Source organism: Lampetra planeri, chromosome 77 (assembly GCF_965212315.1).
Source record: "Lampetra planeri chromosome 77, kcLamPlan1.2.h2, whole genome shotgun sequence".
In the NCBI taxonomy this organism is placed as follows: domain Eukaryota; kingdom Metazoa; phylum Chordata; class Hyperoartia; order Petromyzontiformes; family Petromyzontidae; genus Lampetra; species Lampetra planeri.
The window spans coordinates 3,161,275-3,223,763 of NC_136182.1; the positions used below are offsets into that span (position 1 = coordinate 3,161,275).

Here is a 62,489-nt window from a genome sequence, read left to right on the forward strand (position 1 = left end):
AGTGACTGTGTGCATCTCAATCAGTGCAGTGAGTGACTGTGTGCATCTCAATCAGTGCAGGTGAGTGACTGTGTGCATCTCAACCAGTGCAGGTGTGTGACTGTGTGCATCTCAACCAGTGCAGGTGTGTGACTGTGTGCATATCAATCAGTGCAGGTGAGTGACTGTGTGCATCTCAAACAGTGTAGGTGAGTGACTGTGTGCATCTCAATCAGTGCAGGTGTGTGACTGTGTGCATCTCAACCAGTGCAGGTGAGTGACTGTGTGTGCATCTCATTCAGTGCAGGTGTGTGACTGTGTGCATCTCAATCAGTGCAGGTGAGTGAATGTGTGCATCTCATTCAGTGCAGGTGTGTGACTGTGTGCATCTCAACCAGTGCAGGTGTGTGACTGTGTGCATCTCAATCAGTGCAGGTGTGTGACTGTGTGCATCTCATTCAGTGCAGGTGAGTGACTGTGTGCATCTCAACCAGTACAGTGAGTGACTGTGTGCATCTCAATCAGTGCAGGTGTGTGACTGTGTGCATCTCATTCAGTGCAGGTGAGTGACTGTGTGCATCTCAACCAGTGCAGGTGTGTGAATGTGTGCATCTCAACCAGTGCAGGTGTGTGACTGTGTGCATCTCAATCAGTGCAGGTGTGTGACTGTGTGCATCTCATTCAGTGCAGGTGAGTGACTGTGTGCATCTCAACCAGTGCAGGTGTGTGACTGTGTGCATCTCAATCAGTGCAGGTGTGTGACTGTGTGCATCTCAACCAGAGCAGGTGAGTGACTGTGTGCATCTCAATCAGTGCAGGTGTGTGACTGTGTGCATCTCAACCAGTGCAGGTGTGTTACTGTGTGCATCTCAATCAGTGCAGGTGTGTTACTGTGTGCATCTCAATCAGTGCAGGTGAGTGACTGTGTGCATCTCAACCAGTGCAGGTCAGTGACTGTGTGCATCTCAACCAGTGCAGGTGTGTGACTGTGTGCATCTCAACCAGTGCAGGTGTGTGACTGTGTGCATCTCAACCAGTACAGTGAGTGACTGTGTGCATCTCAATGAGTGCAGGTGTGTGACTGTGTGCATCTCAATGAGTGCAGGTGTGTGACTGTGTGCATCTCAACCAGTGCAGGTGAGTGACTGTGTGCATCTCAACCAGTGCAGGTGTGTGACTGTGTGCATCTCAACCAGTGCAGGTGTGTGACTGTGTGCATCTCAATCAGTGCAGGTGAGTGACTGTGTGCATCTCAACCAGTGTAGGTGAGTGACTGTGTGCATCTCAATCAGTACAGGTGTGTGACTGTGTGCATCTCAACCAGTGCAGGTGAGTGACTGTGTGTGCATCTCATTCAGTGCAGGCGAGTGACTGTGTGCATCTCAATCAGTGCAGGTGAGTGAATGTGTGCATCTCAACCAGTGCAGGTGAGTGACTGTGTGCATCTCAACCAGTGCAGGTGTGTGACTGTGTGCATCTCAATCAGTGCAGGTGAGTGAATGTGTGCATCTCAACCAGTGCAGGTGAGTGACTGTGTGCATCTCAACCAGTGCAGGTGTGTGACTGTGTGCATCTCAATCAGTGCAGGTCAGTGACTGTGTGTGCAGAGGCGTAGCTAGGATATTTTGCGCCCAGGGACGAACTATAATATTGGCGCCCCCCCCCCCCCCCCCCCGTTTAATCACATTTTCCTTTTACATCGAATAAGGAATAACAATTTTATTTTAATGAAACATTGTATTTAAAGAAGCAAATTAATAGAAATGATATTACATGGCTCACTCAGTGACTGTCGTAGACTGGTTGACAGTCTACAAAGTATAATTTTTTGTAGATTTCACTGTCGCAAACTGGTCAATCACGTAATCAAAATCTGTTTTTTCCAATGTTTCTCTTCAACGCTAAGAAGAGCAAGATCGCTGAGACGATCTTGTCCCATTGAAGCACGCAAATACGACAAAATAAGTTTCAATTTGCTGAACGACCGCTCACAGCTTGCAATTGAGACTGCTATTGTTAATCAAATTTGCAGTGAAATTCGCAAATTCGGAAATTTGTCGTCTCCATAAAACACAATAAAACCAAGAAGATCCAAAGGAGTTTTTGGTAGAACTTCATTCCGGTTACTGAGCAGCATTTTGCAATCTCCAATTTCTGTGAAAAGTTCGTGGCCATTGATGTCAGTGTCATAGAAATTTCCAAAATCTTTACAATTTCGACGAATTGCAACGACATCTGTGTCGGATAGAAGAGTTTTGACGTCCAGCAAAAATCCAAATTTTGTGTTCAGGTCTTTTAGTCGTAAAAACCGTGTTGACATCTCCTGTTGAAGTCGATAAAATACGCTCTTCATAACGCGCACAATTTCTTCTTCTGCTGAAAGTTCTGCATCTCTTGCCAGTTCTCCTGGCATCTTCCGACGTCGCCTAATTCTTCTGTCCACATCGATCCCCCAGGCTGTGCATCTTGTTTTGGCGTTTTCTACAGCAACTTGGCTCAAATCATCACGAAGCTTTACAAATTCATGCTCCAAAGATTCAAGATCAGTTGCTGCTTCCTTGAAATTCATAGTAGGATCCTGTAAGTGCTTCTGAACACGGTTAATTTTTCCAAGAATGACATTCCAGAAATGTAATAAAACTATGAAGTTAAAATTTAATACGCATGCCTGTAACTGTTCTGCATCACTTCTGGTTTCAGGCGTCATAGTTACGTCCTTCGATAATTTGTCTAGAAGTCCTACTAGTTCATCCAGTCCTTCATAGATAGCTTTAACAGCTTCTGATCGTGCACTCCAGCGTGTTTCAGGCCGTCGTAGTTTCCACCACCAAAAACAGGCCAGTGACTAAGGCTGAAAGACTGTGCCTGTCTGTTGTTTGGGACGTTCTTCCATGTAAGTTCTTAATAGGCGCGCGTACCAAAATGTAATGACATGACATGTAGGCTGTGTGTGGCGGGATATATAAACTTTTAGGTTGAGGTGTAGATTTGTGCAGTAGTTTCAGGCTGCGCGCCCGCCGCAATCAGTTATAATGTAACGTTGTAAGCCTCATTTTGGCGCCCCTTTACCTTGGCGCCCGGGGACACGTGTACCCCCCTGCCCCCCCCTAGCTACGCCTCTGTGTGTGTGCATCTCAATCAGTACAGTAAGTGACTCTTGGTCCATCTCAATCATTACAGGTGAGTGACTCTGTCTCACCTTTCCAGTGAGAAATCAATTCCCAGCACAGTCAGTTCATGAACTAATTAGCATATTTAAAATCAAGGATGCACTTTCACACATAAAGTGGTCACAGTATCTCTAGAAAAGACTTGGAGTGAAATCGATACAACCACAGCAACGATCAGCTGGCAATCAGCACCAACCAAATAGACAAATTCGATTAATCGATTGTAATTTAATTTGCGAATCTGATCAATTCACACTACGTATGACGTCACGCTAGGCTGTAGGATGACGTTTCACGTCGGAGGTTTGGTGGGTTCAGCACCCGAGTGACGTCTGGTTAGAGAAGGGGCAGGGACGCGACGTGACGTCATGTAAGCGGGTGTTCCTTCAGCTTATCAAAGACGTCACGCCATGCTGTACGTGAAAGGGTGGTGGGTTACCACCCGAGTGACGTCTGGTCAGGAGGTGGCGGGGGGGAGGGAGGGATGTGACGTCATGTCACCGGGCGTTCCTTCAGCTCGGCGTGACGTCAGGCGAGTCGGAGCGTGGCAAGGCTTCTGTTCTCGCAATGGCGGCTATTCGCAGCGCGGCGCTGAGATTCGTGGGTGAGAGAAGACGCCATTCCTTCTCCTCATCCCTCTCCCCTCCGTGGCTGAGTGCCGCGATGAGAGGACCACACCCCGCCCGGCCTCGCCGACCGCGCCCTGTAGCTCCGTAGAAGACGGAAACACTGGCGGCAAGGCCTAGTCGAGTTCTCCAGGGCTAGCGTGAAGCCTCGGTCTCGCCTAGCGCCGTGGCCTGGATTCATTGCCTCGAACTCCACGGAGGAGACAGGCTGCACCGCCTCCTCCTTCCCGCCCGATCATGTTGCCACAGTTACAGAATCAAAACGCTTATACTGCCGGAGGCGCAATCCGATGAGCTATACAGCTCTTTTTTCAGATATCCAGTGTGGGGCACGGGAGCAACGTTACTGCAATAAACTACCCATTAACACGATGGGAGTGTTAACTATAGGCAAGGTAAACATGACTTTAAATATATACAAATATAACTTTTTTTTCCTCTTAAACAGTTAAAGCCCACTGAGCTACGTTGCTCTTTAGAAGCTGCATGGCTGTTACAAATGATAGCTCCGTGAAGTGGCTTATCGTGTGGAAATATATAGCAGCCTAAAGTATAGAAGACACCCACTCGCCCACCAACTCACCCAGCCACTAATTCGCCCATTCACCCAGCTATCCACTCACCCAGCCACCCACTCATTCACCCACTCACCCAGCCACCTACTCAACCAGCCACCAACTCATTCGCCCATTCACCCAGCTACCCACTCATTCAGCCACTCACCCAGCCACACACTCATTCACTCACCCAGCTATCCACTCACCCAGCCACCCACTCATTCACCCGCTCACCCAGCCATCCACTCACCCAGCCACCCACTCTTCATTCATCCACTCACCCACCAGGGATGTATTATCCAATAGGCCACAGTAGTAGGCACTGTGTCTGGGGCCTACGAAAATTAAAGTGTCAATGAAAACTAATTTTTACCCCTGTTTTTTTATTAATGATTAATCACACCGCGCTGGATAATTGTGCACTCGAGCATATAGTAACATCGGAAACCATTCTGCATAGCTGCAGGTAGACTAGGTGTGGATTGTTTAAGAGCAGGCAAATGGTGATCGGAGATTGGACCAGAGTACGAGGCGCGCCCCAAATGTAGATTCGGGGCAATCTTCTTGACCGAGAATTTCAGCTGTGTTGTGACGTAGAGGCTGAGTCTGTTGATCGCCGTTGCAGCCGTGGTCAGGTCGCTCCCACTTCTCTGGAGGACAACACAATGCAGAGTCACGTACCCATCTTCTCCAAGCTTCATTATTTTTCCATAAGAGGTTTTTTTAGTTAGATTGCGTCATTAAAACCCGCCACCACCCGACACAGCCAACTGGTAAGGGTTGTCACATGGTGGCGGATTTTAACGACACTTTTATATATTTACGCGATCTAACCCAAAAAACCTCTATCATGGATGATATTGGTCGCGAAAGCCTACGTGTTAAACTAATCATTATTTTTATTGTCTATTGAGCGGATCCTGCACCTCCCACCTCGACAGGAGAGGGGACGGGGTGGACCGACTACAATGGCCAGATATACATCCTTAAAGCAGTGTAAACATTCTGGAGAGCCACTGGCTGATCGGCTTGTCAGATGTTTGGGCTTTGAGCATATCCGGACGAAGTACTGACGCGTGAAAAACGGGCGGAGGTGACAGCGGCGGTAGTGGTGACATGGACAGCAGCAGTGACAACTGCTGGAAAGTCCTCACTGATAGGCCTGCCGAAACAGAAGTGCCTCGAGCCTACACGAACCTTGATCCGGCCCTGCTCAAATGAGTTGGCTTATCTTACAATAATTTCTATAGCGCCTTCTCCAAGGCACTTTATGCAGAATTAACAAGGGCGCACAACATATGAATGTAATGGTGGAGATGAGGTGAATGAAATAGATGAGAGGAAGCAATTGGACGCGAATCTGTGATGGTGATGCGTGCATTCAGTGAAAGCGAGATTGATGACAGTAAATGATGAATGGATTGAATGAGGGGTTGATGAGTGGTAGCCGTATAATGAGAATAATGAGAGGGAACAGTAACGGTGGTGGTTATGAGGTGGAGAGTGTGGGGGGTCATGGGGTGAGCTAGGGATCATCAATAAGTGAGCTTTGAGTGCAGGGCAGAAATTAGTGAGCAAAGGTGACTGCTTAATGTGGCGTAGTGGACGTGTAGTAAACATCGCCACTATAGGGAGACATTATTTGGGTCTTTCGGTAAAGTCACGTAGATAGGTTCAGAGAAAATAAAAAAACTACGATGTTTCGATCGCAGCATAAGCGTTCGTCATCAGGAAAAGGGGGTTAGCTTCTAAAGGTAAACTGTTTATAAAGGTTTGAAATGGGCTTAGCCCAAATGTCAGCAGCCAATGTTAATGTAAGTGGTGGGCAGCGACCGCGACGGTGGTAGGTTTTCCCACCAATCAAAGGGCTGCCAAGTAAAAATGAGCATCATAATGTTAGATCGTTGAGCGGCCTCCACGGCGGGCACCCTGAGGTGGCTATGTTAATGTGAGAGATTAGCATGTTAATAGAGATCGCAAAGCATGTACATTGACCCTCCCCTCTGGTCTTCGCACCCTGATGGACTCTCAAGTGACGACATCACATTTATCCCAGCCCGTCTCAGGCCAAATATACGAAAAAGAGGATTTCTCCACAACTCTGATGAATGTGCTCACCCGAGCTATAAGTGATCTGATATGTGCATTGTCTTTGTACTGTTCGAATTTTGGCATTGTTCTCGGGTCTGACACTGATAGACTCGGCCATGAAGAAGGCTGCTGTTTCTGGTGTACGCCAATCAGTTTCAAAGACAATGCCCATATATTATCATAGCATGTTTGCATGTTCACAAATACGTGTGGTTAATGCAGTCTTTGATTCTTTGCAAAAAGTATCTGGTTTTTTATTGCCGGAAAGGGTAAAACCTATTCTTATTTTTCATACGCCAATGATGCTGCTTGTTGTGGTTGTTGTAATCACCAGCTACTCGGATTGTGTAAATGTTCCTGTGGGTTTAACTCTCCAACACACAACAACAGGTTTAGTGCTGAACTAGTCACTAAATTGGCCACGTATTGTGTTACGTGACAAACTTCTCACTGATTGGCTGTGTTGGGATGGTAGTGGCGAGTTTAATGACATGTATACTTATGCAATCTCGAACCCGCAAACACTTCTATTGTGGATAATGTTAAGACTGCAGAAGGAGGAATGCAACGAGCTATAAAGCTATATCTTGACCTAAAGCTTTCGTGACTGCAGAATTCATATTCTTTGGGTCTTTCGGTAGTCACGTAGATAGGTTATTTTTTTTGAACCTATCTACGTGACTTTACCGAAAGACCCAAAGAATATGAGCTATAAAGCTCTTTCACAGATCTCCAGTTATGGGCACGGGGTCCTACAAGTTACAACAGTGACTGACAATTCATGACTACAGATAGGTGTGAAACATAGAGAACAAAGTTAAGCAAATCACTAAATATGTATAAATAATGAACAGCTTATACGAGAGGCGTGGTGAGTGCTGAACTCCCACCCCCTCTTGTGCTACAGTGCCAGCCTTCATAGGCGCTGCTACTACTTGCTACTAACAGCACTTGCCCCTACATTCTGTTACAGGCTAAACGGGGGATCTTTGTGTGTGTGTGCGGTAGCACAGCGGTCAGCGCTACACTGTGCGATGAACCCAGCGACCTGAGTTCGATTCCCGCTCACGGCCAACACCAGTGACGATTATTTGAACCGACCCTGGGTCTCCCCTAGGTCGACTCAGCCTCAAATGAGTTACCTGGTGCGGTGTGTAAACAACACCACTGTGGTATTGGCCACCCACCCCCTCGTGTACCGTGCCAGCCTTCATGGGTACTGCTGCTCGTGAACAGCGCTTTCCCCAACAGTCTGTGACATGCTATACGGGGGATCATTGTCTTTGTATCTGAAAGTGCAGCTAGCATGGCACAAGCGCCGTCGTGACGTCACCGCCACTGAGTGGTCAATGGTCGTTTTTGTTGATATTGTGTGTACATATCCGTATGTGTGTCTTTGTGTCTCTCTCACTCAGATATTGGGGTGAACCTAACAGACCCCATGTTCAGAGGCATCTACAGAGGCCATCAAAAACACAAAGGTACATCACTCTTACTCAGAGGGTATCTCTCATACAGAGTTATCACTCACGCAGAAGCATCAATCAGAGGTATCACTCTCATACAGAGGTATCACTCTCACTCAGAGGTATCTCACACAGATGTATCACTCAGAGGTGAATGTGAGTAGATGATTGAGTAGGTGGGTAAGTGAATGTGAGTGAGTGGGTGAGTGGTGAGCAAATTCATGTGAATGAGTGGGTGAGTGAATGTGAGTGAGTCGGTAAGTGAGTGAGTGGGTGAGTAGGTTAATGGGTGAGCGAATGAATGTGAGTGGGTGAGTGGGTGAGCGAATGAATGTGAATTGGTGAATCTGTGTGTGAATAGCTGAGTGAGTGAGTAGGTGAATGAATGGGTTGGTGGGTGAGGGAGTAATTTAATTAGTATTTGAGTGAGTACCGCTCTCCCCATTGTCTCTCCCGATAGACGACTTTGACGATGTCATCCGCAGAGCGGTGGATGCAGGCGTTGAGAAGGTTCGTACTGGTGGTGATGGTAATGATGATAGTGGTGGTTGTGGTGGTTGTGATGGTGGTGTTGGTGATGATGGTGATGATGGTGGTGGTAGTGATGGTGGTGGTGATGGTGGTGATGGTTGTGGTGGTTATGGTGATGGTTGTGGTTATGATGATGGTGGCGGTGATGGTAATGATGATGATGGGTGCTGGCAATGCTGTGGATGGTGATGGTAATGTTGATGTGGATGGGGTTGATGATGGTAGTGGTGATGTTGATGATGGTGGTGATGTTGATGATGATGGTGGTGATGATGATGATGATGATGTTAGTGATGTTGATGATGGTTATGTTGATGATGGTGGTGCTGGCAATGCTGTGGATGGTGATGGTAATATTGATGTGGATGGTGTTGGAGATGGTGATGGTGATGTTGATGATGATGGTGGTGATGTTGGTGGTGGTGGTGATGATTTTGGTGGTGATAGTGATGTTAGTGATGTTGATGATGTGGATAGTGATGGTCATGATGTTGATAGTCTTGATAATGTTGATGATGGTAGTGATGATGGTCATATTGATGATGGTGATGTTGATTATGTGGATGGTGGTGGTGATGATGATCGTGGTGATGATATTGTAGATTATGTTGTTGATAATTATGTTGGTGATGATGTTGTTTATGATGTTGGTGGTGATAATGATTTTGTTGATGATGGTGGTGGTGATGTTGATAATGGTGATGTTGATGATGTGGAAGATGGTGGTGACGATGATCGTGGTGATGTTGTTTATAATGTGGATGGTAATGTTGTTGATGATGATATTGATGATGTTGATGGTGGTGATGTTGTTTATGATGTTGCCGATGTTGTTGAAGTTCATCATCACGGGAGGCAGTCTGAGCGACAGTGAGGAGGCGCTGGCACTGGCTCACACCTCAGGTGAACTCCTCACCCTCCGCTTCCACTATCCCAGCAGTTTCCAAAGCTTCATATACACAGCAGGCTACGAGTCTGAATCTGTGTGAGTCCGTGTGTGTCTGTGAGTCTGTGTGAGTCTGTGTGAGTCTGCGAGTCTGTGTGAGTCTGTAAGGGTCAGGGTGAGTCTGTGTTAAGGCTATGAGTCTGTGTGAGTCTGTGTTAGTCTGTAAGGGTCAGGGTGAGTCTGTGTTAAGGCTATGACTCTGTGTGAGTCTGCGAGTCTGTGTGAGTCTGTGTTAAGGCTATGGGTCTGTGTGAATCTGTGTTTAGGCTGTGAGTCTGTGTGAGTTTGTGATTCTCTATGTGAGTCTGAGTCTTTTTGTATCTGTATGTGTCTGTGCGAGTCTGTGCGAGTCTGTGTGCGTCTGTGAGAGTCTGTGTGCGTCTGTGAGAGACTGAGAGTCTGTGCGAGTCGGTGTGATTCCGTATGAGTCTCTGTGAGTGTGTGAGTCTGTGTGAGTCTGTGTGAGTCTGTGCGTGTCTGTGTAATTCCGTGCGAGTCTGTGTCAGTCCGTGTGAGTGAGTGTTAAGTCTACGAGTCTGTGCGGATCTGTGTGAGTCAATGTTAAGGTTGTGTGTGTGAGAGTGTGTTAAGTTTGTGAGTCTCTATGTGTGTCTGCGAGTCTGTGTGTGTTTGTTTGAGTCTTCATGAGCTTGTGTGAGTCTGCGAGCAGCAGCTTCAAAGCATCATACGCACAACAGATTGCGAGACTGTGTCAGTCCCTATAAGTCTGAGTAAGTCTGTGATTCTGTGTGAGTCTGTGAGGGTCTGTGAGTCCGTGTTAATGGTGTGAGTCTGTGAGAGTCTATGAGATTCTGTGAGTCTGTGTTAAGTGTGTGGTCTGTGTGGGTCTGTGACAGACTGAGACTCTGTGCGAGTCGGAGTCCGTGTGAGTGTGTGAGTTTGTGTGAGTCTGTGTGAGTCTGTGCGTGTCTGTGTAATTCCGTGTGAGTCAGTGTTAAGTCTACGAGTCTGTGCGGATCTGTGTGAGTCAGTGTTAAGGATGTGAGTCTGTGAGTGTGTGTTAAGTCTGTGAGTCTCTGTGTCTCTGCGAGTCTGTGTGTGTTTAAGTCTGCATGAGTTTGTGTGAGTCTGTGAGCAGCAGCTTCCAAAGCTTCACACTCACAGCAGGCTACAAGTCTGTGCCAGTTTCTGTGAGTTTGTGTGAGTGAGAGTCTGTAAGAGTCTGTGAAAGTCTGTGAGTCTGTGTGAGTCTGTGAGTCAGTGTTAAGGGTGTTAGTCTCTATGAGTCTGTGTGAGTTTGTGAGTTAGTGTTAAGGGTGTTAGTCTGTGAGCATCTGTGAGTGTGTGAGTGGGTCTGTATGAGTCTGTGTGAGTCTGTATGAGTGTCTGTGAGGCATTGTTAAGTGTGTGAGTCTGTGTGTGTCTGTGTGTGGGGGGCTGTACGAACCCAATGACCAGAGTTCGATTCCCGCTCATGGCCAAAAACGGTGACGATTATCTGAACCGGTCCTGGGCCTCCACTAGGCCGACTCGTTCTCAAATGAGTACCTGGTGCAGTGTGTAAAAATCATCGTCACTGGGGAGACAAAGGCGGCCGGGCATGGTGCTTGCCACCCACCCTCTCATGTGCCGTGCCAGCCTTCAATGATTCCTCGCCAATAGCACTTTCCCAACAGCCTGTTACAGGCTATACGGGGGATCTTTGTCTTTATCTTGTGAGTGTCTGGGTCTCTGTGAGAGTCTGTGAGTATGTGTGCCTGTGTGAGTGTCTCGTGGGTCTCTGTGAGAGTCTGTGAGATTCTGAGAGTATGTGTGTGTCTGTGTGAGTGTCTCAGTCTCTGTGAGAGTCTGTGCGATTCTGTGAGTATGTGTGTGTCTGTGTGAGTGTCTCGTGGGTCTCTGTGAGAGTCTGTGAGATTCTGTGAGTGTGTCTGTGTGAGTGTTTCGATCTCTGTGGGTCTCCATGTGAGTCTCTACAGTGAGGGAAAAAGTATTTGATCCCCTGCTGAATTTGTACGTTTGCCCACTGACAAAGAAATTATCAATCTATAATTTTAATGGTAGGTTTATTTGAACAGTTAGAGACAGGATAACAACAACAAAATCCAGAAAAACGCATGTCAAAAATGTTATAAATTGATTTGCATTTTAATGAGAGAAATAAGTATTTGACGCCTCTGCAAAACTTGACTTAGTACTTGGTGGAAAAACCCTTGTTGGCAATCACAGAGGTCAGACGTTTCTTGTAGTTGGCCACCAGGTTTGCACACATCTCAGGAGGGATTTTGTCCCACTCCTCTTTGCAGATCTTCTCCAAGTCATTAAGGTTTCGAGGATGACGTTTGGCAACTCGAACCTTCAGCTCCCTCCACAGATTTTCTATGGGATTAAGATCTGGAGACTGGCTAAGCCACTCCAGGACCTTAATGTGCTTCTTCTTGAGCCACTCCTTTGTTGCCTTGGCCGTGTGTTTTGGGTCATTGTCATGCTGGAATACCCATCCACGACCCATTTTCAATGCCCTGGCTGAGGAAGGAGGTTCTCACCCAAGATTTGACGGTACATGGCCCCGTCCATCATCCCTTTGATGCGGTGAAGTTGTCCTGTCCCCTTAGCAGAAAAACACCCCCAAAGCATAATGTTTCCACCTCCATGTTTGACGGTGGGGATGGTGTTCGTGGGGTCATAGGCAGAAATTCCTCCTCCTCCAAACACAGCGAGTTGAGTTGATGCCAAAGAGCTCCATTTTGGTCTCATCTGACCACAACACTTTCACCCAGTTGTCCTCTGAATCATTCAGATGTTCATTGGCAAACTTCAGATGGGCATGTATATGTGCTTTCTTGAGCAGGGGGACCTCGCGGGCGCTGCAGGATTTCAGTCCTTCATGGCGTAGTGTGTTACCAACTGTTTTATTGGTGACTATGGTCCCAGCTGCCTTGAGATCATTGACAAGATCCTCCCGTGTAGTTCTGGGCTGATTCCTCACCGTTCTCATGATCATTGCAACTCCACGAGGTGAGATCTTGCATGGAGCCCCAGACCGAGGGAGATTGACAGTTCTTTTGTGTTTCTTCCATTTGCGAATAATCGCACCAACTGTTGTCACCTTCTCACCAAGCTGTTGGTGATGGTCTTGTAGCCCATTCCAGCCTTGTGTAGGTCTACAATCTTGTCCCTGACATCCTTGGAGAGCTCTTTGGTCTTGGCCATGGTGGAGAGTTTGAAATCTGATTGATTGATTGCTTCTGTGAACAGGTGTCTTTTATACAGGTAACAAGCTGAGATTAGGAGCACTCCCTTTAAGAGTGTGCTCCTAATCTCAGCTCGTTACCTGTGAAGTACCGGTGAAGACGCTGGACACCCAGGTTGAGGCACACGTATATTTATTTTCAGCTTATCGGTACAGGACAACACTAGAGGGGGTAGCGGCCCCCTCACCCGGATAACTGGGGATACCCCCTAGCTAATCTCACCTATCCCCAAGTCCTCCTCTAACGAGCTAGGGGAGGCTAACTGGCCCGACACTGGTGAGTCGGGCTACGGTCTCCGGAGTCCCAGGGTCTAACCCTGGTTCACGGAACCACGCCTCTGGCTCGCTCCTCTGCAGCCCTGACAAGGGCGGCGTCGAGGGGAGTCCAGGGCTCTAGCTAGAGGATCTTCACTCTTCCTCCTTTGTTCCCAGACTGAGCCCCGAGCTCTCTTTGTCCTCCCCCTTTATACCCCCCATCAGGATCACAACCCCCCAGGCTGCCTGATGCGGACGTCGCTGCGGGCACCCCCCCCGTGTACTCCCGTAACTCCGCCCACTGTGTTTGTTACCCATTGGATCGTATGCACTTACAGCCCTCCCGTAACAGCCCTACATCACCCCCCCCATTACAGCTCGCAGCCGTCCCGGCTGCAACAATTCCAAATAAAGGAACAATTACCCCTCGACCCCGTGTGTGCCTCATTTTTTCAACAAAATGCAAATAGCAGAACAACAACAAGAACAACAACCATACCCCCGAAGGGAATGTCCGGCGCACCCCCCCCCCCCGCATAAATACGAAATCCGTAAGCACGTATGTACAACTAGCCAGGAACTCCCCCATCACACACAGCACACCCACGACACACAACGCACCCACAACACCCACACCGCGCCCACACAACACAACACACTCAGTGTGCAAGGAGCACACCACCGACGCAGCATACAGTAACCATGACACGTGAAGGAAAATAAATAAGAAAAGTTTTTTTTTTTCTTTTTCTTCCTGCTGTATATTATAAGAGTCTGCGCATTTTAGCGCGCGTCCTTGCCGCAGGCCCGTCACACGGGGCAACCCCGGACGGCGGACCATCCGGTGGCGGCTGTCCCATTCGAGGTGAGGTCGCGATTGAAGTCGCGCGACTGTCGGCATCACCTGTGGGGGTTCCAGGGCGTGAGCCCGTCATTCCCGGTACACCTGTGGGTGGGACAGCCGGCAACACATCAGGCGAGAGCAGCGACGGACCCTCCGAGTCGGTCGACCCCCCACATGCTTGGCCTCGCGTGCGTGGCGTGGGCCCCCGCACCGCAACAAACGGCTTCAGCCTAGAGGGGTGTACAAACCACCGGCGCCTCCCCCATTGGATTCGAACGCACTGAGGCCTCAAAACCTCAACAACCTCGACGGGGCCCCGCCACGGGCGTACGAGTTTAGAGGAGGTCGCGAGTGGTACCTGGGGACAGTGCAGCCATGCCCTGTCCCCCGGCTTCCACTGCAGCACGTGCGCGCGAGCCAGTCTGAGGCGCTCGTTCGCCTTCTGACGCCTGTCAGAATTTAGCCTCGCCGCATCCCGCGCCTCAGTCAGTTTGTCAAGATTAAATTTAACGTGATCGTCCAATTTAGATTTGCCCAGCGGCACGGGGATCTGCAACTGTGCCCGAACAGGTGGGTCGGGTTCGCGGCCATACATAAGAAAGAAAGGTGAAAACCCCGTCGCAGCATGGGGAGCCAATCTGTATGCCGCTAGAACCCCTTGAATATGTAAGTCCCAATCAGCCTGTGAGTCCGAAACTTGCTGCGACAACATAGACGTGATGGTGCGATGCAGACGCTCGACCATCCCGTCCGTTTGCGGGTGATAGGGGGAGGTTCGAATTTTTTTCGTTCCCAGGAGATCACAGACTTGTTTTATGAGTTTCCCCGAAAAATTCCTACCCTGGTCGGTCAACAACCGCTCCGGGGCACCTTTGTCCATGACATAACCTTGGACAAAGGCGTCGACGATGGCTGCTGCCGACTGATTCGCCAGGGGCCAGGCCATAGGCCAGCGCGTAAAATATTCGACCCCAGTAAGCAAATATTTATTTCCCCTGGAGGTGGCGGGGAATGGCCCCAGAATATCCAGTGCGACCAGTTCATTTATTCTGGAGACCTGGATGGATTGCAAGGGCGGGTTCGACTCCCGTGCCGGTGGTTTGCGCTGCGCACACTGAGGGCATGCCGCCAACAGGTCAGTGACATCCTTTGTCATACCCGGCCAAAAAAAATTCAGCTGGAGCAAGGCGAGTGTTTTCTGGGTACCTAGGTGGAGGAGGCGCTCATGAGCAGCCCACACCACCTTACCTCGTAGGCCAGAAGGGACCACCAGCCGGTGACGCTGGGATTTCCCGTCCCAATGCATAAGCAAGCCCGCATGGGTTTCCCATGCGTCGGCATGACCCGTCACACGCCCCCTCTCCCCGGCGCGACGACGCAACGCGAGGAGGGAGGCATCCTCCAACTGGAGGCGCCCCCATTCATCAACGGGCAATCCAAGCAGGGAATCTCTCCCCTGTTCGGCGATATCAATGGGGACTACCGTTTCATCGTCGGCGGCCGCCGCCAGGACCGGAACCATCATGTCCCCTACTGGCTTGCAACGCCCCGACCCCAGGAGACATGCGCATTCGGAGGCGGTTGGCATCCGTGACAGAGCGTCAGCGTTGGTGTGGCGAACGCCCTTACGATAAGTGGTTTCAAAACTGAAATCCTGGAGGACCTCCAGCCATCGGGACAATTGTCCCGATGGCTGTTGAACCTTCAGGGCGTACTGCAGTGCCGCATGATCTGTGCGGACGGTGAAATGCCGACCGTACAGATATGGGCGATACTGTTGGATGAAATAGACAATTGCCAACAGTTCCCTACGGGTGACACAATATCTTTGCTCCGTTGGAGACAACACCCGACTGCCGTACGCGACCACCCGTTCCACGCCGTCAACCACCTGGGAAAGCACGCCTCCAATACCCGTGTTGCTCGCGTCGGTGTCGAGCAAAAACGGCCTCGAAAAATCTGGGTAAATCAAGGGAGGAGCCTTCACCAGCGCGTCCCGAAGGGAGCAGAAAGCAGCTTCCTCATCCTGACCCCAGTGGAACCGAACCCCTTTAGATGTTAACGCGTGTAGGGGTTTGGCAATCGTTGCAAAATTAGCGACGAAGCGTCGGTAATATGATGCGAAGCCAATAAAACTCCTGACCTCTCCCACCGAGGTGGGAGTCGGCCAGGAGCTGACACACTGCGTTTTGGCGGGATCGGTAGCAATACCCGAGCGCCCTACGATGTGCCCCAAATAACGCACCGACTCGCGTAACAAATGGCATTTTTGGGGCTTAAATTTCAAATTAGCAGCCCGCATCTTTAGGAAAACCGCCCGCAACCTCTGGAGATGTTCATCAAAAGTTTTACCAAAGACAATAACGTCATCCAAATAAATCAGGCACGATTCCCATTGCAATCCAGCCAAAACCAATTCCATCAATCGCTGGAAAGTTGCCGGCGCTGAGTGTAAGCCCATCGGCAACCGGTTGAATTGGAACAGGCCGTGCGGTGTACGGAAAGCAGTTTTAGGCTTAGAATCATCGTCCAGAGGAAGCTGCCAGAATCCCGAAAGTAAATCTAGTGTGGAGAAGAATCGCGCTCCCGCCAAAGCGTCCAGCGATTCGTCCATCCGTGGGAGCGGGTATGCGTCGGCAACCGAAATTTTATTAAGGCGCCGAAAATCAACGCAAAACCGCAACGAGCCGTCCTGCTTTTTAACCAGGACGATCGGCGCTCCCCACGGGCTGGTGGAGGGAGAAATGATGTCGGCGGCTAACATGTCATCAACAGCCGATTTGACATGGTCCTTTTCGGCGGGACTTAACCGAAACGGATTTTGGCGAATTGGCGCGCTGTCACCCGTGTCAATATGGTGACGCAGCAGGTGAGTGCAACCCAAATCATATTTATCACGACTGAAAACGTCGGAAAATTCCCTCAGTAGCGTTCTAAGCTGTTGGCGCTCTGAATTTGTCAGGTCCGTCGATCCCGCACAAAGCGCGTCGATCCACCCTTCATCGCTGTCCGAATGTGGGAGCATCCGGGAAGCAGTGCCAACGTGGTTCGCGACAGGTTCCTCGCAGGGCACTGGCGTCGCGTGAGCGAGCACCGTCCCTTGAGGAACCACCACCGTCTGTGATCCCACATTGAGGACCGCGATGAAAGGGTCCCCGTCCCCTCTTACGACGGTCTGGGCCGGAATCAAATGAGGCCCATTAACCCCGGCCCTAGACGGTCCCAGCAAAACACCCTGATCCCCTATGCCCTTAGCGAAGGGCCTACGAAGTTTCAGAGGCACTAGCATTTGAGCTCCCGGCGGCACACGAACAGTTTTAACGACGAACGCCGGTACCGTCGCGAACGCCGACCGAGCTGCCGCAGGGGATGGCAGGAACGCCATGCGCCGCCCCGATGGAAGCTCAATGCATCCTTGGTCGATCAAAATACGAATGGGCATTTTACCTAAGAAATCCGTCCCCAGCAGGCACGGAACCGCCAGCGAGGAGGAAACGAAAATCGGCCCCGACAATTTGATGTCCCCAATAGAAATTTGCGCTCGAATCTGTCCCATGATGCCGAGAGAGCCCCCGTTAGCGGCATAGAATGGGACGTTAACCGGCAGTAAAGGCCGGCTTTGTACGGGCAGAATATTGTAAATTAATTCCGAAATGATTGTCGCCGATGCCCCCGTATCGACCAAGATGCGTACTTCTACCCCGTCAATGTGTCCGACTACGGCCGACGACCCTGACGACGCGGCTACCACGCGATGGGCCAACACGGACCACTGTTTGGGCTCGATTTGAGTCCCCGCAGTGATCCGCGTTAGCCCCTCGCAACGCGACATCGGCCCCCCGTTTGTTGTGGTGCGAGAGCGTGCAACGGGTAGGTGCTTTGGCCAAACATGTGTGGTGCCGCGACTCGCCGGGTCATGTTGCTGGAGCTTGGGAGGAGGAGGCCCGGCGTCCCGTCGAGCCGTCGTCCCGCGCTGTCGAGGAGAGCGGCACCCCGAGGCGACGTGGCCCCGGACGCCGCAGTTGAAACACCGCGGGAGCCCCGGTGGAGACGACGGGCGGTTGAAACGGCTTGACCCGTCCCGGGCCGACCGTACTTCTTGCGCCTGTTGCCGTCGATGGTCGACGGCGAAGAGCTCCTCCGTCGGAAGGGTGGCTGCAGCCACCGCACGCCCTGCCGATGCCCTGCTGGCTTTCCGCCGCAGGGACAGAAGGTTGGCGTGAAGGAGGCGCGCCGCCTGAAGAGAGGTCATCTCGGCGTCCTCCTGTGCGACGACAGCGATGTCCAGGTCGTCTGCCAGGAGGAGTATTTTCTCCGTGACCATCGCGTCCACGCCATCGTCGTCCATACGGGGAAAAGCCGTCTTAGCCAGCGCTAGGAGGCTCGTCCTGTATGCCAGGGGCGACTCCTTCTCACCCCGCTTGCGCTCGTAGAACCGCTCTCTGCATTCCGCTGAAGGTCCATAGACCCCGGCCAGCAGCTGTAGTGCCTTCGGCAGAGTAGACCGCTTCTCTTTCGGCGCCGATGTGAGGGCGGCGAGCGCGTCTGCGTCGAGGAGCGCCGGCAGCGCGCAGAGGGCTTCATCGTCGGACCACCTTGCCATTTCTTGGTGGGCGATGAAGCGTCGCTGGAAGCCGCCCCAGTCGCCCTCTGCACCAACAAATTCTTTAAGCGGAGGCAGCCGTTGTTGTAGCGCAGCGTTCGCCTTGGACGTCTGTAGGCTGCTATCCCCGGGACTCGGCTGTGCGTCGGCGCGAATGGCAGATGGAATCGCCTGTCGCGGATGTGATGACGCTCCCTCCGCTGGAGATGACGCAGCTGTCCCAGCGAGAGCGGTGTCGGACCCAAGGTTGAGCCCGGCCACGCCCTCCGCAGCTGCCGTGACGATGGCGGGAAATTCAAAGCTTGAGTTTTCAGAAATGGCGGGAAGGCGCTCAGGTTGACGGCTCCCCTCGCCCCGTGGTGGACCACCAGCCCCCAGCCGCGTGATGTTTTCCAGCGTGGCGGCAGCGGCGTACAGTAGCTCCGCCAGTCTCTCGTGAGCCAGCCGTAGCGCGTCTGGCTGCGGCCCCTCTTCATGCCGATGCCCCGGTAGGAACGCGTCGGCCCCCGGCTGCGCCATGTCTTGGTGAGCCGCCTCGGGCTCAACGACTTCAGCAGTGTCCTCCTCCGGTACTCTGGCTCGAGCTGTCTGACGTGTTTCCATGTCCGTAGTACTTCTGACACCAGATGAAGTACCGGTGAAGACGCTGGACACCCAGGTTGAGGCACACGTATATTTATTTTCAGCTTATCGGTACAGGACAACACTAGAGGGGGTAGCGGCCCCCTCACCCGGATAACTGGGGATACCCCCTAGCTAATCTCACCTATCCCCAAGTCCTCCTCTAACGAGCTAGGGGAGGCTAACTGGCCCGACACTGGTGAGTCGGGCTACGGTCTCCGGAGTCCCAGGGTCTAACCCTGGTTCACGGAACCACGCCTCTGGCTCGCTCCTCTGCAGCCCTGACAAGGGCGGCGTCGAGGGGAGTCCAGGGCTCTAGCTAGAGGATCTTCACTCTTCCTCCTTTGTTCCCAGACTGAGCCCCGAGCTCTCTTTGTCCTCCCCCTTTATACCCCCCATCAGGATCACAACCCCCCAGGCTGCCTGATGCGGACGTCGCTGCGGGCACCCCCCCCGTGTACTCCCGTAACTCCGCCCACTGTGTTTGTTACCCATTGGATCGTATGCACTTACAGCCCTCCCGTAACAGCCCTACACCTGTATAAAAGACACCTGGGAGCCAGAAATCTTTCTGATTGAGAGGGGGTCAAATACTTATTTCCCTCATTAAAATGCAAATCAATTTATAACATTTTTTAAATACGTTTTTCTGGATTTTTTTGTTGTTATTCTGTCTCTCACTGTTCAGATAACCCTACCATTACAATTATAGACTGATCATTTCTTTGTCAGTGGGAAAACGTACAAAATCAGCAGGGGATCAAATACTTTTTTCCCTCACTGTATGCGATTATGTATGTGTAACGGGTTCCGGAGACACTTGTAGAGGTAACTTGTTTAATTCAATACAACACTCCAACAGTCCTGATACTCTGTTACAGCCTAGGTACACAGCCTAGGTACACAGCCTAGATACTCTACTCTGGCTACGCTCTGGAACTCGCTCTCATAAGGTCGTAGAGTCGGGAGTTCCAGAGTCCCACCGTTGGCTCTCACAGCGTCCCAGGGTCCTCCGATGGCTGGTCTTGGGTCTTGGGTCTTGAGCTACGACTGGCCCCGATCGTCCAGGGAGCTCTCCTTTTATGCCTGGTCCAACAAGGGGTGGGGCCGTGTGCGCCACCAGACATCCCACAGAGCACACACAGCCCCCCCCGTTGGCGGCGCCCAGAGGCTTAAGCGTCTGGACCCCCTGGGAACCCAACGCCTGGCGCCCAGAGGCTTAAGCGTTTGGACCCCCTGGGAACCCAGCGCCTGGCGCCCAGAGGCTTAGGCGTCTGGACCCGCCCGGGATCCCAGAGCCCCCAGCAGCCCCTCCCTTCTTATGTCACTACATTACCCCCCTCTACGTAGCCTCCAGCCGTCCCGGCTGTCAATAATTAGAAAGTTTAAATTAACAAAAGGGAGAGAGAGAAAAAAAATACGCGAGCCTCAACAGGAAAAGAAAAGAGAACAAGAAAGCAACCATAAATACCATAACCAACCTGTACAACTTTACACTATATACAAGCATCAATCAACAAAAAGGTGAAGCAATGACATGTGAACAAACGACCCGCGGCACACCTAGCCCTCCTCGGGATCTGCATAGAAAACGGGGAATTAACAACAAATATACAGATTCCGACGCGTTGGATGCACAACCAACACCGGTAATCGAACCGAAATCACACAATCACAGCATGGATGGCAGGGATCCACACAACCCTGCCACCCTTCCATCCATCAAGTGGTGAGAAGGCGAAGACCAACATGTCTATCACCCCTCTACACACACTTATCCGGACGTCTGTCTACGTCCCGGGTCGAGAAGTCGTACTTCAGGGCCGACCCATGTACTGGGCAAAGAAGTCGCACTTCAGGGCTGCTCCAGTATCTACATTTAAAAATATATATATATATAAAATTTACATGACACAAACAAAATAAATCTGCCTGCTCCTGTCCATAAATGGTGGCCGCACGCACGAACCGCATCTCCAAAAGGCATCCCGTGCTTGCGTCCCAGCAGCCCTCAATGAGGACCACCACCGACATTACATGTCAACCGTTAGCACCCCCTGCTTTTCCAACGTGGCGCCTCCATCGTAAAACTGCGCACGTCGGCCATATCGGGGGGGAATTTCCGTGTTACCACCCCACCGCCTTTCTGACGCGGCATCACAACCAGTAGCACGCGTCGGCCATATCGGGGGGCTTCAACCCAGTCTCTCTCCAAGACTCGCATCGCAGCATATAGCTGTACCGACCGAGCTGAGACCCAATCTCTCTCCAAGACTCGCATCGCAGCATATAGCTGTACCGACCGAGCTGAGACCCAATCTCTCTCCAAGACTCGCATCGCAGCATATAGCTGTACCGACCGAGCTGAGACCCAATCTCTCTCCAAGACTCGCATCGCAGCATATAGCTGTACCGACCGAGCTGAGACCCAATCTCTCTCCAAGACTCGCATCGCAGCATATAGCTGTACCGACCGATCTGAGACGACCCATCGTTCACTCCCTGCACAACATGCACCCTAACAACTGAGGGATACAATCCCAACGTAACGGGACAACTACACCTGAACACCACGAATCTCCAGCCCACTGTTTCAACGCGCTTCGGAGTGTTTCAATCTCCGGGCCGTCAGGGCGAGCCTACTGCTCCAGACGCACCACGGAGGGTCTCAACCTCCGGGCCGTCAGGTCAAGCCGTCAGCGATTCCATGACGGGACCACACTCTCCGAGCCATGTGAGCGCACAGCCCACTAGGCTAGACATGCCACGGAGTGTTTCAATATCCGGGCTGTCAGGTCAAGCCGTCAGCAATAGCATGACGGGACCATAACTCTCGTGTTAGACACGCAACACCCGTTGGGCCATCCTGGTCAGGATCTGCACCCCAAGATATTTTAGAGCCAGCATGACAATTCCAAATCCTTGGCAGCATGTCACCATCTCAAGATAAATGCCCCATACAGTATATACATCGTTAACAATGACAGCACAAGCTATACATTAACAATCACGAACAAAGCTCAATACAAACCATACATTGTTAACAATCACAAGCAAAGTTTCGCACACACATTGACAACACTCACGAGCGAAGCTCCACACAGTTTACCCAACAACAGTCACGACTCCCCGACGACAACGAAGAGAATATCAACAAAAAAATCATTAATCCGGAGCGCGTAAAATGTACGAAGTGTCAGGGGCCTGGTCTCCCGACCTCCAACCTTTGGCCAGAGCAGCAAAGGCCGCGACCAGCGTGTCGGTCGATGTGCCGGCCCCGGTGCTGGTTACAGTAAGAATGGCGCCCTCACTGTCCGGTCGCAGCGCTGATGACGCGGTATGCTAGGTTGAAGCCAGCTGTCGTCCGGCAGTGAAGGTCGCAGCGCTGATGACGCGGCGTTGCTAGGTTGCAAACAGCTGTCACCCGGCGGTGAGGGACGCAGCGCTGATGACGCGGCGTCGTCGGGTTGGCCCACGCTGGGCCCGGAAGTGACATCGCTCCCAGCGGTCATTGCTTCCCCGGCAGAAGTGACGACACACCCGGAAGCATCTCCCACATCCGTGGGGGGAATGGTGGCGGCGGGCTCGGGCGAGCGCCGCGCCTCATCTCTCCCTCCCGCCATCGGCCGCGAGCACCGCATCTCGCCCAGGAGGGAGGCGGTGGCGCAGAGCAGCTCCGCGAGGCGAAGCAGCGCCTCCTCCATCTCTGCTCCCGACGCTGGAGAGGGGACGGTCGGCGGAGCAGACAGCTGCTTAGCCAGCGGTGCGGCGTTGTTGTCGGCCGGCGGTGCAGCGTCGCTGTCGGCCGGCGTTGGCCGCCCCATCCCTGCCTGCTCCTCTTCATCGCCGTCAGGACTGAAGGTACGTGGCTTACTTCTTGTCTCCATTGCCACTTCTGACGCCAAATGTAACGGATTCCGGAGACACTTGTAGAGGTAACTTGTTTATTACAATACAACACTCCAACAGTCCTGATACTCTGTTACAGCCTAGGTACACAGCCTAGGTACACAGCCTAGATACTCTACTCTGGCTACGCTCTGGAACTCGCTCTCACAAGGTCGTAGAGTCGGGAGTTCCAGAGTCCCACCACTGGCTCTCACAGTGTCCCAGGGTCCTCCGATGGCTGGTCTTGGGTCTTGGGTCTTGAGCTACGACTGGCCCCGATCGTCCAGGGAGCTCTCCTTTTAGGCCTGGTCCAACAAGGGGTGGGGCCGTGTGCGCCACCAGACATCCCACAGAGCACACACAGCCCCCCCCCGTTGGCGGTGCCCAGAGGCTTAAGCGTCTGGACCCCCTGGGAACCCAACGCCTGGCGCCCAGAGGCTTAAGCGTCTGGACCCCCTGGAAACCCAGCGCCTGGCGCCCAGAGGCTTAAGTGTCTGGACCCGCCCGGGAACCCAGAGCCCCCAGCAGCCCCTCCCTTCTTATGTCACTACATATGTATGCTGAACTTCTTTCGCAACAGGGTATATAGGCAACTGCGCTAATCGGAGATGCGGGGGGTAAGGTCAACAAACAAAACACAGCAACAACAACAAGCAACAGTTCTACAAAATGTATTTTCAATTTAGTAGTGTATAGTGTAATGTATAGTAGTGTGGTGTATCGTAGTGCATAGTGTAATGTATAGTAGTGTATAGTGTAGCTTATAGTTATGTATAGGACCTTAGTGTATGACAGTGTAGTGTAAAGTGTCGTGTGCAGTGTATAGCGTAGTGTGTGTAGTGTAATGTAGAGTGTTATGTGCGTGTTGAACTTCTTTCCCACCGTACGTAGCCAACCGCGCTAATCGGAGGACAACAAACTAAATACAACAACGAGCAGTTCTAAAGAAGTGAGTTTGTCAATCTCGATTGTTATTTCAAAGTTGCATAGCTTCCTATGCAACTTCCTAATATCGTAATATCGTAAGGGTGAGCGTTCCAGACGGCCGCAGAAGCAGCGCATTTGAAAGTGCCGCACGATAATGCAGTGACCACAGTATTTGTTCGATGGCCAGCCAAAAGCTGCTGTGAGGATGATAAGTCTCTACGCGAGTCTCTACGCGAGTCTCTGTGTGAGTCTATATGTATCTGTGTGAGTCTATATGTGAGTCTCTGTGTGAGTCTGTATGTGATCCTTTGTGTTAGTTTCTGTGTGAGTCTTTGTGTGAGTCTGTATGTGAGTCTCTGTGTGAGTCTCTGTGTGAGTCTGTATGTGAGCCTCTGTGTGAATCTGTATATGAGTCCGTGTGGTGCGTCTCTGTCAGGAGTTTCTGTGTGTTACTCTCTGCGAGTTTCTGTGTTAGTGTCTGTGTGAGTTTCCGTGTGAGTTTCTGTGTAGTGAGTCTTTGTGTAAGCCTCTGTGTGTGAGTCTGTTTGTGTAAGTCCCGAGTCTCTGTTTGAGGAGTCTCTGCGGTGGCCCCACTGGTACAGATCGCTTCCTCTGCACCGTGGGCTGCCACCCGACTCGCTGCGCCGAGTTCGAGGCGGAGTCCGAGACCTACGGAGAGCGCCTCCTGGCGCTGGCACGGAGCGGAGCCCCCAAGGTGACGGCGGTCGGGGAGTGTGGGCTGGGTGAGGTGCCACTCGCTCACCCGCTCACTCGCTCCCTCACTTGCCGACCCACTCACCCATTCGCTCACTCGCTCACTCACTCACTCATCCACTTACTCACTCACTCATTCACCCTCTCCCTCACCCACCCACTCACTTATCCACCCACTCACTCACTCGCTCACCCACCAATCACTTACCCATTCACTCACTCAATTAGCCACCCACTCACTTACTCACCCACTTACCCACTCATCCACTCACCCACTTACCCATGCATCCGCTCACTCACTCACCCACTCACTTACCTACCCACTCATTCACCCACTTGCTCACTCACCCACCCACTCACTTACCTGCCCACTCATTCACCCACTTACCCACCCACTTACCCATGCATCTACTCACTCGCTCACTCCTTGCTCGCTCGTTCACCCACCCATCCCCTCAATCATTCACTTACCCCCCCCCGACCCCCGCCAGCCCACCCCTGCCATACACAGGGTAGACAGACCCAACTACAGTGATCTCCATTCAGTAGTGGACAGACCATGTTGATGGTGATCACGCTGAGAGGCAGAGGGATGGAACTGATGATGGAGCAGCCACCTGTTAACGGAGCGCCTCCCACAGGAGGAGATGGAGCGACGGTGGCATCAGTGTTGTGTGCAGGTGCTGGGTGCGGTATCTCATCACAGCATTGAGCCACGGTGGCTTAGAGATGTTAACTACCTCACCTAGTATGCATGAGGTCGTGGGTTTGATCGCAACCCTAAAACCATGGTGGATAGATGTTTACTGCCTCGCCTGGTATGCAGAAGGCCTTGGCTTCGATCCAGACCCTGACGCCACGGTGGCGAGCAGATATTAACTACCTCGCCTGTATGCAGGATGTCGTGGGATCCTGATCCTGAAGCCAAGGTAGCTAGGAGATGTCAACTACCTTGCCTGGTATGCAGGATGTCGTGGGATCCTGATCCTGATGCCGAGGTGGCTAGGATATGTTAACTACCTCGCCTGGTATGCAGGAGGGTCGTGGGTTCTATCCCGACCTTGACTGCTGCTGTATGTGTGGAGTTTGCATGTCTCTCTCCCCATGGATTTTTTAAAAAAATTATTATTTTGCTGCTATAAATTTGCACACGATAAGCCACTTCATTGAGCTATCAATTGTGGTGGCCGGGTCACTTCTGAAAAAAAAAGCTAACAGTTCAGTGGGCTTCATTCGTTACTTGCAAATTCATAATTGGGGATTATTCGGCACGGCTGCGCTTTCGGCATTTTTCCAGTATTAGTAATTCGCCGTGAGCCAAATTGCCGTACCGAATGGTTCAATTTCGGCATGCACGTAGAGCGACGCAACGCGCCACGGCCAAAACGATGACGCAGTCTGGTGGTGGTGCGCGTGATGAGCGTTAGTGCAGACCTGCTGCTTCGAACTTTACCTTGTTTATGCGCTATGTGCAAGCCAACCTACTCAGAAGTGTCATCTACACCTACATAAAGCAGTAATAGAAATAATGTGGTGTGAAAGTGTAAAATAATGTAGTCTTTAAGTAAACATTAATTGTTAAGTGAAAAACGTTAAGTTTAAGTTCGTGTAATTTGGTGTTTAAGTCATAATTTAGTGATAAAGTGAACATACAGTACAGTAAGTCCATGCGAAGTGCATTCAGCTCCCCGCCACAACCTCTGTGACCTACCACATGCAACATACCGCGTCCTCTTTCGCATGCAGCGCTGGTTACTGATGATAAGTGTTACTTGGAAATACATTTTTCGAAAACAAATTAGGATTTTTTTTTTATTGGGGCAGGTGGAACTGGGGAGTACAATTGTACATAATTAGGAAAATTAGATAATTCGGCAAGGCCATATGTGTCGAATTAACAAGGGTTTACTGCATACGTGATTTGTTTACCTTTCCTATACTTTGCACTCCCATCGTGTTTGTGTGTTGTGTGTTTGTTCTTCTGACCCTGTGCCCCTCGAACTGGACATCTGTGAAAAAGAGGTTTATAGCTCATCAGATTCCTCCTCCTGCAGTACAAACACAGATTATGATTCTCATTCTCTGCTCTTTGGTTTTCAGACTACGACCGGCTCCAGTTTTGTGCCAAAGAGACGCAGCTCAAGTGAGACACACACGGGAACACAGCAAACACGGGGACACACAGCATACAGGAGACACACAGCACACATGAGACACACAGCACACATGAGACACACAGAACACACGGGGACACGCAGCACACAGGAGACACATCACACATGAGAAACACAACACACACAGCACATACAGCACACACGTGGATACACGGAGACACAGCACATACGAGGACAAAGAGCACAGGCGGCGACACACGGGGCCAAACAGCACACAGAGCACACACGGCATACACGGCACACACGGGGACACACTGCTCACACAGCATACAATAGACATACAGCACACACAGCATGTCTCCCCGTGTCCCCCCATGTCTGGCTGCGTCTCCCCGTGTCTCCTCATGTCTCCCCGCATCTCCCCACATCTCCTCGTGTCTCCCCGCGTCTTCCCGCATCTTCGTGTGTCTTTCCATGTCTCCCCATGTCTGACTGCGTCTCCCCGCATCTCCCCGCATCTCTCCGTGTGTGTAGGTTCTTTGAGAAGCAGTTTGAGGTGGCCGAGGAAACTCGGCTCCCCATGTTCCTGCACTGCAGGAACTCACACAGCGACTTCCTTGGTGAGACTCAGCCCGTTCCAAGTGCAGCCCCATCCAAGTACAGTTATTCACTTGCTCTCACACTCACTCACACACTCGCTCACTCACACACTCTCACTGACACTTTCACACACACTCTCACATCCTCACTCACTCACACACTCACTCACACACTCACTCGCTCTCATGGAGCACGGGGCAGCCAAAGCACAGCAATTTGGCACAGTAGGGGCACAGGTGGTGCATCTGCCAGTCATCTAAGTCAGTCAACCCATGTCACCTGCTGGGTCTGTCCCCTGATGTCCTGCGAGCGAGACTTCGACACTTTACATGGCCTCAAAGTGCACGTAGGCTGGCACAGGCATTGTGGTGACGTCCACCGCCGTTTAGTAACGAATGGTGGCTGTTGTTGTGTTTGTGCCAGCTTTCGTAGGTGCTACTCGCAAACAGCACTTGCCCAACAAGTCTGTTAAAGGCTCGATGTGGGCCGATGTTTGTCTTTTGCTGTGTGTTGCGTGCGCGTGACTGCGTGTGACAGACATCGTGAGGAGAAACAGGGATCGCTTCACGGGCGGCGTGGTGAGTGCCAGATCGGTTCGCTCACATCTGGATCGGGGGACACGAATTAAGGGAAGTAATAAATATCAATAATAATCTCGAGTGTAGATCTGTAGAATCAATTCAAAGTTCTGATTTTGACTTATTTCTGGAAAAAAATGCTCACATGGAAAATCACATCTAGCCAGTTAACCTTTTTTTTATAATTGTATTGTTTACCAGCTTATATCCCCTGAGCTCTTAGCTTTTATTCAGAGGTTACCTGGCCACACATGATGATAGCTAATCATCGAAGTGGCTGATATCGCCCCACGACACTTGTGTCAGGCTAGGTGCACTTCGAGGCCACTTGAAGGCTCGCTGACAGGAGGTCACGGGACAGACCCAGGTGCCATGGGTTGACTTGAGGGTTGACCTGTGGCTCCCACTGTGCCAAATCTCTGCATTTTAGCCGTGTGATGCTCTGCACGTTGTTGTGAGCATCGCTCCTCTGCCCGACGTTGCTACTGGAGGGCAACTGCCTCTAACTGCCCAGTAGCGTCTATCATGAGCCTCCTCCATAGACGCCGATCTTGACACCGCTGGTGCCATTCTTCAGCAAGTCCACTCAGCTTCACATCTTCTTGTACCATATCAGTCCACTTACATTATGGGACCTCCCTTGCCAGTATCAAATATAAGAATAGGTTTTACCCTTTCTGGCAATAAAACAGTTGTGTTAAGATGTTAAAACACCAATCTGAAAACTTTTGCAAGGAATCATATCTGCATTAACCAAATATACTTGTGGTGAACATGCTAAAAAAAACATGCTCTGGTAGAATATGCATTGTCTTTGAAACGGATAGCTTTCTTACTGGTATAACACTGTTTGAGACTAGGCTTTAAAGAAAGCTGTCTTTGGAGAAGACCAATCAGTTTCAAAGAGAATGCATATACTACCAGAACATGTTTTTTTGTTTGCATGTTCATCACAAGTATATATGTTTAATACAGACATGTTTCCTTGCAAAAGGTTTCAGTTTGGTGTTTTAACATCTTAACATCTGTTTTATTGCCAGAAAGGGTAAAACCTCCTTTTATATCGGTTCATCTCTTCTCCAGCCCATGTTATGCCCATTTAGCCCCCTCTGTCCAGGCAAACAGAAGCTGCTTGGGAATGTGGTGGCTGGGCATGCGGGCTACATGACCCAGCCAATGCAGCCTTGCCGACCAGAGGAGCTCACTGATGATAGGACTGTGTCCAGATAATATCAGTGATCTGTGATCTTGGATGGATCGTAGGTAGACCAGCCCGAATGTTTCAAACCAGTGCAGATGACCGAGAAGATCCAAAGCTTCGTGTGCAGTGATAGACCAGTAAGCTTCCAAACAGCGCGTTTGATGACACAAATACCCAGGGAGGTGCTAAGGTTTGTTGATGCTGATGGTAAAGGCCCCACCTCTTAGTGGCATGCTTCAGGTTCAGTAGCAGAGCCTCCAATTCAAGCACGCATGCACAAATAATGACAAAGATCCCCCGTATGGCCATAACAGACTATTGGGGCAAGTATTGTTAGCGAGCAGCAGCACCTATAAAAGCTGGCACTGTGGCACACGGACGGGTGGGTGGCCAGCAACTCTACTCAGGAGCCCGGGAGTCGATGCCAAGCTCTCCTCCATGTCATCTCTATGCGGGACGACTGTTGCGCTGCCCCTGTCCCTGCCACGCAGCTTCTGTGCTCAGGCATGGCTCCCTAGCTCCGTCTAAAACAATCGAGCGCCCCCTGCTGGTAGTAGCACCAGCAGTTGCTATAGCTGCTGCTGCTGTCCAGGCTCGGCTCTACTGAGCCTGCGAGCTCTAAGGAGGAGGTGGCCCCCTCCCCACCGCTCTCCTCATCCCTTTCCTCTCTCCCCTCTATCCATCCCTCTCCCCCCCCCCCCTCCTTTCGTACCTCTCACCCACTCCCCGTCCTTCTGCCTCTCCGCGTCCCTCTCTCCATCCCTCTCCTCTGCTCCTCTCCCTGGCCCTCTCCCCTCCTCGTCCCTCTCCGTCTGCCTCTCCCCACCCTTCTGCCTCCTCCTGTCCCTCTCCCCATCCCTTTCCCTGGCCCTCTTCCCGTCCTCGCCACTCTCTCTCTCTGGGACCCGTTTTTCAAGCATCAACAGGCCGGAAAAGGAGAAAAGTCTTCATCTTCTTCTTCCACGCATTTGTCCCACTCGTGTGGGGTGTTCTGCTGTCCCCTGCCAACCTTCTCCATGCTGCCCTGTCCTGCGTCATCTTTTTTTCTGCTCATCGGGCCACCATGTCCGATCGCATCACATGCCCCCCCCCCACCTCTTCATCTGCCTTCTTCCTCTTGATATCTTTCCTTCCCCTTGCATCACTTGCCATCTTCTGACCGACATCTTTTTTCCATCGTCTCTCTCGACATGACGAAACCGCACCAGTCTTTTCTCTCTGTCATCTTCTCTGTGATTTCTACCACCCTGAGACATCCGCTCACTTGTTCATTTCTCACCCTGTCCTTGTTAAACCCCAACATATCTGTCAAGGGTAAAGGATGAAGTAATAACATAGGGCGGTAACATAGTTTGCGTTTGACCATCTAAACACTTCCTGTGTTATTATTATTGGTTGTGATTGTTGTTATTATCATAGCCAGAACAGTCTACAGCTGTTGTAATTTGTTATCACCAGGTCCACTCGTTTGATGGGAGCAAGGAAGAGGCAGCGGCTATCGTGGAGCAGGGACTTTTCATCGGCATCAATGGCTGGTACAGCTCCCCCCTGCACTGCAGCTACCGCTGCCTCCACCACCACCACGACCACCACCACTACCATCTGCATTACCACCGCTACGACCACCACCGCTACCACCACCTTCACGACCACCACCTCCACAACCACCACTACCACCGCTACCACCACCTCCACGACCACCACCACCACTACCACCACTACCACCGCTACCACCACGATCACCTCCACTACCACCGCTAACACCACCACCGCCACGACCACCATCTCCACGACCACCACCTCCACGACCACCACCTCCACGACCACCACCTCCACGACCACGACCACCACTACCACTACCGGACACATCCCATCAGCCACATACGCCCCCCCAGAAGTACCACGCAAAGCCCGATTGGTTCAGTTGTGGTTAGGTTATTGTTGTGGTTAGGTTGTGGTTAGGTTGTGGTTAGGTTGTGATTGTAGTTAGGTTGTGGTCAAGTTGTGTTTAGGTTGTGCTAAGATTGTGATTGTGGTTAGATGGTGATGCAGTTGTTATTCCCAGTTCACTGAAGACGCGCGAGAATCTGGACGCCATCAAAAGCATCCCGGCTGAGCGCCTTCTCATAGAGACAGGTAAGCATGGCGACGGTTGTGGAAACACAGCGACGGGTGTGGTAACCATGGTGATGAATGTGATGAACCGAGTTAACGGCTGTGATGGTGCTGTGGGGGTGTGCTGCGATAGATGCGCCGTGGTGCTCCGTGCGCCCCCTCCACGCTGGGTTCCCCTTCGTCTCCACCCACTTCCCCTGCAGCAAGAAGTGGGAGGAGGGGAGGGCGCTGAAAGGGAGACACGAGCCCTGCTTCATCGTGTAACCTACACAACGCATACCCACAAGCATACACACGCATACGTACACACAAAAACAACGATTCCCCGTATAGCCTGAACAGACTGTTGGGACAAGTGCTGTTAGCGATCCCCTATGAAAACCAACATGACACCCGAGGGGGTGGGTGGCCAGTACAACACCCGGCTGCCTTTGACTTCCCAGTGGCGATGTTTACACATGGCATCAGGTACTCATTTGAGGCTGAGTCGACGTAGGGAAGGCCCAGGACCGGTTCAGATAAGCATCACTGTTGTTGTCCATGAGCGGGAATCGAACTCCATCTGTAGTGCAGCGCGCAAACCGCTACACTATAGATCTCCAACAACAACAACTGCCACAACAACCGCCATTCGCCACTAAATGGCGGTGACATCACCGCGGAGCCTGTGCCAGGCCATATGCACTTTGAGGCCACATGAAGTATTGAAAGCTCGCTGACAGGAGGTCACGGGACAAACCCAGGTGCTATGGGTTGACTGATTGGGATGACTGGCAGACACACCAGCTTTGCTCCCTACTGTGCCAGCTTGCTGCGTTTTAACCGCCCGGCTCTCCGCACGTTATTGTCGCTCCTCTGCCCTCCATTATTTCTGGAAGGCGACTGCCTCGAACTGCTCAGTAGCGTCCTTCACGAGCCTCCTCCACAGAGGCCGATCTTGACACCACTGGTACCAGTCATTGGCAAGTCCATTCAGTTCTACGTCCTCTTGTACCACATCACTCCATCTTCTCTTTAGCCCATGCCGCGCCTGTTTAGCCCCCTCTATCCAGCTGGACAAAAGCCGTGTAGGCATGTGGTGACTGGGGAATGCGGGGTACGTGGCCCAGCCAATGCAGTCTTGCCGGCCAGATTTGTGAGCTGCTCACACAATCTATCCTGGGTTTAACCAGGCTGGATTGTGTGAGGAGTTTAACCAGGCTGGATTGTGTGAGGAGCTCACAAATCAGGCAAATAACCTAAACACGGATCTGCCATTAGGTGTGTGATGTTTCATAAGCATAGAAAAGGGAGGGCATGACCGTGGCCGAGAAGACTCGAAGCTTTGTGTGGAGCCACAGACCCCAGGGAGCTTCCACACAGCATTACGCAGCCTATGAAAATAAAATGCCTCTCGACTGATTTGGAGTAAGACCCCTGCTGTAAAACCGGAGCCGGCCATACGCGCACTGCCCAGTTATGGGAAGCTCTCCACTCTCTACAACTGCCCCATCACCAATGGGGAGTTGATGTGGTGGAGAATTTCACTTGGGAGATCATCTCTGCCCGGCACCTTTCCTGGTCTTAGACTCTGGATTGCCTTCCGTACTTCATCAACAGATGCCACTTCAGCTAGCCACGCACATGGGGTGACCGCTTCCAATATTTGAGGTACCGTAGCCTCAGCAGGGTCTCTCGGGAGGTTTGTACCATGTACTTAAAGCAGCCATTGCAGCTGCATGAGCCACAGTCCTAAACCTGGCCTATTTCCCCTCGGTATCAGGAGAGGAGGAAGATGCCAACCCCAGGTGCGAGAAATCATCAGCTAGCTGAGACCAGGCCATTGTGGGTTTGAATGGGGTCCTAGATGTACATCAACCACCGGAGTGGAAGAATGGCAGGTACATTTTACAGATAACAAGCCGATGGTCAGTGGGCAGATAAGCTCCATGGTAGGTCCTCGTGTCAAGGACATGGGCCCGCATCCGCTGTTCTGCACCAGTGGATGTTCTTGCCTGGACCCGGCGTGCATCCATAATGTGTGGATGTGCCGATGCCGGAACAGCGTATTGGTAATTACAAGTCCATGGGCTGCACAGAAGACTAACAGCCTCCCATGTTTTATTGAGCTGATCTGGCATATGCCTTCCAATCACTCCAGCTCAGGTGTCAGCGTCATGACCTACTCGGGCATTAAAGTAATACAAAAGGATGACTATATCCTGAGGGGCCACTTTTTAGCTAGCACCTCAGACAGGATGTTATAGAAGGCATCTGACTCATCGACCTTGCTTGCATCCTCCCACTGATGTTCATCTTTGGTGGGGGCGTAAGCAACCACCACCACAGTTCATTGCCTCCCGTTGATGGGGAGGCAAGCCCATAGTAGCCTGGGGCTTACAACTTTCCACACTTCACTGCTACGCTCCCATGACCCCCTTAATTATTTTGTTCAAAAGAACAGCCACACCCTGTTGTTTGGCCCCTAGTAGAGGATTCAACCCCTCATGGTGACTGAAGCCAGAGCCAGTCCACTGGACCTCCCGAAAACCACAGAGATCCAGGCGGTACCGATCCAGCTCACAACAGAGGAATGGCAACATCTCCGCAGTGAGCATTCGACCATTCCATGTGGCCACTCGCAGTGGTTTTTTGCAATTTCTGGAGGAACCCGAGGGTATGGGTTCCGTGTCCTGGCTCTACCAAATAGGGTTCGGCCAGGCAGTGCCATAGACTCCTGTTCCTCCCAGAGTCTCCGGCACTAACTTTTTTAGATATTTATTTTGTGGTTTCGTTGTAATTCAATTGAAGGTAGAGGCGTTACCAGCTCCTCACACCCATCCAGCACCCCCATTAGCTGCTGTGGTGGCAACGTGCTCCATGATTGGAATTGGCAATGGTCATAGGCACCATAGTGTTACTGTCCGGCACCACCGAGGAGACATACACACACAACATACATAGTGTACACAACACACACACAACGTACAGTGTGCACAACACACACACAATGTACAGAGTGTACACATCACACACACACAACATACAGAGTGTCCACAACACACACACAACATACAGAGTGTAAATAACACACACACACAACGGAAGCATGCTAACTGCTCCCCACGATATATACAACACACAGGAGACACACAACACACGTACACAATATATACAACAATTACACAACAAACATACAATATATGCACAATACACTGAACACATACACAATTCTTGTTGATATTCCTGGCGATGTTGATGGTGGTGGGGAAGGTGATTACTGATGGTGATGACGATGATGTTCATAATGTTGATGGTGGCGATGGTGATGGTGATGATGATGATCTAGTTGATGTTATTGACGATGATGTTGACAGTGGTGATGTTGGTGATGGTGGTGGTGACCTTGTTCCAGTCAAGTGCTAGAAATCATCGCAGCTGTTCGCGACGAGGATCCATCAGAACTCGCAGCAACGATCTACAGCAACTCCACTCAGCTGTTCCGCCTCTAGCCTCATGAAGAACCATCTACAGCAACTCCGCTCAACTCTTCCATCTCCCCCTCGCCCCATCTCCCCCTCGCCCCATCTCCCCCTCGCCCCATCTCCCCCTCGCCCCATCTCCCCCTCGCCCCATCTCCGCCTCGCCCCATCTCCCCCTCGCCCCATCTTCCCCTCGCCCCATCTTCCCCTCGCCCCATCTTCCCCTCGCCCCATCTCCCCCTCGCCCCATCTCCCCCTCGCCCCATTTCCCCCTCGTTCCATCTCCCCCTCGCCCCATCTCTCCCTTGCCCCATCTCCCCCTTGTTCCATCTCTTTCTCGCCCCATCTCCCCCTCGTTCCATTTCCCACTAGTTCCATCTCCCCCTCGCTCCATCTCCTGCTCAATACATCTTCCCCTCGTTCCATCTCCGCGATGGAATCTGCTGTGTTTGTTCAGGAATAAAAATTATGCACGCTCACAGATTCTGGGGAAATCTCCGACGTGGCTTTGTCCTCTTAGATGCACACCGAGCACTCACAGTCACTCAGACATCCTGCAGCTTTCCTTAACACAACCCCCATCTCTTCTACCCTAGCTTAACCCTATCACTACCAAATCACTACTCCAACCCCTAGCACTACTCCAACGTCTATTGCTACCCGTATCACTACTTCAACCCCTATCACAACTCCAACGTCTATAACTACCCCTATCACTACCCTTATCACTACTCCAACCCCTATCACTACTCCAACCCCTATCACTACTCCAACGTCTATCGCTACCCCTATCACTACTCCAACCCTTATCATTGCCCCTATCACTACCCAAAACTCCTATCACTACCCCAATCTCTAACACAATCAGAACCCTTCCTTAACCACTCCCACATGTTCTACTAAACTGTCATAATAACTACACCACTTTTAATAACAACAACCACACTATTTGTTAGTACCTCAACCAATGTCATCTTATGTAAAGTACCTTGGAATAAGAAGGCACTGCAATATAAATCGACGCGGTGGCTAGGAGATGTTAACTCTTTCGCCTAGTTTACAGAAGGTCGTGAGTTCGATCCCGACCCTTGAGGCCTGCTGTATATTTGGAGTCTGCGTCTCTCTCCCCATGGTTGCGTGGACTTTTTTTCGGGTCCTCCGGTTTAACCCTCCACGTAAAAAATTGACATCTCTACGCGTTTAGAGCTTTTGGCTGCCATACATTTCCACGTGATGATAAACCGCTTCGTTGAGCAATTACTTTTGGCCAGCTTGCTTCTGAAAGAGTTACGTAGCTCAGTAGTGGGCCTTCCCTGGTAAAGTAAAACATCATTTAGTTTAATAATGTAGTTTCAATCTAAGATATATCAACATAAGAAGCTTTCTTTACATTCAACCTGCGTTTCTCTCTTAGACCGGGAATGACAAGGCAAGCGACCACAGCTGTGGTTTTTATTCACAACGTTGTTCCTGAAAATTAATGAGTGTATTGCTGCATCCAGGAGTCGCAGGTTATCTCTAACCCTTAATCTTAGGAGTGTCCTGCCACTGCTGCTGCTACAATGGTTTATTTGTAAGGTGCGTTGATCCTATTGATGATGACGAGCTGTGTTTGGTGTTCACGTGGGAGGAGGAAAGCAGAGATACTCGGAGACAAACCCATGGCTTGCACCAGGGGGAAACGCTCTATCCCCATACAGATGGAGATTAGTCCACGTTGCTGTACTGCATTCTCTCCTGGCAAAGACAAGGGTACGGCTCCTAAATACCCACCCACAGGTAGAAGGGACGTTTCAAAGCCCATCTGTGTGTGATCCACCAACCCTAACTGCGGTTGCTACTACCTCCAGACACTGCAGGCAGCCATGCGAGGTAGCAGAGCCACTACCTCCACCACCTCCACAATCATCAAAGATCCCCTGTGTCGCCTTAAACAGATTGTTGGGGCAATTGCTGTTAGTTAGCAGCGCCTTTCAAGGCCGACACGGCACACGAGGGGGTGGGTGGCCAGCACCACGCCCGACCGCCTTTGTCTCCCCAGTGGTGATGTTTAGACACTGCACCAGGTATTAATTTGAGGCTGAATCGACCTAGGGGAGGTCCACGACCGGTTCTGGTAATCGTCACTAATGTTGGCCATGAGGGGGAATTGAACTTGGACCGCCAGATTCTTAGTGCAGCATAGCGTTAACCGCTACACCATCGTTCTCCATCGCTGCCACCAACAACAACGGCCGTGTTGCTTGTGTGCCAGGCCAGGTGCACTTTGAGGCCGCTTGAAGTGTTGAAAGGCTCGCTACTGGCAGGAGGTCACGGGACAGACCCAATTGCCATGAGTTAACTGACTGAGATGACTGGCCTATGCACCACCAGTGCTCCCTACTGTGCCAAGTTGCGTGCGTTTTAGCCATCCGCTGCTCCGCTCGTTGTTCGTCACTCCTCTGCCCTCCGTTGTTACTGGAGGGCGACTGCCTCCAGCAGCCCAGTAGCAGCGTCCTTTACGAGCCTCCCCCACAGAGGCCAATCCAGACACCACTGGTACCAGTGATTGGAAAGTCCACTCAGCTCCACATCCTCCTGTTCCGCATCCGTCCATCTCTTTTCCAGCCCGTGCCATGCCCGTTTAGCCCCCTCTATCCAGCCAAACAGAAGCTGCTTGGGCATGCGGTGGCTGGGCATGCAGGCTACATGACCCAGCCAACGCGGCATTGGCTGCATGAAGAGCTCACCGATGCGAATTTGTTGAGATCTCTCAGGGATTTGTGAGCGCCTCACAATCCAGCCTGCAGGTTAAACCCAGGATGCATTGTGTAGTGTTGAACAAGGAGGCACACACTTGACTTGGATACGCCTCTCACTGGCTATTCTAACCCTTCTAGAGTGAAGCTTGGTCTTCACTGGTATGTAAGCTGGAGCCGAACCTTGCCAGGGGTACGACTCTGCCCGTGGGCTCTTCTCTTCAGTCTTCACTGGTATAGCTTAGAGCCGACCCTTGCCAAGGGTACAGCTCTGCCCATCGGGCTCTTCTCTTCAGGAGGCTCTTGATCCTTGGGTGGACGATGACTGCCAGGACCGTTCAGAGGTCCGACTTTTATACAGATCCCTGGCTCGCTTCGCCCCGGCCACACCTTCCTTCCAGAATCTTCCACCAGGTCCTGGAAGGGTGACGTCATCCCCCAGCCCCCTCATGGGGTCTGGGGTCTGCGTCCCTGGATCCGCTATCCCATAGGAGTTACCGTTGGCCCCTTGGGCTATAGTCCTTCGACCCTGGGCTAAGTCACTCTTCCGCCCCCTATAGACACGCGTGAGATACTACCAGCTGACAGCATGGGAAGTGCACAATAATACCTCTACACATGGATGGGTCACAGGGGACAAGGCCTGGCTCCATTGTCCCCAGGTGCCCTTAGCGACATCGCCTACGCTGCTCAGGCCCTGGAGGGGCCCAGTTGACATTGTCCAGATTGTCCGCCCCCAGTGTGTCAAGGTCAGATGGGGCAGACAATGCTGGTTCGTCCACCCGTCGCACCTCAAACCCTTCGTCGCGCCGCGCCCTCCCACATCACCTACACACCGTGGGGGCTGAGCGTGTGACGTGTCCGACAAGCCAGGGAATGCGTCCATGATGCCTAACCCTCAGCGCAGTCGTGTTGTTGCACCCCCAGATGACGCAGGAGTGATGGCTCCGTGCCCGTCCACGCCGGCCACTTCTGACGGCGAGTGCTCAACCGGCCTGCCCAATCTGGAAATGGGCCGGTCGCGTCCAAACCGCCACCAAAACCCCCCTGTCCCTTACGACGGGCCGGCAACGCGGACACGGGCAAGAACTTTATGATTCTCGTTACTTCCCACCCCCCTCCCCACACACGCACCGCACCGACCCCTTATCTTTGTATCCACCAGTTCGGCTCTGTCGGTGAATGTCCCCTGCTTCATTGCCGTGGGTCGGATGCCTCGTCTTCGCCGTAGTTGGTGCGTGTGTTGTGGTGGGGATTTGTGTGGCCGCTCATGATCCTTTGTATATATGTACATAGTGGATATTTGTACAGGTGGGCTGGGGTATTTATGTTGGGTTGTTTATTGTTCATGTTGTTACTGTTGAAGCACACGCGTTTTCACTTTGTTATTATAGAAATTTTATGGGGATAGTTAGCAGCCGGGACGGCTAGGTGCTACTAGGGGGGGGGGGGGTGATGTAAGGGTATTATTGGGTGCGATGCGCCATCTCCAATACACTCATCGCCAGTAGTACCGGCCACGTGTCAATAGGGGGCAGAAGAGGGGCTGAGCCCCAATGTTAAGGGACAATGTTAAGCTTCACTAGTGTAGGTTTAGAACGTAGCCAGAGAGAGGCAATCTAGCCTAGAGGAGCCTCCCTAGCATATTGGGTGGAAGGGGCCATTACCCTTTTGTGTTATATAGTTGTTAATGTTATAATAAACGTGTTCCCTCAATTAAAGTTTCCTACCGTTGGTACCCACTACATATGTGTAGTGACATCGTGGATGTCAGTGTGTGGTGTCAGCCCTAGAGAGGCATGGCGTGCGATGTATTTACATTGCGGACATCCCGTACATGTGGGTGTAGTACCAGCTGTCCCCTATAGGAGGGGGGTGTGAGGGTGCCGGCCATGAATGGGGTTAATGTAGGCCAGGGGTCCTCAAACTACGGCCCGCGGGCCACATGCAGCCCACCGAGGGCATTTATCCGGCCCATGGTCACTAATTGGGCTGCGCTTGTGAGCACTAATTGGGCTGCGCTGGTGAGCACTAATTGGGCTGCGCTGGTGAGCACTCATTGGGCTGCGGTGGTGAGCACTAATTGGGCTGCGCTGGTGAGCACTCATTGGGCTGCGGTGGTGGGCACTGATTGGGCTGCGGTGGCGAGCACTGATTTGGCTGCGCTGGTGAGCACTGATTGAGCTGCGGCGGTGGGCAATGATTGAGCTGCGGCGGTGGGCACTCATTGGACTGCGCTGATGAATGGTTCAATGGGCCAATTGACTGGACTTGCCCCTCCAGGCCTAAGGCTGCCAGCCCTCCCTGGCTGCGCTTGACTGGCTTTCCCTCCCTCAGCTCCCTCACTTGCCCTTCGGCTCCACTCCCAGTGATATTCCCGTGTGCTGAGTAAATGATAGAGGGGTAATAACAGAGTGATCTCTGATCTCTGGAGGGGCTGCCTGCTGTTTTCCCGTGCTGGTCAGTGACAGACAGCCGAGGAGTAGGAAACCCAATTTAAATGACAGTAAGTGCATTTATATTCTGATTGCTATTCAATTATATGAGGTTATATGTTGTATGTTGTGTAAGCCCCGGTTCATACTGTTGCGATCGCTGAGCAGTGTGAGTTCAGCCATGTGCTTGTATGGCTGAACTTGCATTAGATTCGGAAGAAAAAAGGCACATGTGCCTTCTTTTTTCCTGCAGTGGAATCGGATCGCATGGGTCTTCTCCCCCATGCGATCAGATTCCTATGCGAGTTCGCAGATCGCACTGCGATCTGTGAACAAAACTGCAGGTGTAATTAACTTTTTAATGGCACCCGCACCAGTGTGAGCCTGGGGTAAAAGCGGAGTTCCCCCAATCAGACTGCATTGATGGGCAGTGCAGTCTGTATGTCTCTGTGTGGGCAAAGTTATTGCTGGTATATTGTTTTTGTAGCGCTGTATATATATTGGTATTTTACTAATAGCAATTTTGACTCCCTAAGAAACAATGATGTCAAGAAAGAGAAAAATTTACTCGGAGTGTAGGATATTCAAAGAACAGTGGACTTATGATTACTTTTTCATGCAGTACAAGAAAAGAGCTGTGTGTCTGATATGACAGAATATAGTGTCTGTGTTCAAAGAATACAATTTACGTCGACACTATGAAACTCAACATAAAGATAAATATGATTGTTTGGTCAGAGAAGTGAGAAAAGATAAAATATTAAAACTGAAAAATACATTAACAATTCAGCAAAATACTTTTGTGAAGCAGAAGCAGCTAAATATTTCATCACTGCGAGCAAGTTTTCAAGTTGCCAAGCTAATAGCGTGCACTAGAAGACCATTCGTGGAGGGAGAATTTGTTAAAGAATGCCTTCTTTTTGTTGCCAAAGAGATGTGTCCAGAGAAGGCCGATTTATTTAGTACAGTGAGTCTTTCAGGACCTACAATTACACGGAGGATTGAAGAAATGGGAGACAATTTGCATCAGCATTTGCAAAACTCCACAAAAAAACGTTCCTATTTTTCCTTAGCACTCGACGAAAGCAATGATATTCGTGATTCTGCACAACTTCTAATTTTTTTTCGTGAGACGAATGACTATTTCGAAGTCACAGAAGAGCTTGCTGCACTGCAACGCATCAAAGGAACAACTACAGGAGAGGATATCTATGAAAAGGTTCGCCAAACTGTGAATGGTTTGGAGCTGAACTGGGCTAAACTAGCCAGTGTGACAACTGATGGTGCTCCTAGCATGGTGGGGTCTAAGAAAGGAGTAATTTCTCGCATTAACCAAGAGATGGACAAACATAATCATTCTCATCCAATAGCCATACACTGTCTCATCCACCAACAAGTGCTGTTTAGTAAATCACTGAAGTGGGACTCTGTTAACTTCATTAGAGCTCTTGCACTAAACCACAGACAATTTCAGGAATTTCTGTCTGAGCTAAATGTTGACTATGAAGATGTTCTGTACCACACAGAAGTCCGTTGGCTGAGTCACGGGAGAGTTTTGAAACGTTTCTATGACTTACTTCCACAGATTACAGCTTTTCTGCTTTCAAAAAACAAAGAAGTACCAGAGCTCAATGATGCAGAATGGAAATGACACCTTGCCTTTCTGACAGATGTAACAGAGCTACTCAACAGTTTCAATGTGCAACTTCAAGGAAAGGGGAAGCTTATATGTGATATGCAATCACATGTCAAAGCATTTGAAGTAAAATTAGGCCTCCTCATCAAACAAGTGAAGGAGGAAAACTTCTGCCATCTCCCCACAACTCAAAATCTGTGTGTGTGTAGTAATTACTCAGGAGGCTTGACGACGGGATTGGAGGCACACTTATTTATTAACACAACTTGTATACAGTTAGCGAGTATACACAGGACCTAAGGGGTAACGTCCCCTTACTCGGCTAACAGGGAGACACAACATCTAAGCCCCGCTAACCTAAGCCCAAGTCCTCCACTAGGGAGCTAGGGGAGGCTACCTGTCCCAGCCCTGGTCAAGCTGGGATCCGACCCCCTGAGTTCCCAGACCTGCTCGTCAGTCTGGGCTCTCGGGGCCACGCCACCGGCATGCCCTGGTCGGCCCTGATAAGGACAGCGAGCCAGGGGAGCTCCGGGGCCTATGCTAGCTGGTCTTCCGTCTTCGCTGGTTAAAGCTGATACCTCGACCTCGAGCCCTCCGGCTCACCCCCTCTTATAGTCCGCGGCCCCCCCGGGAGGGGCCCGTGGGGGATGCAGGTGCGGACGTCGGTGTGGCCACCTCCTATGTGTACGGCCCTAACCACGCCCCTTGTGTTTGTTTGCCATCCGCTCCCATACACAATTACACCTCTACATCACCCCCCCCTGTACAGCTCGCAGCCGTCCCCGGCTGCAACAAAATCAGAATAAAGGTGCATGCCTCCCCAAAACCGTGTGTGCCTCGCGTAAATTTAACAAGAACAATAACAGTCATAACAACAACAACAACAACAGGAAACAGGTAGAAGAAGAAAGAGAAAAAAATAACCCGGCGCACCCTCCCGAATAAATACCCCATTCCGCAAACCCAACATATATACACGCGCTCCGGATGCCCCTCCCCCACTGTCCGCAAGGGCCCCCCAACGGCCGACCTCACAATAGTCTGCGCGTTTTGGCGCGCGTTCTCGCGGCGGGCCCGTCACAAGGGCTCGACCCGGCACGCTCAGTGGTGGTTGGTGACGGTCCGGGTGCAAGAGAGTCTGGCGTCGCTGCCGAGTGACCCCCGACCCCTCCGGGAGGGGTTGGCGGGCGTGGACCCGTCACTCCTGTTGCACCTGGAGATGGAACAGTTGATGTCATGTTAGGCGAGAGCAGCGACGTCGGGGAGTCGGCGGACCCCTCACACGTTTGGCCATGCGTGTGTGTGTGTGAACCACGGGCCGGCGCAATGAACGGTTTCAACCTTGATGGGTGCACGTACCACCGACGCCTCCCCCATTTGACGCGAGCACATTGCGGCCGTAAGACCTGTACGACCTCCACTGGCCCCCGCCACGGCCGTACCAACTTTGACGAGGTTGCCAGTGGCACCTGGGGACAGTGCAACCATGCCCTGTCCCCTGGTTTCCATTTGAACACATGTACCCGCCCCAGCCGAAGCCTCTCGTTCGCCTTCTGGCGGAGTTCAGAATTTTGCACGGCCGCTTCCCGCGCCTCAGACAATTTGCTGATGTTAAATTTAACGTGTTCGGACAAGGTAGACTTCGCCTGAGGCGCCGAGAGCTTCAGCTGGGTCGTCACAGGGGGGTTAGCCTCGCGGCCATACATTAAAAAGAAAGGGGAAAATCCGGTGGCCGCATGGGGAGCCATCCTGTAGGCCTGCAACACACCGGCTATGCGAAGGTCCCAATCTGTCTGGGATTCGGACACCTGTTGGGACAGCATAGACGTGATGGTCCGATGCAGCCGTTCCACCATCCCGTCAGTTTGAGGGTGATACGGGGAGGTCCGAATTTTCTCCGTACCCAAGAGGTCGCACACCTCGCGGAGGAGTTTTCCCGAAAAATTCTTACCCTGGTCAGTAAGCAGCCGTTCCGGAGCACCTTTGTCGAGGACATAGCCCTGGACAAAGGCCTCCGCGATGGCTGCTGCCGACTGGTTGGCCAGGGGCCAGGCCATAGGCCATCTCGTGAAGTATTCGACCCCTGTCAATAAATACCTATTCCCCCTGGGTGTAGCGGGAAATGGCCCGAGTATGTCTAGCGCAACGAGCTCGTTAACCCGGGAAACCTTTATGGACTGCAGCGGAGGGTTGGACCCTCTAGCTGGTGGCTTTCGCTGCGCGCATTGCGTGCACGACCCCAGGAGATCCCCCACGTCCTTTGCCATGCCCGGCCAGAAGAAATCGAGCTGGAGCGTGGCAAAGGTCTTGTGAACCCCCAAGTGCAGAAGCCGCTCATGAACAGCCCATACCACCTTACCCCTCAATGCTGCAGGCACCACGAGCTGCTGGCGGCGGGTTTTTCCGTCCCAGTGCATTAAAAGACCCTGGAACAACCCCCACGAGTCAATGTTCGCCACCCCCTGCCCAACCCCCCCTGCGCGACGGCGCAGAGCGAGGAGGGAGGTGTCCTCCATTTGGAGGCGTCCCCATTCCGCGACCGACAACCCCAGCAACGAATCCCTCCCTTCTTGCTCGATAGGACCCGAAGCCGAAGGCGCATCGGCGGCGGCCACGAGGACCGAATCGGTGGTGACGTTCGGGGGCCTACAACGCCCCGAACCCAGGAGGCAAGCGCACTCCGAAGTGGGTGGCAACCGTGACAGGGCGTCAGCGTTCGTGTGGCGGACGCCCTTACGATATGTGGTGACAAAGTCGTAGTCCTGGAGAATCTCCAACCATCGAGACAACTGGCCCGATGGTTGTTGAACCCGCAGAGCGTACTGTAGGGCCGCATGATCTGTACGGACGGTGAAACGCCGACCGTACAGATATGGGCGGTACTGCTGAATGAAATAAACAATTGCCAATAATTCCCGACGGGTAACGCAGTACCGTTGTTCCGCTGGAGACAGTACCCGACTACCGTAAGCCACCACATGCTCTACGCCCCCAATGAGTTGGTACAGCACGCCCCCGATGCCCGTGTTACTTGCATCTGTATCGAGCAAGAAGGGTTGTGAGAAGTCGGGGTAATTCAACGGCGGAGCCCCCACCAGGGCATTCCGGAGGGCGTGAAAAGCAGCCTCCTCCTCCAACCCCCAATGAAACCTGACTCCCTTGGACGTCAAGGCATGCAATGGTTTCGCGATCGTAGCGAAGTCAGCCACAAACTGTCGATAGTACGACGCGAACCCAATGAAACTCCTGACCTCTCCCACCGAGGTGGGAGTCGGCCAGGAGCTGACGCATTCCGTTTTGGCGGGATCAGTGGATATCCCCGAGCGCCCAACAATGTGACCCAAATACCGCACCGATTCGCGGAGCAAATGGCACTTCTGCGGTTTAAATTTTAAATTGGCAGCCCGCATTTTGAGAAAAACAGCACGCAGCCTCTGGAGGTGTTCCTCGAAGGATTTGCTAAAGACGATGACATCGTCCAAGTAAATTAAACACGAATCCCATTGCAAGCCTGCCAAGACCAGTTCCATTAACCGCTGAAAAGTTGCCGGCGCAGAATGTAAGCCCATCGGCAAGCGGTTAAATTGGAAGAGACCTTGCGGTGTCCGAAAAGCAGTTTTAGGTTTTGATTCGTCATCCAGAGGAAGCTGCCAGAATCCAGATAGTAAATCGAGGGTGGAAAAGAATCGCGCCCCCGCCAAGGCATCGAGCGACTCATCCATTCGAGGAAGCGGGTACGCATCTGCCACAGAAATTTTGTTCAATCGCCGAAAGTCGACACAAAACCGCAGTGAGCCGTCGTGTTTTTTCACCAAAACGATCGGTGCGCCCCACGGGCTGTTGGAAGGGGAAATGATATCGGCGGCTAGCATGTCATCAACAGCCGATTTGACATGATCCTTTTCGGCGGGACTGAGCCGAAAGAAATTTTGGCGGATTGGCGCGCTGTCACCCGTGTCAATATGGTGTCGCAGCAATTTAGTACAACCAATATCAAATTTGTGTTTACTAAAAACGTCAGCAAATTCTTTCAGGAGAACTCGCAGCTGCGCATGCTGCGTGTCGGACAGATCCACAGATCCCGCGCAAAGTGCATCCAGCCATCCGTCATCACAGTCCGAATGCGGTCGCGACGGAGGATCGGTGGTTACCTGACCCACGAGTGGTTCCTCATAGGGCGCCGGCGTTGCGTGTGCAAGCACGGTCCCTTGAGGAACCACGGCCGTTCGCGATCCTACATTAAGGACTGCAATGAAGGGGTCCCCATCCCCTTTCACCATGGTCTGAGCCGCTAGCAAATCGGGTCCATTGACCCCGGCTCGAGATGGTCCCAACAAGACCCCCCGATCCGCAACCCCTTCAGCAAACGGCCGACGCAACCTAAGAGGGACGAGCATCTGAGCCCCCGGGGGTACGCGCACAGTTTTTGTCACGAACGCCTGCACGGTGGCAAACGCCCGACGCTCCGTGGTGGGGGAAGACAAAAATGTAACACGTCGGCCCGATGGGAGCTCGATGCACCCCTGGTCAATCAAGATACGGATGGGCATTTTGGCCAAGAAATCCGTCCCCAACAGGCACGGAACCGCGAGTGAGGAGGAAACCAAAACAGGCCCGGATAATTTAATGTCTCCAATGCAAATTTTGGCGCGGATTTGCCCAATAATGCCCAGCGAGCCCCCGTTAGCAGCATAGCATGGCACGTCAACAGGGAGCAAGGGACGACTTTGAACGGGAAGGATGTTATAAATCAAATCAGATATAATGGTCGCCGATGCTCCTGTGTCAATTAAAATCCGCACCTCTACCCCATCAATATGACCGACCACAACCGATGATCCCGCCGACGCAGCAACGACACGATGGGCGAGCTCCGACCACTGACCCGGTTGGAGCGCTCGCCGCATTTCAGAACAATCGCGCGCGATGGGCGGCGATTTTCGAACCCTGTTCAGTTGAGCGCGTGAGTGTGTGTCGGATGTGTGCATGGGCCAAACGTGTGAGGTGCCACGACTCGCCGTATTTCTCTGCTGGAGCTTGGGTGGAGACGGCGTGGCGTCCTGACGAGGTGTCGCTCCGCGCTGACGGGGAGCCCGGCATCCTGACGCAACGTGGCCTTGCAGGCCACAGTTGTAGCAGCGTGTGAGCGCCCCACATGGCCTGGGCTGTTCCTGGCGGCTCGGTCCATTCCGAGCCTGCGGTGCCGCCGATCTCCATTCCCCCCGCCGCTCCACCCCGCAGACCTCCTCTGATGGGAGGGCGGTGGCCGCCTTGGCATGGCCGGCCACCCCCTTGGCAGCCTTGCGACGCAGGGACCGCAAGCCCCCGTGGATGTGGCGCGCGACCAGCAGGGACGACATCTCTCCGTCGTCTTGAGCCAAGACGGCGAAGTCCAGCTCATCGGCGAGTAGCAGCAGCTTTTCAGCCACCATGGCGTCCACTCCCTCCTCGTCCATCCGCGGGAAAGCTGCCTTTGCCAGGGCCAGGAGAGCCGTTCGGAAGGCCAGGGGCGATTCGTTGGCGCCCCGATGCCGATCGTGGAACAGCTGCCTGCAGTCCGAAGGCGGCCCATAGACGGCTGACAGCAGCTGCAGCGCCAGGTGCAGCGTGGCGCGCTTTTCCTTAGGCGCCGAGGTGAGGGTAGCCAGGGCGTCGTCGTCCAGCATCGCCGGCAGCGCGCATAGTGCCTCGGCGTCCGTCCAGTTCGCCATCTCTTGATGAGCGATGAACCGCCTTTTGAAGCCGCCCCAATCTCCATCCGCTCCCACGAACTCCTTGAGAGGCGGCAGTCGCTGTTGTAAGGCGACGTCCGTGGCTGCGGATCTCGCTCCCTCGTTCCCAGCCGACGTTACAGTGTGGGCGGGCTGTGAGCATGGCATCGCCGGTCGCTCCGTTGTTGACGCGCTGGCCGGCGTTGATGATGTCACGGCTCGTGCTTGGCCCTCAGCAGTCACCTGACGCAGGCCGGCCCCGCCCTCTGCTCGCACTGTAGTGATGGCGGGAAATTTAACCGCGAGCCGCGTCGGGGTGGCGGGAAATGCCGGCGTGCGTCGGCTGCTGCCGTCTTCCCGCGCAGCCCCTCCAGCTCCCAGCCGCGTGATCTCCTCCAACACGGCGGCCGCGGCGTAGAGCAGCTCCGCCAGGCGGGAGTGAGCCAGCCAAAGTCCCTCGGCCGACGCAGGTGTACTCGGCCCCGGCTGCTCCGATCCGACCTCGGCCATCTCTGGTGGTGATTCGGCCGCGGTGTCCTCCCTCTCCGACTCCCTGGTACGTGTCGTCCCTCGTGTGTCCATCTTTGGACGTTTTACTTCTGACACCAGATGTAGTAATTACTCAGGAGGCTTGACGACGGGATCGGAGGCACACTTATTTATTAACACAACTTGTATACAGTTAGCGAGTATACACAGGACCTAAGGGGTAACGTCCCCTTACTCGGCTAACAGGGAGACACAACATCTAAGCCCCGCTAACCTAAGCCCAAGTCCTCCACTAGGGAGCTAGGGGAGGCTACCTGTCCCAGCCCTGGTCAAGCTGGGATCCGACCCCCTGAGTTCCCAGACCTGCTCGTCAGTCTGGGCTCTCGGGGCCACGCCACCGGCTTGCCCTGGTCGGCCCTGATAAGGACAGCGAGCCAGGGGAGCTCCGGGGCCTATGCTAGCTGGTCTTCCGTCTTCGCTGGTTAAAGCTGATACCTCGACCTCGAGCCCTCCGGCTCACCCCCTCTTATAGTCCGCGGCCCCCCCGGGAGGGGCCCGTGGGGGATGCAGGTGCGGACGTCGGTGTGGCCACCTCCTATGTGTACGGCCCTAACCACGCCCCTTGTGTTTGTTTGCCATCCGCTCCCATACACAATTACACCTCTACATGTGGATTCACTGGAAAAATTGCAAAAGGAGTTCCAATTTAGATTTAAAGAGCTTCATCTTTATGAACAGGACATACAGCTTTTCCATAACCCATTTTCTATTGACATTGAAAATGTGGATACAATTTACCAAATGGAACTGGCTGCACTGCAGAATTGTGACTCTCTGAAAGACGCATTCAAGTCAAGCAGCCTTCATAACATCTATGCATCTCTCCCCTCTGAGACATATCCTCATCTCAGGAACCATGCACTCAAAATGGCAACCATCTTTGGCAGCACTTATGTCTGTGAACAGACTTTTCCAGAATGAAACATTTGAAATCTCCAACCAGATCTAGACTAACGGATGCACAATGTTGTATCCTAACCCTTCTTCCAAACTTGATATTTTTATATATTATCTTTTTACTTGATATATAATGAATGAAAACACCCCAAAGCGCAGCAAACTGCAAAACACCAGGTGTTGTTAAGTGATGAACTGGAGGAGGGCTGGGATGACAGAATTTGCAACCTTGCCTCAAGGAAAGATAAATCCAGGGTGAGTGGTCAAACGAAGTGGGTCAGCTCAAGGTTGTGTACACAGGGGAGGATGATTTAAACAACCCTGCACGGCTGAACGTGAGGGGGCCTTTGACCTGAAATTAAGAATAACACTCCCAGAGCAGAAGGTTGGATGGCCACAGTGAGACGAATAAGAGCGTTGTATATCAAGGATGCAGACTCAGCTGAATAACAAGGCTGCGGAGGTCACCAGAAGTTCGCGTTCGCCTAGTTAAGACGAAAAGCTCAATTATTCTGTATTGCTATTAAAGTAACGTTAAAGTCAGAATTTAACAACAGGGTAGGCTAAAGTTATTGATATTCACACCCACTCCAATTAAACCAGGCCACAAGTTACGCCTTCTGAACCATCACCATCATTAAGTCAATATTAAATGTTATTTCCATACTTTAATATACAACTCGACCCAAAGCATATGACAATCAGAACCTTCCTAAGTCAAAATTGAATCGCACCCAGACAGGAGCGAATAGTCGATATAAGGTTGAAGAGGGAAGGAAATTAAGAGCACGGCGAACTGCAAACGTAAGCAAAAAGCCGGGAACACACCAACCCAGCGACCCACCAGCCCAGCAACAGCGAGTCGGGCTTCGACAGGCCATAAAAGTAGAAATAATAACTCCCGGGGTCAGGGGACATCAGAAGAAGCAAGCAGACAAAAACCAGAACTGACTCCAAGGTTCAACCGCCCTCACCTACAAGGAGTGACGGAAATTAATGAGGCCTTGAGTTAACGGCGTCAGCTGGACAGCAACAACAACGGCGAGCAGAGACAGAGTGAGGCAAAGACTGCGAGGCTATGAAATGCAACTTCATGTCAGTAAAGCCGACCAACAAGTTAAGTTAAAGACATCACAATACATAATATCGTACATAACATCAATGTTAACGCTATTCACCGTAAACTATATTCCGCTTATATAACCATGCAGACACCAAGGAATACGAATTCCTAGGATCAAGAAACTTACCCCTTAACCTAAGATATCGGAAATAAATTAATAATAATAAGCCTATGCATGAAAAGACAAAAGTAAAACTTATGAAAAGCCAGGATAGCGGGATAAATCACCACCAGGTCGAAATAAAATACATAATAAAAGAGCGATGTTAAACCCAGGGTCGGAGAGAAAGGGAGATCCCGGCCGTCTTTGTATCCCCGCAGCGCGGGATGGGAGTGTGTATGTGCTCGGGGAGGCACCTCCTCTTGGGTCAAGCACCACGATGGGAAACGACACACCTTAGGTTACATACAGAATCATAACTGGGAAATGGTAAGGGACAAATGTTAATTTAAAACTTTTTAACCATGTCTGTGTGCGTCTGTGAGGGTCGGAGGGAGTGTGCCCCTCCCTCCAGGTCGTGCAACACGGACAGAGACGCCTGTGAGACGATTTGTAACGTCTGTGTTTTGGTTCATGAAGAAGGCCAGACAAGAGATAATATTGCACCCAGACAGAGAGACGACTTCGAGGCAATTTGTAACATCTGATTGTTTGCTCATGGATTTTATGGAGGGAGTATGACAACGGAATATACCGTGGGTGATGCACACAAGGACACGGACGTACGGACACACACATGGACACACCTACCTACGGACAGATCCTGACACAGCAAAAATCGAAAGAAACCCCGCCTTGTGGGCAGGACCCAAAGGGATTTTTCGGCATAAAAGAAAGGACCCTGAGCATTGGAAACCAGTTCGACCAGGAGTGTCAACTCATCAGCCGAGTTCGACCAGTGGGTCGGCTCAGGAGTTCGACCAGCGGGTCGACTCAGGAGCGAGCTGCGACCAGCGGGTCGGCTCGACTCATCTTCAGCTCGACCGAGCGGGTCGACTCAGGAGCGAGCTGCGACCAACGGGTCGGCTCGACTCTTCAGCTTCTGGGACTCAGCCGAGTTCAGCCGGCTCTCGGGGCTCGACTCAAGCGGCTCCCCATCTCCTCTGCAGGCGGGCAAGAACCGCTTGACAGCTCAACTCGGCCTGCGTGGGCCAACCTCTGCCGAGTCGGAGGTCTCTGCTGCAGCTGAAGGTCGCGGTTTGGCGACGAGGCGACGACCCAGCACTGCGCGCTGCGAGCGAGCTGTGGGCGCCACCTACCGACCGGGTTCCGAACTACGACAGCGTATCAACAGGCATCAAACCAATTCAACACGGTGACAGAGGAGCGACTAATACGTATGACGCGCACCGCCCCCTCACCACACGACCACCAGGCGTCTGTTTGACATAAAGAACCGACTCCGAACATTGACTATTCAAGACCACTCTTACCACTCAAACACACTCGAACCCATAAGCCATCCGTGGCTGTGAAGAAAACACTCGAGACCGAGTGATGGCCATCCGTCGTTTATAAGAGTATTCGTAATTTTATCTTTAATATTTAGTGGGCTGTACTCTTAATCGCATAAATTCCCAACAGATCCATCAATACGAATTGATTCTTGGCACCTCCTTCCGCCGAGCCACGCTCACGTGGGGAGTGGTGGCCCACCAGATCCTTATCAGGTGATCTGGTCCCCAATTAGTAAATTTGACATAAGATAACGATCTTCGGAAAAGGAGCACCGTCGCAGGCCCTTACTCCGAGCCATTCTGTTGTCAGATAACCTGCCGATGTATCTGTTGAGATTGGTGCCTTTAAGAATAATAACTGTTTTGATTGTGTTTTTTTATCGCCGTATAATCTTTCAAGTATCTTTCAGTCATAATCGCCGCACGTACTCGCATCCTCTACAGAATATTCAACTGTCCCGTGACCCAAGGTGCTAACAACGTGATAAGGGTTGCGTATGATCAATGAGGAGTACGGTACTGCGTGAATAATATTGAGTAATCATTCATTAACGTTAAGGTTTTTCTTAGCATAGTATTTGCATGTTTTAACGACTCTCTCTCTCACTAACAACCATCGCGTTATGCGGGATCTATGTGCCGTGTCAAAGTGAAATCAGACAATCGTTGATGATACTGTATTGATGCCGTGTTGACGTTCCGGGATTGAGAGTTCGCATACTATATCATAGTTGAGGTTGAATTAGTAATAAATTGATTAATACAGAAGTGGTTGTGTGATTCTTTCCTGAAGTCTATGCATAAGATCTGCTTCTGCGTTGAGATCTGAACTTGGTGACCTTAATAAACACACATACATACTCAGTAAATGTTATAGCGATAACGGGGTGAACCGGGGACCTAAAGATAAGCGAGAATGAGACGAACCTAGACAACGATGCCGAGTTAATCTAAGTTAATCTTGCATACTTACACCACACCTGCATAACTGCATACGATTAATTGCCTTATTCCGATCGATAACCCACCCTCGTCACCGAGGCGGGGTCTGGTTATCATAACGACTTGCATTATCATAATTACACCCACTCGCATAATTACTACGATTACCTCTCGAATTGGCATAATTAAATGTGCATAATTACATAAATTAACATATTTCCGGATAATTACACATTTGGCCAAATTTCATTTGATTATTATTATTTTTACTGAATATTCATAACCCACATATACAACATAATAATTTCACCCACGCACGCATACAACACATCAAAATATTGATACCCAACATATACAACAACACTTGCATCACTTGTTACGACTAGCAGTGACAAATATGGAACCGGACATTGACCATCTCATTAGCCAAAAGCAGGCCCATAGTTCCCATTGAAATACTGGCAAGTTTGTTGATTTAACTTTACTTGTTCTTCATTTTAAATATTGTATTTGTTCCCGTTTTGTTTCTTCACTTCAAAATAAGATATATGCAGTGTGCATAGGAATTTGTTCATAGTTTTTTTTTTACTGTAGTCCGGCCCTTCAACGGTCTGAGGGACAGTGAACTGGCCCCCTGTTTAAAAAGTTTGAGGACCCCTGATGTAGGCCATGGTACTCTGGTTGACCCTGGAAGGCACGTGATGGGTAAGATCTACTCAGGGGCCCCAAGTGGGGGGGCTAGGGGTGGTCACGTGTTGGGCCAGTTCCTGCTAGAGGATTCCAAAAGATGGTCGTGGTCAAGGGCGGGGCCAGCCACGACCAGTGAGGAAATACACCGGGTCCCCAGAGAGACCGGGTTCAGCATTACTGTGTTATCCTGAAGATCTACGTTCTACTTTCTACGTCCGAGAAGAGTCACCAACACGTGGACCTGGACCCAAGCCAGGGTCCTGTCCGTTGTAGCTACTCCCAGTGTGATAAGTGTAGTTAGCCTGGTGGTCCACCACCATAGGTTGTTATCTGGTCAGGGGGCAGTTACCCCTTTGTGTTGGTGTTAATAAATGTGTTGCCTCCAAAGAGTATGTCTGCGACTCAGTTGAATCCACTACATATATAGGGTGTGTAGACATATATATGGAGATACTATTGTTATTTTTTTTATTTTCTTTGAACCTATCTACGTGACTTTACCGAAAGAGCCAAAAGAATATGAATTCCTGCAGTCACGAAAGCTTTAAGTCAAGATTTTATGAGACACTACCGACTCTATTGTATGTAGGGTGTGTAAGTATATATATGGAGATACTACTGACTCTATTGTATGTACGGTGTGTGCCTACAAAATATATATATTTTTGGAGGGGGGTCTACACCTTTTGGAAACCTGTTGGATCAACGTTTTACCCCACAATCTTGGGGGGGGGGGTCCACGTTCTATAACCTTTTGATTCAGGCCTTTAGTTGACGGACAAACACACGGACAAATGGAACGCTGGGCTTTTATAATGGAAATCTGTCCTGTGCAGAGCTGTTCGCGTCACCGCCCCAGCAGAAATGCGTTTCAGGAGTTTTTCTTTGACCATTTTCTCGTTGCCTTTTTTTTCTGGGGTTGTTGTGGCGGGCATCCACCGATTGATTGATCCGTGTCATTGTTGTAAATATTGTAAAAAAAACATTTAAATCTAAAAATGTAAATGGTAAAAGAATTTTTAAGAAATAAAAATATGTTAACGTATGTTGTGGGGGCCGACGTCCGCCTTCCCGCTCCCTGTGAGCGGGCGGGGTGCGACGTCCACCCCCTCCACTCCCCCCTCCTCCTCGTCGGCCGTCTCTCGCAGCGTACCCGCCGATCGGGTGATCGCCCCCCCCGCGCCAGCGCCCTCTCTGAGGGACATGGCTAATTGGCTGGCTCACCACCGCCCGGGGTTATTCCGCACACGCCCACGTACACCACCACAAAAGCAAATGCGGAGGCGTGCACGCGCGCCCCTGCAGGCGCGTATTTCGCACACACGCGTGTAACCAAGCGTACCCCTACAGGCGCTTATTCCACACAAAGATTAGCGCTAAAGAAACGGAAGTATTAATATGCGCGCGCACCCCCGGGTGGTTAAGCCTTAATCCGTTGCATCAGAGGCTAGCGCTAAACAAAAAGGAACGGCGGCAGTATGAATATGCGCGCATGCCTCGCCGTTAATGCTATTGTCGCTGTGTAAACACGCTGTATAAACGCCGGCGAACGGGTTTATCGCACCCTGCCCCCGCCCTACACACTGCAGGCGCTCATTTTTCACACACGCGCGCATAAACACGCGCGAGCGTCGGCAGCCGTGTATGTTTTAATACACGCACGCCTCACACACACGCTCAAATTACCAGCACCGCGCCGAGGTTCTACCCACACACACAGAAATCATATTGGACGATCCTCTGAACTAAAGTTTATTACCGGCGCAAATACACTCTACCTGGGAGGGGGGGGGGGATATTTCGCGGGAAGAGCTCAGCCTAACTCTGCCTACGAACCCAGTTGCACAAATGTCCTACCACGTACCTTGGATCTGGACTCACGGTGTCCCACGGACGCTGAGAGAGTTGGGGGGAGAAGGACGAGAGAAGACTTGCCCTATCACTGTCTCGCAGCAGCACTCGCTGGCATCATACGGATGCTGTGAGCGGCTTGAAGAGGCAGGGTGGCAGGGAGAGGGTTTTGATGGCCCGAAGGTTGAAGACAACTGACCTCATCGTCACGGAGCTCCCACCTTTATTCTCTAAACTTCAAAGGCCCAGGGGGACGTCGCACCGTGCAGCCAATCATGCGCCTACCTTTCGATTTTAAACTGATGCTCTGCCCTTACCTGGAGTGTTATTTTACATTACGCCTCGATTCATTGTCTAAGCGCCCACCCTCCCCCTTCCGGATTCAGCCGGTTTGGTCCGTGTTGCCGTCCCGCGGAATACACCTTCGCGGGGGGTCCAAAGCTTTCCCTTCCCCCTCCCGGTCTGCGCCGCCCTCATGCTATTTTTCCCCTGGCCCCTCCCCCCGTGCTGTGAGCGTTCTCGCTGTGGTTAGCCCGGTGAGTTTGTGCCCATATACAATTTTAAGCCGATTCAAGGAGGCCGCATTGTAATTTGGCCTGGGGGGGGGTCTGCCAATCTCCTGGCACCGGGAAACCGTGAGACATCCCCGCTAGGGGCCCTTCGGATGAAAACCCATGATGCCAGGCGATCCCCAACCGGGACCCTACGTGTGTGTGCGCGTGTGTGCGTTCAGGGCGGGGTTTAGTAGACCATCCCGACGTTTGCAGAGCTGCTCCGCGGTCGTGGCACCACAATGTTAATACGTGTAATTAAGTTAAGATGTGTTAAATGTAATTAAGAATGTGTCTGTGTTAAACATTAATGATTAATGTGTGTGTATGTGATTGTGGGTATGTGCTTATTGTGTGTGTGATTATGTGTGAGTGATTATTTGCTCTCTCGTTGTCTAGGGGTATGTTTCAGTGATTGTTTTGTGTGTGTGATATCGTTTTAACAATGATGTGTTTACTCATGTCAGGTCTCGGGATTCAGATCTCACTGCATGATACAGTTCGTCATTACGACAGTGATGCACAAATTTAGGAAAGAAGCACTCGGAACCCGTTTTTAATCTAGGCAACTTTAATCTCACTTACTCTAACATCCACCTCTTATCTACATGAATGAATAGCAACGACAGTACCCATGCAAATATACGAACTCATCAATCCGTATTAAATAACAAACAAAAAAACAAGTATTGGCTAATACTCACGATTAGCCAATACTAATCTTGTCAAAAATTAAGCGTATCAAATGGTCAGAAGAACATCTGTGGTGCCACAGCGACGGGGCCGCTCGGCCGAGCCAGGGAGCCGCCCGGCTTCCACCGCCGCACTGCCCCCCATCACCCCCCCCACATAAACACGCACCCGCACCCACGTAGGGCCTCGTGGTCGGGTCACCTACCCTGAGTTTTCACCCGAGGGCCCCCTAGGGGGGTTACCCCACGGTTTCTCAGGGCCAGGGAATTGGACAGGACCCTTCCCAGGCCAAGTAACACTGCGGCGCCGTGGGCGGATTTGAGATCGCACGACCACGGCGAGCTCAGAGAGCCCCGCAGTTAGAAACGCATACAAACACAAACACGGGTCAGCAAGGCAGATAGCTGGGATCAGGACCCGGGACGACTGATTGGTCGAAAGTTCAAAGGCCGGCGGGATCGCAAAAGAGCGGGAAATCCTAGGCTCAGGATTGGTCGAGAGACCAAGGCGGTCGGGACGGGGGCGCCTAGCCTTTGATGTGAATAGTTTAAAAGAAAACGCAGGGGCAGTAGGGAAGTCTCTTCTTCTGGAGTTTGGACACGGGGTCAGCGACGAAGGAGTCATCGGGCGAGCCGCTAGATTGTCTGCAGGACGATCTGAGCGCCGCAAGGTCACCAAGGACTACAGACGGTATCGTGTTGCGCGCCTTACAACACCTCAGAGCGGAGAGTAGGATCCGTAGGAGAGGGTTAGTTCGGGGTAAGGACGAGTAGGAAAGCGGTTTAGCAGAGAGCGCAGCATAGAATAGGGCTACACGGCACCAGAGTGTGGGTTAGAAGCGCCTTGCTGGCCCGCACACACACACGGGTGGCTCGGTTGGTTAGCAAGGGCTAATAAAATCTCGAGCGTAGTAACAAAAGCGTGTTGTTGGGTGTTTTTGGAACGTGGTATTAGCGTGCACTGCATTCGCGAGTGTGTGGTCGTTGTATGCATAAAGGCCGTGGTCTCTGTACGATTGTGCGGGTACGGAGGTGTGTGCGTTAACGCCCGGGGAGAGCACTTTTGTGTGTTGGCGTGACTACGCAGCCGTGTGAGAGGAGAATCGTCCTTGTACGATATTTGTGTTGACGTGCACGCGCGAGTGGGGGAGGGGACGAGTCGTTGTGTCGGCGTGTGCCCCGCTTGCGTGTGCTCGTTACTTGCGTAAAGTGCGGCGCGGTGGTGGACCCCTGACCCCCGACCCCGCGGCTCGAGCGCGTAATCGGCTGCGCATTGTTGTACGGTTTGTCTCGCGCGCACGGCGGCGGCGGCTTGAGTCGTTGTGTCGGCGTGTGCCCCGCTTGCGTGTGCTCGTTACTTGCGTAAGCTCTCGGCGTGCGTAATCGGCGTACCCTAGGTGCGCGATCGTAACGTGAGCGGCCAGCGCGGCGCAGAGCGGCGCAAGAGTGGGTATCGCGTGTGGAGCTGTATGTGTGTGCGCGCACGTTCACGACGCGTGTAACACAGGTGCGCGATCCTAACGTGAGTGGTCAGTGTTGGGGAGTGCCGTGCAGAGCTGTGTGTGGGTGTGCGCGTACGTGGTTAACCATGCCTGCTACGCGGACCCGCGGTGGAGGGGAATCCTCGGGTGACGGCTCCCACACCATGGGTGAGGAGCCTAGCGGCGGTTTGCTTAGCAGCGGGGGGGGCGATTGACGATGTTAGTCCGGCCGTTAGTATTATCGAGGGAGGGATTTCGGGGGCTAGCGACCCCCACAAATTGGTGTCGGAAGCGGTACGGACCCCCGCGTTACCTCACGCTAAAATAAGACTGATATTTACCGGCCGGGGGGCCCCTTCGTGGAAGGCATTCGCCCGCAATCTCTTAGGGGCCAAGGAAATTAATGGATGGACGGACGCGCAGGCAGTACGTCAACTTAATATGAATCTTGATGGGCGGGCAGCCGATTTTGTAGAAGCGTTACCCGCGAGCGCACAGACACAGCTAGAGGAGCTGATGCGCCGACTCGATCAGCGTTTTGGCACACGTGACGAGGAGGAAGCAAAATCGGCCTTAGAGGCGCGCCGTCGCCAACCTGGCGAAGATCTCCGTGATTACGCCGAGGATGTGCGCGAGTTAACAAAGATCGCACGCCCGGGGTACGCAACTGAGGTTATTGAGGAACTGGCTGCCGAGAAAATCCAGCGGTACCTGTCTCGCACGGCGTGGTGGCAGCCAGACATGAGCTGCCCACGTCTTCCCTTTAACACCCTTGTCGAGCGCGCACGTAAGTGTGAAAGAATTCACAGCGAACGCGCGCAGCTCCGGGGGCTGGGACGAGAGCGCGCCATTGCGAGCCTGCTCTCGGAAGACGAGGAGGAGGAACAGGAGCTCGCGAGGACGGTAAGGGGCCGGGAAAGAGAACCTCCAGTGTCCCGCGAGACAACCCCGGGATGGGTTGCCGGTATACAAACGGGTATAAAGGATGTCTCCGGCCAGGTAACCCAGGTAGGTGACAGGGTAACCCAAGTAGACAACAAGGTAACCCAAGTACGGGCACACATGACTGCGCTGGAGACAATGGTAGAGACGGTCCAGGCCGAGGTAGGAGGATTAACTGGGAGAGTGGCTCGACTGGAGGCAGAGTCGGGGCAGCGGCGTGCCGGAGGGGGGATAGGGAACGGACGGGGGGGCTCCTACAGGACGGCCCCCCGTGCGTGTTACCTGTGTGACCGGCGAGGGCATCTCGTGAGAGACTGTCCGCAGATCGCCCGCGCTAGAAACGCGCCGGGGTTAAACCCCAACGCCCCCTAGAGAGTGGACCATCTGGGGGTGCATTCGAAGCGGTCCCGATGCAAAAAGACGGTAATAATGGCGAGCGAGTGATCTCCACACAGGTTCCAACAACAACGCCCACGGAAACGGTGACTCCTGGCGACTGGCTACGGGAGCTGGTGGCGGGGATCACGGGGGCCACGTCGCTGGTGGAAGGGGAGGTAAACGGAGTGCGTACCCGAATTCTGCTGGACACGGGGGCGGTGGCCTCGCTCGTGAGCGCAGCGCACTGCAGCGCGATCGGGGTCGACGTGCGTCACCTGCAGGCACCGGACCGCGCGCTGCACACGGCGAGCGGAGCCGGAATGGGGCTGCTGGGGAGAGCCACCCTAGAGGTCCGCATAGGCAGTCAGGTGTGCACCCAGGAGTTCTACGTGTCGAGTGCGTTGTGTCACGAGTGTATCGCAGGTACCGACCTCTTAGAACGGCTGGGACTCAACGTGCAACCCCGCCAGCGATGCGCCACCATGGAGAGCAACGGCGAGCGGATACCGTTCCTGGGACGAGAACCAACGCGCCCCCGCTTCGCACCTGTGGCCGCTACGCTGGTGTCGGCCGTCACCATCGGGCCTCTCGCCGAGATGCTGGTGCCAGTGGCAACCCTCTCCACCGACCCAACCCACCGACCATCGGGCGAGGTAATGCTGACTCCTCACCCGGAGTTGGCATCGCGATACGGGGTGGTAGGGTCAGCCACACTGGTAAACGCAGATGGGGGCCGGCTGTTTATACGTGTGTTTAACCCACACAGTACCCCGGCAATGATACGACGACGCACCCCGGTAGCCACCGTACACCCCCTGCATGCTCGCCACTCGAACGACTCGGTGTTCGCTCTCTGGGCGGAGGACCCTGGCCGCCCCGAGGACAGCCAGGATCTGGCCTGGCGGGTCGGCCCGACCCCCCGAGCCGAGATTGTTCCACTGCAGGATGCGTTACATGTGCCTTGGGCAGCCTTACCTAAGGGGGAGGCCGATCAGCTGCGCGGGTTATTGCGGGAGTACGCCGACGTGTTCAGTGAGCACGATTCGGACGTGGGCCGGACCGACCTGGTCAAGCACCAAATTGACACAGGTGCAGCCCGACCCATCAAACTCCCCGCATACCGAGTGGGCGCGCCTGAACGGACCCAGATCAAAGAGGCAGTCACGGATATGCTACGCGATAACATAATTCAGCCCTCGGCGAGCCCCTGGTCAGCCCCAGTGGTACTAGTAACGAAAAAGGATGGGTCAACCCGGTTCTGCGTCGATTACCGTAAACTAAATGCAGTCACGCTCGGCGATGCCTTCCCCATACCCCGCATCGACGACACCTTCGACAGCCTCGCCGGAGCGCGATATTTTTCCACCCTCGATCTCGCGTCCGGGTACTGGCAGGTGGAGATGACGGAGGAGGATCGGCCAAAAACAGCATTCACCACCCCGATGGGCCTGTTTGAGTTTCGAGTGTTGTTGTTCGGACTCACTAACGCGCCCGCGACGTTCCAGCGGTTGATGGAGTTGGTGATGCGGGGCTTGCAGTGGGAACAGTGCCTGATTTACTTGGACGATGTGATAGTGTTCAGTAGATCTTTGTCTGAGCATTGGTCCAGGCTTCGAGAGGTGTTCCAGCGACTGCGAGCGGCTCATCTCAAGCTCAAGCCACGTAAGTGTTACATCGCACAACGCGAGGTGGGGTACCTCGGGCATCGCGTCAGCGAGGCAGGCGTGCACACCGATCCAGAGAAGGTACGCGCCGTAGTGGAGTGGCCACGGCCAAGGAATCTGACGGAGATCAGATCATTTTTGGGGCTCGCCACCTATTATCGTCGATTTGTAAAGGGATTCAGTGAGATTGCACGCCCTCTCACCCAACTCACCTCCCCTAAGCACCCCTACCAGTGGACGGGGGCCTGCCAGACGGCCTTCACCACTCTCAAAGATCACCTCACCCACGCCCCCACCCTCGCTTTCCCCGATTTTACCACCGATTTTATTTTGGACACCGACGCCTGCAGCAGCGGGCTGGGCGCGGTGTTGTCACAGGTACAGGAGGGGACGGAACGAGTCATCGCGTACGCCAGCCGGACCTTGAGTGGGGCCGAGCTGAACTATTGCGTGACCCGCCAAGAGCTGTACGCCGTAATTTTCGCATGCAAACAGTTCCGGCCGTATTTGTACGGCAGGAGATGTCGCGTACGCACTGACCATTATGCTCTGCAGTTCCTTCTTACATTCAAGGAGCCGCGGGGGCAGATGGCCCGGTGGTTGGCGCAGTTGCAGGAGTACAACCTGCAAATCGAGTATCGGGCTGGCCGGACGCATGCAAACGCGGACGCCTTGTCGAGGCGACCCACGGTGTTCGCCGAGACGAGGGCGGAGGAGGCCTGCCCGTGTTTCACGGGGGGACGCTGCCGGCAGGCAACGGACCCCCGAGAGGCTGCGGCCACTGACCCCCCCCCAGCGAGAGAGAGTGCAGTGTGCGCCACAGAGACCCTCGCAGGTGGCACCGAGGATCCCGTCGACCGCCCGGCAAGCGCGGGACCCGCAGCTCGGGACCCGATCGGACGGATCCAGGAGGACGTCGGCTGCGCCTTCCCGGGCCTGAACGACGAGCAGCTGAGACAGACCCAGCAGCGAGATCCGGATCTGGCGGCGGTGGAGGCGGCACTGCGAGAGAAGGAGGATGCACTACCAGGGCCCTGGAGCGGTTTGTATGCCCGGTTGTGTGTGGAAAACGGGGTGGTGAGGGAACTGGCCGATGCTGGGCAGCCTGGGTGCATCTGCGTTCCCGCCCATGTGCGACCCCAACTACTACGACTGGTACACGACCACCCGCTCGGGGGCCATGATGGGGAACGGCGCACCCGGGAGACTCTGCGTCGCCAGTATCTCTGGCCTAAATTGGCGCAAGATGTGGCCGCCTGGGTGCAGGGCTGCCGGGCCTGTCAGCAGTGTGGGCAAAAGCCGGCGAGGTACCAGGTACCCCTGAGGCCGTTCCGAGTCAGTCGGACGAATCAGTTGGTCGGAATCGACCTGCAGGGGCCCTTTCCACGATCCCACCGGGGCAACCGATATATTCTTGTAGCGGTGGAGTACTTCACCCGCTACCCCGTGGCGGTGGCTATCCCGGATAAAACAGCCCTCGTAGTGGCCCGGGCCTTCGTGGAAAACTACGTACTTAAGTGCGGGATCCCCGAACGAGTCATTACCGACCAGGGTAGTGAATTCGAGGCCGAACTATTCCAGGCGCTGTGCCGAGAGTTCGGGATCCAGAAGGTCCGAACCACGGCATATCACCCCCAGGCGAACGGGATGGTAGAGAGGATGAACCAGACTCTGGCCGGGAAGCTTAAACGCATGGCGGCCGCGAATCAACAGGACTGGGACGAACACCTCCCCTATGCCCTGTTCGCCTACACCACCGCCGTTCACACATCTACAGGACAGACCCCGTTCCTAATGATGTTTGGTCGCGAGTCTCGCCTGCCCGCAGATCTGCTGTTCGGTGTCCCTCCGCCGCAACGGGAGGAAGGGAGCCACCCCGTGGAGCACTTGCTGGAGACCCTGCGAGGGGCCAGGGGCCGAGCCTACCCGCACGGAGAGGCCGCGCACCAGCGGCAAGAGCAGGGCGCCCGACCCCGTATGGAGCCCCCCTTCTACACTGCGGGCTCCGAGGTGTGGCTGTACACTCCCCGCGTCGGTGCCGGACAGGTGGGGAAGCTGACCACCTACTGGCGAGGACCCTGGATTGTGAGACGGCAGATCTCACCATGGACGGTGCTGATTCAGGGAGGAGAGAGGGGCCGGGAGATGGTGGTCAACATCCGCCGACTGAAGCCGTGGCGAGCAGCCCCCGAGGGGGGGAGCCCCGCCGTCCAAGTACCCCGAAACCCCGGGGTCCCCCCACCCCCCGTG

The 62,489-nt window shown here is 52.6% G+C and overlaps 1 protein-coding gene across 3 annotated transcripts; it reads left to right on the forward strand.

Moving 5' to 3' along the window:
* Nucleotides 1-3,630: 3,630 nt before the first annotated feature.
* On the forward strand, nt 3,631-51,816 carry TATDN1 (TatD DNase domain containing 1). 3 transcript variants are annotated; one of them, XM_078621014.1, is made up of 12 exons: nt 3,631-3,753; nt 7,839-7,904; nt 8,350-8,399; nt 9,260-9,323; nt 24,321-24,461; nt 26,533-26,575; nt 27,081-27,166; nt 27,684-27,724; nt 30,384-30,460; nt 30,991-31,061; nt 31,174-31,300; nt 38,167-51,816. In XM_078621014.1, exons 1-12 carry the CDS (start codon nt 3,717-3,719, stop codon nt 38,168-38,170), a joined length of 807 nt encoding a protein of 268 aa, XP_078477140.1. In that variant the 5' UTR covers nt 3,631-3,716; the 3' UTR covers nt 38,171-51,816. The 3 variants fall into 3 exon arrangements, with proteins under 3 accessions (XP_078477140.1, XP_078477139.1, XP_078477141.1); XM_078621013.1 differs by lacking the exon at nt 38,167-51,816 and adding an exon at nt 34,435-34,984; XM_078621015.1 differs by lacking the exons at nt 3,631-3,753; nt 7,839-7,904; nt 8,350-8,399; nt 9,260-9,323; nt 38,167-51,816 and adding an exon at nt 34,435-34,984 and having other exon boundaries at nt 24,387-24,433.
* The last annotated feature ends 10,673 nt before the right edge of the window (nt 51,817-62,489 follow it).

What these genes read in the sequence shown, in the direction of transcription:
- TATDN1 (XM_078621013.1), top strand. Translation starts at nt 3,717, where the DNA reads ATGGCGGCTATTCGCAGCGCGGCGCTGAGATTCGTGG. An exon ending in GGCACTGGCTCACACCTCAG is followed by an intron (nt 9,324 to 24,320) that starts GTGAACTCCTCA and finishes CCACTGGTACAG; the next exon opens with ATCGCTTCCTCTGCACCGTG. An exon ending in CTCACACAGCGACTTCCTTG is followed by an intron (nt 27,167 to 27,683) that starts GTGAGACTCAGC and finishes TGCGTGTGACAG; the next exon opens with ACATCGTGAGGAGAAACAGG.